The sequence below is a fragment of the Vigna unguiculata genome, chromosome 9 (assembly GCF_004118075.2).
Source record: "Vigna unguiculata cultivar IT97K-499-35 chromosome 9, ASM411807v1, whole genome shotgun sequence".
Classification (NCBI taxonomy): domain Eukaryota; kingdom Viridiplantae; phylum Streptophyta; class Magnoliopsida; order Fabales; family Fabaceae; genus Vigna; species Vigna unguiculata.
In genome coordinates, this window is record NC_040287.1 from 2,548,018 (window position 1) to 2,620,106 (window position 72,089).

At 29.4% G+C, this 72,089-nt stretch overlaps 3 protein-coding genes across 7 annotated transcripts; 2 read left to right on the forward strand and 1 right to left on the reverse strand.

Moving 5' to 3' along the window:
• The first annotated feature begins 22,447 nt into the window (after positions 1 to 22,447).
• LOC114163758 (protein SMAX1-LIKE 4-like) lies at positions 22,448 to 26,664 on the forward strand. Its single transcript, XM_028048062.1, has 3 exons — positions 22,448 to 24,027; positions 24,637 to 24,847; positions 24,978 to 26,664. The coding sequence occupies exons 1-3, from the start codon at positions 22,751 to 22,753 to the stop codon at positions 26,547 to 26,549; spliced, it is 3,060 nt and encodes a 1,019-aa protein (XP_027903863.1). The 5' UTR covers positions 22,448 to 22,750; the 3' UTR covers positions 26,550 to 26,664.
• A 6,898-nt stretch (positions 26,665 to 33,562) lies between these two features.
• Positions 33,563 to 51,098, reverse strand: LOC114196025 (protein TRANSPARENT TESTA 9). Of its 5 annotated transcripts, none has more exons than XM_028086514.1 (21): positions 50,816 to 51,098; positions 49,833 to 49,884; positions 49,670 to 49,746; positions 49,460 to 49,593; positions 49,255 to 49,351; positions 49,051 to 49,108; positions 48,040 to 48,148; positions 47,789 to 47,912; positions 47,519 to 47,705; positions 47,049 to 47,371; positions 46,725 to 46,813; positions 46,579 to 46,628; positions 44,424 to 44,534; positions 40,034 to 40,099; positions 38,842 to 38,979; positions 38,306 to 38,411; positions 38,147 to 38,218; positions 37,979 to 38,037; positions 37,704 to 37,863; positions 34,414 to 34,580; positions 33,563 to 34,175 (listed from the first exon to the last, which is right to left on the reverse strand). In XM_028086514.1, the coding sequence occupies exons 1-21, from the start codon at positions 50,866 to 50,868 to the stop codon at positions 33,855 to 33,857; spliced, it is 2,553 nt and encodes an 850-aa protein (XP_027942315.1). In that variant the 5' UTR covers positions 50,869 to 51,098; the 3' UTR covers positions 33,563 to 33,854. The 5 variants fall into 5 exon arrangements, with proteins under 5 accessions (XP_027942315.1, XP_027942314.1, XP_027942316.1 ...); XM_028086513.1 differs by having other exon boundaries at positions 46,579 to 46,649; positions 50,816 to 51,097; XM_028086515.1 differs by having other exon boundaries at positions 46,579 to 46,649; positions 49,833 to 49,912; positions 50,816 to 51,095.
• A 15,242-nt stretch (positions 51,099 to 66,340) lies between these two features.
• On the forward strand, positions 66,341 to 66,904 carry LOC114162882. Its single transcript, XM_028046872.1, has one exon. It carries the CDS (start codon positions 66,485 to 66,487, stop codon positions 66,686 to 66,688), a length of 204 nt encoding a protein of 67 aa, XP_027902673.1. The 5' UTR covers positions 66,341 to 66,484; the 3' UTR covers positions 66,689 to 66,904.
• The last annotated feature ends 5,185 nt before the right edge of the window (positions 66,905 to 72,089 follow it).

The following is a 72,089-nucleotide window of genomic DNA, read 5'->3' on the forward strand; positions in this document are numbered from 1 at the left end:
TCTATTTGTGAAAACATGTGAGTTAAAAAAAATGAAGTTGTTGATGAATGAATTAATGGCAGTGTAAGTTGTGAATACGAGGATGTTAAGGGGAAGAAAAAGAAATGGTGAGGTTTAAAAGAAGAGATGACGAAAGGAGGAAAAAGTGTGAAAGTAGAATCTAGTCCTATCTCTTGAGAGAAGTGATGGGTTTGGCACTGCAAAGAGAATCCATGTTGGAGAGAACTTGAAAAGGCGAGCCACAAGGAGGGGTTGGTGTCGGGCACGCCTTCTTCAAACTTCAAAGGAAAACTTGTTTCTTTCTTTCTTTCTTTCTCTCTCTCTTTCTTCTTGCATCAGACATACCCTAATTCTTAGTGGCCGCTCACCATTGGCTTCATTCCCTTTGGCGTTTTCCCATGTTCCCTTAAGTCACACCTTATTCTCTTCTCTCTCTCTCCAAAATTTGTTTCAGTTTGCATGCAGTGATCTTTCGGGTATTAACACTCAATTCTATGACATCTACACCAAAACCAAACCTTCCCTTCCTAATAATCCTATAACCCCTTTTGCCCATTCTTTCATTTTATCTATGCATGCGCATCTATCAAGGATCACACACCTAAAAGATCCAGTTTTCTTACATATATATATACTAAAGGATACTAAAGGGTATGTGTATTATTATTATTATTAAAGACATGAAAATGTGAAGATACGAAAGGCTTTTTCCTGATTTGATCCTCAAACCAATGATTTAATAGCATTTGTTATTACTGAATAAAGCGGGTTCAAAAAAAGGTGTAAAAGGGAAATGAAGCTTTTTGACCATAATAGTGGGTGCGTACACCAGCAACTTTATGTTCTTAATCTCACATCATATATTGTGGCTGCTAAGCTTTTGCCTCCCAGTTATTATATTGCGTACATAAAAGTGGTGTTTCTTCATCACCTCCATAACGACTCAAATCCATCCTTTTTTCTTTTCAAGGCTAAGACTACATGCACTTTATGTGGACCACTTTTTTAAGCATTTTAATTTGTAGGAGTCACCACTTTCAGACTTCAAAATAACAGTAACTAAACTCCGAGGCACCATCAACTGTTCTTTTCAAACTCCAAGTTTTCCCCTTTAAGACACTTTCATTCCTCTGTCACACATTGCAAAAACCAATTCTTCTTATCAAAACTTGAGCTTCCCCGTTTTCGCACCATATAAAGAAAAGATGCATATTAGCATGAGGAAAAAGCAAAAGGGGTTTTATGAATTTGTGCCACCACTTCTTTTATTTCTGCTTCTTCAATTTTATCACTTCATTCAAACAATATCAGAGCATGCTTCAAACACAATTACAAACCACCATTTAGAACGAACAACATTTAATATATATAGTGGTATGGTTATTCTTTTCAAATAGTAACTTAAAAGTTGAACTCTATATATTTAACGTAATTCAGTTTTTGGTTCTTGATAGTGTCTGTTGAATACCTTCTGGGATCACTTTTCATTCTCATGATGAAAAATATTTGGGCAGTTCTTAACAATGACTTTTGTTCCACCAATTATGATGCCTATCATGTATCCATCAGCTGCACATGTCTAAAGGAGTTTCAAAAGTATGTATATATGAAAAATATGACTTAAGAATCTCTTAAATGGTTTTGAATCAATCATTGTTTAAATTTCGAAACAGCTATGAAAATGAAGGAAGAGGACTGGTTTTAATTCCAAATTCCCATTCCTCACTGAATTTAAGAATTTAAAAAAAATCAAATGTTAATGAATGAGTGTTACGTAAAGTAAAGGCTATGCATGATTTAGATGGTTGGGAAAACCCATATAAAAAGTGTAAGCAGGTATGGATGATTGAGTTAGAAATTAGAATGGAGAAAAGTGAGAGACAAATTGAAACTTACATCATCAAGTCTCAAATGTTGTCTATGTCACTCTAAACAGTCCCAGATGTAAGGGACAGGTTTCAGCGTTTGGTTCAGTGACTTGAAATAGTTTCAGACATTCATTTGTACCATTGCTTACATATATTCTTATTCTCTCTGTCCTCTTCCTATATTGAATTCAAGTGAATAATATATACGGAATCTTTCAGAGATTTCATTCTCATCCTCTATACACTTTTTTCTCTTCTATTATATTCTTCTCATGCCCCACTTTCCTTTCACAATTTTGGATTCAGATCAAACTCACTCACAATGCTTCTTCAATCATAGTGCCTTCTAAATAACTCTTTCAAACAAAGGGAGACCTAAATTAAGAATTGTGAAGGGACAAAGGAAAAGTTGATAAAGCAAAATTGATCGTTTCAATCATGTATCCACTAAGAAAGAAGTGGAAAAAAACTACTATAAAAATGAAGAGTTGACTTAAGACATAATTCAATAAGTCTATTGGGTGTATCAAGGAATTTGATAGTTATGTGTTATTAGAGAGTTTGCAATTTTGTTCAAAAATTGTATGAATAGATTTGTAATTTTCATAAAAAAAAATTATGAGAAGGTTTGCAATTTTTGATAGAAAAATTGCATTTTGAATAATAATACTTAAATATATGTAGATGTAGTCTTTGAAGTGTCCAATTACATTAAATTTATATTGTGCTTTCATTTTTGTTCTTGTTTATGGGTATGCTTCAATTAGAAGAAACTATTTTTTTCATTGTGTGATTCCAAATACCAAAGTTTAAGTTCTAATCAAGGAAGAAAAAAGAACAAGTTGACATGATGATCAAAATCAACGTGTGTTGGGCCTTTGAGGAGGGGTTAATGCTAATGATTATTTCTATTTGAAAAAATTACTTTGTTGGTGCATGTGTGATTGAGTCCGACTTGATCAAGGTGGATGATGATGGATTTCACCTTAAGTATATAGGTGATCAATTAAAATGATGCGAAAGTTGTCCATAACGAATCTGGTGTGCAAGGTGGTGAAGACTAATGATAGAAAGAATTTCTATTACCAACGAGTCAATATAGATCACCGTTGACAAAAGCAGTTCAAACATATTTATGGACAATACTTCATATGTTTTCAAAACATGAAGAAGAATGGATCACATCGAAGAAAACTGTTATAAACATAAAGAGTTGATTTAAGAGGTATCACCACAATTCAATAAATCTCTTTATATGGGAGACTTAGATAGTTGTATCATTAGAGGATTTGCAACTTTGTCCAGAAAAATTATAAAAAGATTTACAGCAATTTTTGTCAAAAGAATTGTAAGAGAAGGTTTGCAATCTTTTCAAAAGAATTATACGAGGAGATTTGTAACTTTTGCTAGAAAAAATCAATAAACGTATACGGTTTTTGTTAGAAAAATTACATGAATAATAATAATAATAATATTTTTGTTAAATATTCGTGAATATTCATCCCATTTTATAGTACCTTTCAAATTGTCCAATTGATTAATTTTTATCAAAATATTCATAATATTAGTTCTCAATTTTAGAATATATATATATATATATATATATATATATATATATATATATATATATATATATTTATTGAATTGTTCTTCGTATTCATTGCACATGACTAAAAAATGTCAACTAAATGATTCCAACTTAAATTTTTTCCCCATTTAAAAATCTTAAATCCTAAACCATATTAATTATGCAGATGATTTACTTAATACTAATTATTTTTACTTATAGGTAGTTTTTGATATTTTTTAATTCTTATATCATAATTAAAATAAAATACATAATGACAAAAAGAATTAACAACATAGTTAATTTAATTTCAATGGTAGGTAGCTTCTAAAAGGTTGTTGGTTAACGAACATAAGTAATATAATTTGGTTGTGTGAGACACGAAAATAATCCATAAAGTCCAATGAAGATATGGACAAAAAATGGTGGTGGTGTCTATAACCATAACCATGTTGATGTGAGTTCCAACTATCATTTGTTGCATAATCTATACGATAACACCTTATCAAAAAATGTGTTCGTCAAACACAAAGCTAAATAAATGGAATGATTTAAATTAAAATGAAAGGGATGACTTTGCCACCAAAGGTACTCAACTATAGAGATGGACATTTGTTAAGAATCAAAATATGAGTTTAAGTCCCACATTAATTAGAAATAAGAGAGTAGAACACTATATAACAATAAAAATTCATAAACTCATTGTTTTATTGTCTTAAGGTTTTAGGTTGAGAGTGGTATCAATGCTTGATGTGGTTAGACTCAGATATCATTGGTGTTGTATCTTCCCAGCAATACTTCTCTATAAACCTAACAACATTATTATTATTTTTTAAATGTAAATTTGGTAACAATATTTATTGGTAATTAAGATTTAATGGTTAATTAGTCCCTCCACTCCCTAGCTCTTTCTCACACAATTAAAATATCTCACATATAAATAACAAAAATATGTGACTGTATATTATAATTATAATTTTTAAAATATAGTGTCGATTAATTATAAGCCTTTTTTTTTCCTCTGGAAGAACTTTGACCATCTGTGTTGTCCACCTATATATTATTCTTGTCTCTATGCTAACTTATTCATCTTTATTCCTTTCACAAAAATTAATCAATCATCTCATTGTCCTTTTTCAACGTTTTAGTATTCCTAGATGAGAGTGTTGTCATAGTTACACAACCCTTATCCTCACTCAAACAACTTACAACTTTATCCCGTTCCACCTATCTTCAACAACTCTATATATCCCAATCTTCAAACACTAATTTTCTTGTAATAGCACCTGATTTCAGCGATTTTTATATAGAAAAAAAAAAACATGAATTTTCTCTATAATTCATTAGATTGACATCGCTCATGCTAGTCTATCCAGAGAAAAATCCATTGAAAAGATATAATATCGAGTTAGAAGTGGACTTTAAGTCTAACTCAATTCCATAAAACCGACTTATAAGGTGAGGTTTGCACCTCACTTATATTATAAAATTGTCTTATCTTTAATTAATATGAGACTTCCAACGATAAGACCTGACTCCAATTTATATAAGAAATTGTATTAGTTCTAATTTGAATATATGTATGAGTTTTTATCTTTGTATAATACTAAACTTTTTTTTACACAATATATTGATTAGACTCACACTTCGATTTCTACGATGATAATAATCGTATAGAAAATAATGAAAGATAATATTACGATTATCATCGACTGAATCTGATACTTGTATTGTATTAATTATAAGACCTTGTTGATTCATATTAAGCGAACATTGTTGTAACACACGTACTAGGGTTCATTCTTATACCTTAAAGTTGAAATTTGTGTTCAGTCATTGTTTTATGTTAACTAACAAATACAACATGTGGGGTTACGGATTTTTTTTATTTATTTTTTCATGTTACTGGAATGAACTACAAAGTGTTTCACATATGTAATCGAAAGGGAAAAGGAGAAAAAAAAAAGGAAATTGGTAGTAGAATGCATTAAAAATTAGGCATGAACACATTATGATTATAGATGCAGAAGAAAAAAACGAGGTGAGCGATTGGTGTATTCGAAAAGCAGCATTATTTTTGTGAAGATGATATTATTTGAATTTAGTTATTGAAAGGTCTATTTTGGTAGCAGAAAAGGTAGATGCAGAGTTTGTTTGTTGTGAGTAGTGTCTGACATATATTTTGGTAGGTTATAGAGTTATTTGTTGTGTTGTGTTGTGTTGGTGTTATATTTCAATCAATCATGTTTTGCTTTTTGTACATCAATTATCACCACTCTGCATATGTTTGTGACACCATCTTTGTGCTACAATTTCTCTTTATGCATCTGTCAGACCAAAACCTTCTACAACTCTTAACCCTAAACATAACCCACTCAATTCTCATTCTTTCCTTTCTTTCACTATAATCAATGTTGTCCAGAACATCATTGTTTATGATGTTCATACTCCCACACACACCACAAATTAAATATTCATTTATGTTTCTCATTCACACAAATCATTCGTAACTACATTTTCGGATGCAATATTGTTAAAAGTTATTGGATCTCTTATCTTATACTACAACTATAACTATAGACATTATTATTACAGAATTCAAGTATAGTCTAAGTTTTACATTGAGTAAAAATGAGAAAGTTAAACACTATATAAGGATAAATGTTCATAAACTCATTATCTTAAGTTTTTGGGTTAAGAGCGATGTTAATCTTTTAGGTGTAAGTTGAATTCATGTTCATATATAAAAATGTATTATAGTGTACTCCTAAAGTATTTATATAATTATTAATTTCTTTATCTCTTTCTCCTTCACTTGTTCAATCTTATCTTTAAATATATTTATTTCTACAAATAATATTATTCTAACAACAAAAGTTTTTTATCAATCAAACTTTAAGTTATATATTTAATGTCAGAAGATGAATGACAATATCTTTCTTAAAATATGATTTCTTTGTTAAGTTATGTTTTTACTTTCTCAATTTTAGAATAAATGAATATTTGTTCCTTGAATTTGAAAAAAAGAGAGAGGATAATTTTAATATTTTTAATTTGAAATAAATATAATTTTAGATCTCCAAATATACCATTTAGTAATTAAAATAATTTGAAAAAGTTACTTCCTCAGATTTAGTGTAAATATTATTCGTTTACTATTAATCTATATTTTGCTTACTATTTATGAAATTGGAAAATAAACCAAAGTCTTACTTTGGACATTGTATAAAAAGTATAGCGCAGAACAGAAATAGATGCTTTTGATTGTTTCATGGAGCATTAAACTGTGTATTTTTTGGAACCCTTCATTGTTTGTATTTACATTTTTGGACAACTTTTTTTATTAATTATCACCACTTTTGTTATTGATGTATATATTATAGGTAAAGGGTATAAAAGAAAAAGGAAGAGTTTTTATAGGGATTAGTGAGCAAAGAGAGTGGCAGCAATGATGGTTTTGCATGTAATATAGAAACAAAGATTTTTTATATAACTTTTCCTTTTCTGTGTTTTCCTTCACTTTCTTTACTTTACAGTCACCACTTTAATCACTCTCTTAGAATTCAGTAACAAAAGCTTCTTCCTCTTTTTTCCTTTTACTCTCTCTTTCTACTACCATCTTCATTTCAATTATAAAATCATATATAAATTTAAATTACTTTTTTATTTTCTTGTTTCTTATTACTTTTATATTTTTTATATAATTTGTTTATTCTCTTATTTTTATAAGTAACTAGTTGAGAAAATTTTGAATAAATAGAAAATTTTTCGCAGTTACAATATTACTCCTTCTTATTTTCTTATTCATTATATAACTCTGTTAGGGCTAGAAAGAAACCTTAGGAGTTGTTGAATAATTTTTTTTTCTATATTCAAGAATCATGTTATATTACCATATAATAAATAAACGAAGTTAGATAAAATGTAAAAGAAAATTCAATTCAATCATAAGCATGAACTAAATATATATATTGTTACGTTATAATTAAATACACTACATAGTAGAAATTGTTTCAATAAATAAATTTTGAATTAATAAAAAATAATACAAAAAATTGCATACTCACTGTAACGACTCAATTTCTTATTATACCACAGTATATAAAACGAGGTTCTTCCATTTGTATGATCATAATACAAAGGTAAATTCAAGCACAACAGAAAATAAAAAGTTAGGGTAAGTTAGAGACATTAAAATTTTACTGTCAATGTGATAGTATGACTATAATAAAATATCACACGTACAAATAATAAAAGATTAATTATACATATGTATATACATATTTAAGTCACTAGAAGAAATTTTTTTATTAACGATCAATTTTAATAACAATTTTAATAACAAAAAATTGTTAGTTACTATTAGATATCAATCTACAAAATAAAAAAATTATTAAATATTAAAATAATCACTATTATGAATAAAAAATTATAATTAGTCTCTAAAAGTTATCAAAGAAATTAGTTTATAAATTGGTCACCAAAATATTATCTACCAAGGTTTTGACTACCAAAATAATTAGTTTTTAAATTAGTTTCTAATTAATTAGTGATTAATTTAACCACCAATTTTAAGTTTTTATTTATAATAATAACTATTTTCATAACCAATAGTTTTTTATTTTGTAAATTGGTATCTAAATTAGTCACTATACTAATATTTTTTTGTCACTAGAATTGGTTATTATTTAAGAGTCTTTTTTTTTTTTTTTGTAGTGAACAATATGGTCATAATAAAAGGTCTATCATATAATTGTATTCATACTTCATTTCTTTTAACAATTAATAGCTCAAACCATCTCATAACCTCACATGTCACATCACATTCTTTCATAATAATCATACAATAGACAAGACCTGTAGAGGACTAAATGTCACTACAAGAAAATCATGATTTACCTACCCATTATTATATACGAATATAAATCCGTAGATAAATTAGACATTACATACGAATATTATATATTGATTCTAATATGTAGATAAATTAAATATTATATACAGATTTTACCTACCGATTACAATCTTTCAAAAAAATTAAGTATTACCTACCGATGTTATATATAGATTTGAAAAAAATATACTATTTAAATTATAAAGTTATGTTACATACTGATTTTACATACGGATTCATACAAATATTTTAACTTTCCCCCCTTTCCCCCCTTTCCCCCTTTTCATCCATTGATTAGAGTTTTACAGTTTGAGTTTTCAATCTTTGGCTCTACTAACCTAATGATCTTCTTTAACTTTCACTCTAAGTATCTTTCTCTATATGAGTCCAATACTCAATCGTATCAGGATAGTCTTAACATGAGTCATTCCAATACACTTCACACAGCTTTCATACATTAACATTTCCACCTTAGAGATTACTAACTCTTACTCCAAACCACACAATCAACCAAAAAAAAGAAAGGTTTCGCTACATAAAGCAATTTCAACATACATAACATTCACACCTCTTCATTTTTCGTTTAGGATTTATCCGCTATTAAAATACAAAAAATCATATCAAAGTAATAAAAAAAGATGAAGAACGAGAACGAGATTGTTAAGAGAGAAGGCCGAGAAAGTTAAGAGAAAGAGTTTTTAGATAGATAATAAGTTTTGTATAAATGATTTCTACAATTGAAAAGTTAATTTATAGTTTGACCCTTTTAATAATAAAATATTCAAATATCTTTTTATAAAACATTACAGAATTTTGATTTTTTACTGAGTTTTGTGGTGTTATCATCTATATCTATTGTATATTAAAAATACAATGATGTTTTAAAACATCAAAATTAGTGTCTATCATTGTATTTTTGAAGATATAACAAATAAACAACATAGAAAAATCGGCCAAAAATCCAAATTCAACCTTGCATCTCTTAATTTCTCTTATTCTAGATCTTAGCAATAAAAATAACATTTCACAATATTTCTACACATTTTTATATATAAAAAAATAATGAAAAACCTAATTAGAAAATTATTCTTTGAAATTTTAGGTCCTAAATTGATTTTTAAAATATCAAACATTTGAATTTAAAATTCTCAACCTACTCTCAAAATCGGTGCACCTCTCGTATAAACTAGAATACATTCTTAATTAAAATAAGTATGTTTATTTCAGAAAAAAATGAACTCATTTTTATTGATATGAAATCTTCCTATATCTCTTTCACAAATTAAAAAAAAATAAAATCTACCAGATATGATTATTGGATTCAAATATAATATTAATGAAATTGGAATAGATGGATTTGAAAAAATGTACTGACATAATTAGTGAAATCTTAGTTATAATATCTAACAATGAAATAATAAAGTAGAAGTAGTACAGAATTTAAATTAAATTAGAAATTTTAGATACTGTAGTCCACTCCTATTTGGGCCACACACTGTGCATCCCATTCAAATTCCAACATCGTGTCATTTTCTGTCAAAACTCTCGTCTTTTAATTGCCACCCCCAACTCTTTAAACAGATACACCTCTGTGTATATATATAATTTAAAAAAAAAAATTAGTGTATTTGATCTATATAATATTCTGAAAAAAAAAATCATTTAAAAAATATTTAACACCCCAATATAGTGTCAATTTACAAGGAATTACAACATGTCAATTCATGAAAAGTATTTACTCAATCTGTAATAAAAAAAAATTATCTATTTTTTTATATTATACATTAAATATCCATTTAAAAAATATTTATAAATTTTTTTAAAACTAACGAATATCTATAAATACTTGCATTTAAAAGGTAATAAATTTTAAAATTTTAAAAATAAATTTAAATAAAATTAAAACAATATATAAATTATAATATAAATTAAATATGAATTAAATTTTAATTTTAATTAAATTTAACTTAATAAAATATAAATTAAATTTTAATTTTAAATTTTATATAAATAATATATATCCGCCTCATCACACAATTATTTATAAGAATATTAAATTATTCATTAATTATTCAACATGCCTGAAATATCCTGTTACTAATTGAAATCAATTTAAGTGCCTTCATTGCAATCAATTAATAACTTATAAGCTTATAACTTTGATCATCTTAGTTTATAAGCTTTCCACTTTGAATTTCTAATTTCAAACTTAAAGTTTTCAAATAGCTTAGTTAGTTTTACAACATACTTAAATTTAATTGCTCTATATATATAATGTAGTTCTTTATGATTTTTCGACATTTAGTTAGAGGCATAAATTATTTGGTAAAACTTTTCTTCTAAACAAAAATAAAATAAAGTTTTCACTATCAAAAGTATGGATAAATTAGTAGAGTTTAATTGTTTTCACTACAAGTGTAAAAACTTTTACATCATTAATAATAAAAGGTTATTGTCAGTATATCTTTTAAATCATTATTATAAAATATGTGAATCTGAAACTCTTTTGTATCCTCAATATGCATATTCTAATTTTCTCGTAATAATTTTTTTTTTCTTCAAGTAATAATTTGTAGCATCTTTAATGTTCATATATTTACTAGGTGTGAAGAGGGAAAGATAATGCACTCTGTTTATATTCAGTAATTTGTTAAGAAAAATAACAAAAGATTAAATATGTTAAATTTTTACCCTTCCACCTCTATCAAAAGAATAGCATAAACACTTTTAATTCTATGCTTGTCCAGTTAAAAATAGTACATATAAAGAGTTAAATTATATAATAGTAATATTATGTATATGAAGAATCCATTCTTATAGATTATATCTACATAATAGATTTTATTATTATAATAATGTAATATAATTAATTCTATTTAAATAATAATAATAATAATAATAATAATAATAATAATAAAATATTAAAAAATAATCATAAACTTATAAAATACTAATAAATTTGTTTATAATAATAAATGTATTTATAATAAGATATTATTAAAAATAATAAAAATTTAGATAAAAATTATAATATTTATAAAATAATAAAAAATAAATTAATAATAATAATAATAATTAATAAACTACATTTGTAAAATAATGATAAAGTTATAATCTAATTTTCATTAAAAGTACTTTACAATGATGAGAACAATATTTTTTTTTATTTTGTAAATATAGAATTTTATACTTTCTTAAAATATAATATATCAATTAAATTAGGGTTAAATATGTTTTTTATCTCTTAACTTTCAATGAATTTTAGAATTAGTTCATTTCAAAATTTTAGACCAATTTAATTCTTCATCTTCTCAAAATACGTAGATTTAGTCATTTTAATCAAATTTTGTTAGGTTTATTTGATGTTTCATATGCATTTTAGGATTGTATTTGGGTTGTTTATACTGTTTGATACATTTTTACTTTAATGTTAAGTTAAATACTATTATGAAATGCGTTTGAAATATCAAATAAACTTAACAAAATTTGATTAAAATATTTAAATCTACGTATTTGAAAAGATGAAAGACTAAATTGGTTTAAAGTTTTGAAATGGACTAATTTCAAAATTCACTTAAAGTTAAGGGACAAAAATACATTTAATCCATTAAATTATACATAATTTTTTATTAAATTTTCATTCATTTATTTTCAATTTTAATTTTCTTTTCCTTAATTCAAACAATTTTTTGTTTTTTCACTATTTTTTTTTCTTTATTTTATTTTTCACTCTATGAGACGCACTCCCTAATCGAAACACACGTTAGATAAAATTTTATTACTTTTCTATAAATCTCTAGACATTTAAACCAATACAAAAAATAAAGATGACTTAAATATTTATTATCTTAAAAATAAAAAATAAATATGAGTGAATATTCCATGAGCTGGCTGAACATAAATGTAGAACTTAAAGGGTGTTGTATTTAGAGAGAAAGCATTGTGTCTCAACCTAACTGGAAAAACAGAAGCTTTATAAGTGCATCATGTTTCTTCTGAGAAGGTGGTCACACTGCTGGCCATTGTTACTTTTTACGATTTTATTTGTAAGATAATTGAAAATAAAGATTTGTAATTTACAATATTTTAGTTTTTATTTTATTTAATTTTTTTCATTGTTATTTATTATATTTTACTATTCAAGTAAATTCGAACTCATCCAAGATTTATGTCTCTTCCTTCTTTTCCTTCTATCTTTTTCTTTATTATCATGTTTTTTTTTGTTATTCAATGATTATTAAATTAATTTCTCAAAAATCATTTGTTACTCAACTATTATTAACTTTTTTTTTTCTCAAAAGCTATTTTTTGGACATTTAATGACGTTGGCCTTCGAAATCAAACGTCAAATGATGTCGGCGATATCCAACATCGGGGTCCCTGGTATCCGACGTTCAAGAATGTTGGAGTCTCCATTATCCAACGTCGAATTGCTTTATTCAACTTAAAAAAAAAACTCAAACCCTTTTTTATTGCACTTTTCGTTGGCGCTCCTTCTTCCACAGGCACACAATAATGTAGACGAAGTTTTCGACCACCAAGAAAGATGATTTTTACTTCATTTAATTCAAATGGAAGTTGATTGGCTACCTTGGTTCAAATTTTTTAGCGTTTTCACCGATTGTTTTGTCCAGATTTCGTGTGGCAGCAGCATCGATGTTGTGAAATTCCTCCAGTGACATTCAACAACAACGATGACGTCAACAACATGGGCGACTTGGACTATAGTGTCCAGTTTTTGCGAAACCAAAGCCAACTCAAATCGCGAAGGGGCGTGATAGAGGGAACCCAAACTGGAAGTTGTTCGCTTGTGATGATTGTGTTGACCAAAAATGGGAGAAGCTGAAGAGGGCGAAGAAGGAATAACAACGAAGTTTCATTGCTTTCAGGAGTCTCGTTTCGGTGTTGTGAACCAGTAAGGGTTCTTGGTGTTGTGAACCAATAAGAATTTCGAACTATCAGAAGCCCCTCGTAACACTTCTAGTCGTGTTCGTTGCCGCTTAAGGGGCGTCGAGTTTTAGTCCCGACGTCAATTTTATTGTTACTTGATATGATGAATGAGTTTGGATAGACGTCAAAAGCAAAAAAATAACAGACATCAAAAGTCATTTTTGTGTTAGTGAACATTGTTGATTTTAGGTTATAATGATTTGGTAAAAAAAAAGTCCAAAATTAATTTGGATTCTTAGATATTGTGAAAGTCCAATTTATACTAACCTTTTACACGATAAGCTTAGGGTAATATACCTTTTGAAAGATTTTTTGGGTACGATATTTAATGTAATATACCAATGTAACCTCCACACAAAACAAAACTAACCTACACTGATTTCTAAACGAGTATTTAACATCTATATAGCTGCTCATATACTTTGTCAAAAAATGCAATGCTAATTTATATCGGAAACCTTTGTATCTTTTGTCACCATTTCGAAAATATGAACAAAATTTAAAACGTTATTGATTAACCTATTTCTCATTTCCTTTTTCGTTCATCAACTAACCAGAAAAAGAAAATGAGCACAAACAATTTTGTGTGTGTGGTAGGATCATACCCTTTTTTGGGTATGATCGCTTCTCTTTTTGGAACATAAAAAAATTGAATACCACTTTTATAAATTCCCGTCATTCTTTGACCGTTGTTATACATAAATTCATAAACTTTGATTCGCTATTTACTAGAAATTCTAAATGGGTTAACAAAAGAATAAAAGATTGATTATGATATTAAATATTATTTTGGTAAACTTAATTATTAAAGCATGAGTTTACTAATAAATAGGTGTAGGTAGGTTTAGGAAGCACATTCCCCAAGGAGAAGAATGTAAGAAAAGCAAAAGAGAGAGAGAATAGTGTGTGTTTCTGGGGACATTTATTGTATAAAGTAGCATGCTAGGTCTTCTTTTCTCGTCCCCAAAAATCTTTGATTCTAACTTTTTGAGTGAGGTGTGACTGGGAAATTGGTGAAATTGGGAAATTGCAAAAATCGAAGACTCTCTTTGCAAACTTGTGGGTTCCATTGTTTAAAATTCCCTCACATTCCCACTCAGAAAGGTGGATCATGTTCATATTATGAATCCAACCTTTTTGCTACATCATACAATTATCCATCTACCTACCTTTCCCATTTTTAATCATATATTCATTACATTTATATCTCTTCAAACTTTTCCATCTCACCTCCATTGCTAAAGGAATCAAATCCAACCACTCTTCTTACTTAACTACAACTTTCACAAAGGATAGGCTTTCAATAGCTTCTTAAAGATTAAACATATATATATATATATATATATATATATATATATATATACATATATTTATTTATTTAACTCTTTACTTCTCTAAATCATAAAAAAAAGTTAAATATGTTTTTGTCCCTTTAACTTTTCAGTGAATTTTTGAATTAGTCTATTTTGAAACTTTTGACTAATTTAGTCATTCATCTTTCGAAATAAGTAGATTTAGTTCTTTTAATCAAATTTTGTTAAGTTTATTTAACATTTTAAACACGTTTCATAATAGTATTTGACTTAACATTAAAACAAAAACGTATCAAACAGTATAAACAACTCAAATACAATCCTGAAATGCCTCCAAAACACTAAATAAACCTAACAAAATTTGATTAAAAAGACTAAATTTGCGTATTTCGAAAGATGAAGGACTAAATTGGTCAAAAGTTTCGAAATGAACTAATTCCAAAATTCACTGAAAGTTAAAAGACTAAAAACATATTTAACCAAAAAAAAATTAACAACTAAATTTTCACAATTTTCTTCTATAATTTGAGATGACATCTTTTAAGTGACTTTTCATTTTTTACATTTTTTGTTTCTTTATATTTCAAAACCACTTAAAAAATATCACCTCAGATTATAAAAAAAATTGTCAAAATTTAATTATCGAAATATTATTATCTAAAAAAAATTGAAACAAGAGTTGTAACGTCCCAAAACTGAATAACCTCAATTAATAAAACATCACATACATGAATAATCAGAGAGTACGAGGTTTAGGGTAAGAGTGTATACAATACGTCCAAAATACCCGGATTACAAGAAAAGGGCCCCACATGGCCCAACCAGAAATATACTGAACAACATAATTAAGAAATACTATGTCTTGTTTGTCCAAGAAAAACATAAATAATAAAAAAATAACCGGTAATGGGCCCCATAGTGGGCCCAACACCTGTCCAATGCGTCAAGCCACAACATCTCCATTACCATCACCACCGTCAGGAGTTCTCACATCTGCTCACATCAACAAGGTTGATGATCATCGCAAAAGTAGAGTCCACACATAACACACAAGCAAGCAAAAGGGTAAGATAGCGAAAAAGTCGTCATATCATACACTCAAACATACCATTCACATTCAAACATACGTACCAGACACCCACATGTGAAGTACTCATCCATATTAAAACCTAAGACTTGACTATCCAGATATGTACCTGAGGCACCACCACGTGACAGTGGAACTACGTCCTAGCATTGAGACGTCACCGTGAGGCCTTCACGGAATTACACCCTTACAGGAGGCACCACCACGTGGCCTTCGTGGAATTATGCCCTGGCCCTGAGGCACCACCACGACCCCCCGTGGAATTACGTCCGTTTGTCGAGGCACCACCAGGGACTCCCCTTAAGAGGATCCATGGAATTACGTCCAACCGATGAGGCGCCACCAATATCTCTCATTACAAGAGTTATGAAATTATGCCATACCCATACTTTATACATGTTCCACCCACCAATCAAGAATTTCCCCATAACATAGATATCATGTATAATTAACAATTCATACAACTCATGCTTTCCAATTCATACCCAATACATAACATGCCATTTCCATTTCAAATGTAACATATTAATCATGCCATCATCACACAACCCATCTCGTAAAGCATATGGGATCAGATAACAAACCACACATAAGCTAAACACTCAACAGCAACATCAAAACCTGCCCACTGCCTCGCCCAAGCTAGCAGGGCTCGCTTAGGCGAGAGGGACCTTCTCGCTCAGGCGGATCCCATCTTGCCTAGGCGAGATTGCGACGAGGGGCCAGGTGACTCTGCGAGGTCTCGCTTAGGCGAGTTCCTTCTCGCCTAGGCGAGAGCACTCCTCGCTCAAAAACAACACAAGTCGCCTAGGCGACGATTCGTGCAACAAAACCTGGGCGAGCCTCTAATAATCTCGCCTGGGCGAGACTAGCTCGCTTGGGCGAGAAAACCAGCACTCGCCACTGATCTCCTGTACAGTAGCTAAAACCACGAATCAAACATGCTTTAACTCAATCCAACCGAACACAACAACAACCAAACCACACAGACACGAAAGGATGATAGAATAGCGAAGAAAAACACAAAGAGTCGAGGGTCCTAGCTTCCGTTACCTTGAATGGGAGCACTGAAGTTCACTGAGAAGGGGATGGTACGGCGACCCAAACCAGCGTAGTAAAACTGGAAAACAGATGTATTACCGAATGAGACCTTAGAGTGAAACAACGGTTGATCGAAGAATGCCCTAGCAGAGCTCTACGTTCGGCTGCAAGGGGGTAGGGGAACAATCTTCTCTGAAAATTAGCAGAATGAGGCGTTAGGGTTAGGTTTAGGTATTTTTGGGCACTTCTTGGGCTGACCTTAGGCCCAACAGATTGGGGCAGTCCCTTAGTTAATAGGACAGGAAAATAAATGGAAAGCGATATTTGTGTGTAGTTTCTTTGAATAAGAAATATTGATAAAATATAACAGTAAGATATACATAAAGATCTTAACGAAAAAAAAGAAAAGAAAAAAGATAAGTATCATTACATATTAAATCCTCGGTCCCTCCCAATTATTTGAGTGACCAGCAAATGTCATATTCATCATACTACATGGGAGTAATTTTAATTAGTGTCCATTTTTCTTGTCTTTTATAGATACATAGATTAATCTCGTTAGTAATATTTAATCAATTTTTTTTTTATTTCACACTCTAATTACAAAACGAACAATTAAACATAAATGTTTTAAAATTAACCATATACTTGGAAATAATAAGGTAAATTGTGTGCACACACATCATAGATGTCCGAAGCTTAGAATAAATAAAATAAGTATATTCAAATTCAACCTAAACAAGTTACGAATAAGCAAATTTGTAATTATTTGGTGTGAGCTAACTAAGATAAGTAATATATATATATATATATATATATATATATATATATATATATATATATATATATATATATATATATATATATATATTATAACCTTTAAATAGCTTATATGTAGTTATTTGTAAATTTAATCTACAGAATGTTGGGATATGGATTGAGTATTGCATCAACTAGAAGAAACTTAATGGCGCTGCATATAAATTTTATTCTTAAATGTTTCATTTTTTTGTGAGTTAATATAATGTTTTATTTAATCACACGAATCTCTAAATTTGACAAGGTGTTGTAAAAGTTTTTTTATGTACATGTTGTTTAATGATTTTTTTTTTTGTTTTTCAATAGTTGGATCTCACATGGTTAAAAGTATAATGAAATGAAAAAAAAAATGTTTAAAGTGTATTAATATTTGTTAAGATAATTAATCAAATTTCTTCGTTAGTGACATTTGTTGATACATTTATATTTTATGTTAATGAAGGAAGATTCGTTTGATCATAAGCCACACATAGGGTTCCATTGCGGCTATCTCATACCTTCTGTCATTCAAAAGATGAAATGAAAAAGAAACTTCATTTAATTAACGTGTCTAATCACCACTATAATCTATTATTCTCCCTTTTTAGTTAAATTAATAACCATAATATCAGTACTAATCTCATTCTCATGTATATAAAAGTATATTCGTACTTTATTTGATGTCCAATAATTGACAGTATAATATTTTGAAGAAGAAAAAAAATCTGACTGAACCATTTTTAAACCATTTATCACAAGACTCATAGATACCAACTAACTTTCCAACCAATATATTTGTTCAAAATTCATTCTTTATTAAAGGGTATTTTGTTCACAACGATACTCTGTCTTTATATTTGGATTCGAATAATAGTAAAAATAAGTGATCATATTAATCTAAGAAAATCAAATCCATGCTTATTAATTCCATCGTTCTTGATATTTCAACTTCTTAATCATTATTTTTTATCAGGTTTTTCTTTTGACTAATGCATCCTAAAGATTATTCCGGATATGCTAATCTAGTAATATATATATATATATATATATATATATATATATATATATATATTAAATTTGATAAAGTTTGGTTTAAGACCGATTAAATATAGTTATCTTAATTTAATTGAATTAAATATCTTTAACATATTAAATGATGTTTGTTTCATGTTAGTGTTTGAACTATTTATATTTTTGGACACATTTCAGTTCAAATAACAATTTGGAACATCGTCTAACATGTCAAAAAAGTTTAATGTAATTAGATAAAAAGATTATATCTATTCATTTTTAAAATTTGATGACCAAAATATATGATATGGACAAATTCTAATTTTGTGTTACAGTTTAAAAACTAAAAATATATTTAATCCGATATATATATATATATATATATATATATATATATATATATATATATATATATATATATATATATATATATTATATTTAACTCGACTATATGACACTGATGGTGAGAATCTGACGGTCTTCATTTTGAAGTTTCTGATTCATTTCCTAAAAAATGAATCTTTCACTTTAAAGAGTAAAGCAGTGAATAGTTGATTAATGTCAAGATGAAGTGCTGTGAAAACAGGTCGATAATTTACCATATATGTGCATGCATTTAATCATAGTTTTAATAGTTAATTTTGTAATTATTAGTCATAACTTTCCACTTTACTTTTTAGGGAGAAATTGACAATTGTGTTGACAGAAATTGATTTTTATTTAAGCATCATTTAAGCATGTCTTTCAATTTTGTTTTCTTGTTTGTTGTTTGTAATCATACTTTAAGATAAGTGTTCCCACCAGCTGTAAATAAGTGCTGGGGTGGAGCCATTTATGCTAAATGTCTTCATATGCTACTTTTGTTTTTTTGTTTTTTTTTTCTCCTTTGTGGTCCCCTTTTTTTCACACAACATGCTGAAGTTGTTAACTTGTGAGTTGGGAAATTTTTGTTTCTTAATCTAAGTCTGTGATTGAATTGAAGCACTTGAAATTTGTCTTGCACATATCTGTTGAAGTAAAACATGTTTTGTTACGTAAGTTGTGGGCCTGTTCTGTCTGAGTTAATGAAGGCTCAGAATTTTCACTTTCCTTCTTTGTTGAAAATTTGTTAGGGAATATTGTAACAAAATCATTTGAACCAGTCCATGGATGTAGCAGGATTCCTGAGATCATCACAATGAAAAAAACTTCACATTAATTCACAAAAACAATGAATGCATGCATAAAGGGATCCTTTTCTTCTAAGTAGAGAAATGCTATTGTCTTCACCACTTTTCAAACTTTCAAATATAATGTTCCAATGATTTGGGCACTCCCTTCCAATCAAAACCACATATCCTTTTTAAAGGGTTCATGACCCTCTGATTATATATATATATATATATATATATATATATATATATATATATATATATATATATATATATATATATATGTATGTATATCTACTTAGGGTGCTTCATTTTGAATTATAGGAAAAAAAAAGGATAAAAAGAGTGCTGAAAGAACAAACATGCATGCCCCCACCTCATCACATCTTATGATATATACCTCATTTTGTTGTAGCTTTTTTATGTGATCATACATGAGAGAAGTGTAAAAACGACAACACACGTTAAACTCAAAAGGGAATGTTAATTAGGTGATGTATTCCATAAATAAGCTTTTTAGAAAGTAATATATGCATATGGTGTTTCAATGAATTTGACTGCAAAAGAGGGCCTAATTAATTTTACTTCATCTCAAAAGGTTAAACGTCACAGGAACTGTATTTGTTCTGATATATAAGACTTTTTAGAATTAATATTCTCTGTTCAATCATCCCTATGGTACTTCTTTTGTTTGATAGCTTTAGTATAGTTTGAGTGTTCTTTCCACACCCTTTCAACTGAACCACTTCCTTTGTTACATAGGGCATTAATTAAGTAGCAGATTCTTTTTTGGCTCTTTTAATGTACTACTGGTGTGTGAGAAAGTTGCATAATGAGAATATGTGATTATTCTATGTTTTTTTCTCTCCTTTACTTACTTTTAATTCTCCAAATATACCTTAAACTCTTAAACAGATCCTAACCTTGGGAACCACGCTATATATATACTTCCAAAATCACAGAGTTAAGTTTTATCTTCCCATTTTCTCTTAAAAAAGTGTTTAATAAGTTTAAAAGTAAAAGTTGTATAATGATCAAATTCTGATCATGCTTCGAATCTTGAAAGGTCAGATTAATGTGACTACGTGAGGACCCATGTATGCTTTTCTTATAATTTAGCTGGTCAAAGAACTGTCTAATCGTTCTTATATACTAATTACTATTTTTTCGTAGTAAAACTTCATATTATGTATATGAGTACAGATAAAAAGGTTAATGCAGAATATGTGTCATTTTGGTTTCACTTTCTTCCTTTAATTTACTTACCAAGTTTGGTTTGAGTCATTGGAATGAGTCTAATGAAACTGAATTAAGTAGAATTATATACATGGTTTGTGGTATCTGAAGATCTGAAGAGATCCTGTGGTTACCTTTCATGCATCTCGACGAGAATCTGTTATAAGGAGGATAAAATAAATATTCTTTCTCAGACCCCAAAAAGAAGAGTGAAGAAAAGCAAGAGATGAGGATAATATATGGTTAAAGAAAATGGTAAATGATGCATAATGTTGCTGAAGAGTAATGTAAAAGGGTGAAAACATGTTATGAAAGTAGTCAAAAAAGTTACATATATAGCTGAAAGTTGATAATAAAACTCTTACAGAAATGTTTTCTGGCTTCCAAGAAAAAACAAATGAGGCCTCAGTGTTTGTATAAACGAAATGGGAACACAAATGAGTATGCATTATAACAGTATATTTCAGTTCTGCTTCCTTTTTTTGGTAACACAAAAGGTTTTTTTAAGTGGGTTGTTGGAAATTAGATGAGATTAATAGAAAAAGGTGATTTCAGTCTGCAAGAAGAGAGAGGAGAGAGACTGAAAAAGATCCAATAATGCTGTGAAGGATAGCAGACAGAGAGTTGCTTTTCGGGTACTTGGGGAATAAAATGCTGTCTCTCTACGAGGATTGGCGTGAAGAGAGAGAAACAGAGAGTGTTTCTTTTATTTTACTACAATATGCTCAATCAAATTCTAGCTTTCTAGCTTTACATATTCATATATAAATGACAGAAAAAAAAAATTTACTGCATAATTGTGTAACAACTGCATAGATTATATCAGAAAACAAAATGGTTAATCTGATAGTATATATGAAATATGAATCTCTTTTCACCTTCCTAACTTTCTCCTTTAGTACTTTTTTTGAATTTCTGCTGGGTTTGTCTGGCTATTCAAAGGATGATGTGGAAGGAGGAAAAGCTTGGTGACTCCAAGTAAGAATTTTGAATTGTGGGTCCCTCTTGTTGTGTTGTGTTGTACTCTCTAGTTTCTTACGCAACCTCATTTGCACAAAAACTACACATTGCACAAGAAAGAACATTTTTTTTTTTTAAGTATGCTATGATCTAATTAATCAATGGAATGGGATCAAATAGTTTCTCTACCCCTTTGTAATATGATAAACATGCATGCATATTGCTGTTGCAGCTATAGCAGATGACTACTGCACCCCACAGCTTTTCACCCTTTTATATGCATCACTGGTACAGCTCAATTTCAGCAACACTATATGTGCATAGGGGCAATGGTAATTTCATTGTGATGCTCAAAAAACCAGAAAACATCATTAATTACATCAATAGTTAACACATTTAGATTAGTATGGATGGACTGCACTTATAACTGTAATAAACTGGAGAGAGAAAGAGGAAATGAAAAGCTAAGAAAAAGCTGCTGCTTTAGGCTAAAACCGAAAGAGAATTAAGGAAAAAGGAAAAGGAAAATAAAAAATATAATAAATAATGAGTGACAAGAAGAATACTACTATAAAGAAGCAATGAGGCCTAGTGTGGTGTTTCTAAAGCTTAACCAGTTGCTCTCTCTCATTCATTCTTTCTCTCATCATTGAGAACTTTGAGAAGTAGCTTTGAGTTGGTTGGAGGTTCCTCTGATATCAGAAGAGGAGGTAGGTTTTTGTGTTAAGCCAAAACAGAAAACGGTGGGGTGTTGGTGGTGGAGTTTGGAGAGAAAGAGAAAGAGAAGAGAATAAGGGAAGAAGAAGTGTGGTTCTGAAGAAAAAAGGTTTTGAAACAAAGGGGGTGGTGTGGGGGGTGGGGTTTTATTCAAGTGATGCGCTCAGGAGCTTGTACATTGCAACAGACCCTCACAGCGGAGGCTGCTTCAGTGTTGAAGCACTCTCTTGGGTTGGCACGCAGAAGGGGCCATGCACAGGTCACCCCTCTGCATGTGGCTGCAACTTTGCTGAGCCTAAGAGCCAGTTCCTTGAGAAGGGCTTGTCTCAAATCTCAGCCACACCAAACATCACACCCTCTTCAGTGCAGAGCCCTTGAGCTTTGCTTCAATGTCGCCCTCAACAGGCTCCCAACAACACCTGGTCCTTTGCTCCATACACAGCCTTCTCTCTCCAATGCTCTCATCGCTGCACTCAAGAGAGCTCAGGCTCACCAGAGAAGAGGCTGCATTGAGCAGCAGCAGCAGCAGCCACTTCTCACCATCAAGGTCGAGCTTGAACAGCTCATCATATCTATCCTTGATGACCCTAGCGTTAGCAGGGTCATGAGAGAGGCTGGTTTCTCCAGCACTGCTGTTAAGACCAACATAGAGGACACCTCTTCAACACCTTCTGTTTTCCAGTGTTACAACACTTCTGGTGGTGTTTTCTCTTCTCCTTGTTCTCCTGCTCCCAGTGAGAACAACACACCAAGTGCCTTCAGGCAGAACCATTTCCTGGCTGCTTACACTTCTTCTGAGTTCACTTCTCCTTTTCTGTTCTCTCCACAGAAGAAGGCCTCGGTGTTTCCCATCACCGAGTCACCACCACCACCTTCTTCCAAGGAGGATATCAAGGTGGTTCTTGATGTCCTCCTGAGAAAGAAGAAGAGGAACACTGTGATAGTTGGTGACTCGGTGGCACTCACCGAAGGCCTTGTGGGGGAGCTGATGGGAAAGCTGGAAAGAGGAGATGTCCCTGATGAGTTGAAGTCAACACATTTCATCAAGTTTCAGCTTGCACCGGTTTCTCTGAGGTTCATGAAAAGGGAAGAAGTGGAGATGAGTCTCTCGGCACTGAAGAGGAAGGTGGATTCTGTTGCATCAGGTGGAGGAGCCATTTTCTATGTTGGAGACCTCAAGTGGACTGTGGAAGCAGCAACTTCCGGTGAAAAGGATGAAGGAGAAGTGTGTGGCTATAACCCTGTTGATCATCTACTTGCTGAAATAGGGAAGTTGTTTTGTGATTCCAGCACCAAGGTGTGGCTTGTGGCCACAGCAAGTTATCAAACATACATGAGGTGCCAAATGAGGCAACCCCCTCTTGAGACTCAGTGGGCTCTTCAAGCTGTTCCTGTTCCATCAGGTGGACTTGGCTTGAGTCTCCATGCTTCCAGGTAATGAATTATCTCTTGCTTAATCACTTCCATGAACTTGATTAATACCAAAAACTGTATCTAATTAGTATTTTCTTAACAGGCTACAAGAAAGTTAAGGAAAAAAGAGTAGAAATTGAGTATACAATTAAGAGTTATTTAGTGATGATCATTCCTTAATTTGAGAGTTCAATTGGGTTTGCATTTGGTTGCTAAGTACGTACGGTCTCTGGACTATGCCAGAAGGCACTGTCAAAAGCATGGTTGGTTGGTATGGTAGACGTGAAGCAGTGCCTTTCTGCTTCCCTTTGTTTTGTCAGTATACATAGAACCTCTTAGACATTACGGATTCACATGATGTTGTGTAGAAGGAACCATACATACTTTACCAAAAGGAAAAGAAAGGGTTTCATATTATATATATTTTCCTTATTCCAAACATTTCAGTTTCTCAAACATCATTTACAGTAACCTTTTGGAAGGTAGCAAGAACGTGATTAAAAAAAAGTGTTACAAGAATATTACAAAGTACACAAGCTAGCTTCTGATGCAGAATATGTTCAAATCCCAAAAGTGTCTATTTTGGTTACTATTGTTGAATGTTCATTGAATCTTCTGTACTAATTTCAGTGTTCACGATTCAAAGATGACAATCTCCCAGAATCCATCTCATATGCTGGAAACAAAGCTCTTCGGTAACAGCAAGGAGGAGCAGGATAAACTCAACTGCTGTGAAGAATGTGCCTCCAATTATGAAAAAGAAGCTCAGTTGTTCAAACCTGGCCAGAAGAAACTGTTGCCTTCATGGCTTCAGTCTCATACCACTGAAGTCCATCAAAAGGTAGCAAAAAAATTTCGAATACTTTTTGTTTTAATCTTAATCATATATAACAAATCTATTAATTCATACTTATTCGATTAATCTATTAGTTGCAAAATATGATAACAAATTACACATTCAATGTTTTCAGGATGAGTTGCTTCAGTTGAAAAGAAAATGGAACAGACTATGCCACTGTCTGCACCAGAGCAAACAATCTGATAACCATTGGAGCAACACTTTACACGGCAATCAGAGTTCAAATGCGAAGATCTACCCTTACAATTCATCATATCCCTGGTGGCCAAACCAGGGCAGTGTCTTCGCAGATTCAAGTTCAATATCTTTTGCTGATTCACCAGCCAAACCGGCTTATAGCTCCAACATTGTCCCTCGGTTTAGGCGCCAACAATCATGCACCATCGAGTTCAATTTCAGTGATGTGACTCAGAGAAAGCCATCCACAGCCTTGGATTCTCTCAAGAGCATGGAAGGTAATAGTAACGAAGTAAAGACTACTCTTGCTCTTGGAAATTCAACATTCGGTGGTTCGGGGCAAACGGTGGAAAATATCATAACTACTGATAGAACACTGCGACGAGCTCATATTTGTAAACTGTTGCAGGAGAATGTGCCATGGCAATCTGAGACAGTTCCTTCCATAGCCGAGGCATTGGTTGATTCCAAATCTGCAAAGCAAAGTGCTACCACTTGGTTGTTGTTGCAAGGAACTGACTCTGTTGGGAAAACAAGGTTGGCACGTGCCATTGCAGAATCGGTGTTCGGCTCAGTCGATGCGCTCCTCCACTTGGACATGCTGAAAAATTCAGCAACCCCATTTGCTGAAAGGGTGGCTGAAGCATTGAAAAGCCAGGAGAAGCTTGTGATTCTGATAGAAAGTTTGGATTTTGCGGATGCCCAGTTCAGGAAGTTTCTTGCAGACGGGTTTGAAACTGGAAACTTTGGAAGTTTGAGTAGGAGTGAGGAGAGTTCAGGGCGTGCAATATTCATATTGACCAATGGTGACAACAGGGGCAATGAAGAGCATAGCAATAAGGAGTCAGTGATGAAGTTGGTGCTGCAGATAAGTGAAACAAAGCCTGGTTTGGAGTGTTCATCACCTTGTTTGGGTGAGAAGAGAAGGGGTGAAGTGCTGGATTTGTTTTCCAAGGTTAAGAACAGGAAAGTGTTTTGTCGGCATTCAAGCTTCAACAATCTTGACCTGAACATGAAAGCTGATGATGAAGAGGATGAGAAAACTGGTGGAAGCAGTCCAATTTCAAGTGATTTGACAAGGGAAACTGTGAGCTGGAATGGGGTTCTTGAGTCAATTGAGAACAGGTTTGAGTTGAATGAAAGTGCAGAGAGGGAGAGGGAGGTGGGAGAGATGTTAGTGTCAAAGATGAAAGAGTGGTTTGAAGAGGTTTATGGAAAGAAAGAAAGTGTGGTGAAATTTACTGTAGAGGAGAGGGTGATAGAAGAAATTGGTGTGGGGTGTGGAAATTTTACTAACAGCATGTTTGAGAAATGGCTGAAAGACATTTTTCAAAGCAGTTTAGAGACAGTTAACTTTGGTGGGGTGGAAGGGGGTATAGGTTTTACACTTTGTTGGGGTGATAATGGTAATGGTAATGGTAATGGTAAAGGTGATAGCAAATGGGATAGTGGATTCATGGGTTCATGTTTGCCCAAGAATCTCAAAGTTAACTACTTCATGGATTAACAGACTTTGGATAGTTGGGGGGTTTGTAAAATGCAACTCATAGCCTTTGTGTAACCGCTAATTTTCATTATAGAATGTGTTTGTTTTTTCTTCTGTTTTCAAACACTTTTGTTCCGCCACTTGTTCTTATGTTTATGCAGTTTTAATAACAGACAAAAAACCATGATGGAAACTACTTTTAAGACAATTATAAAGATCGCATTCACTACTACCCTTTTAGAAGTAGGAAAGCTTTTTAGTGCATGGACACTGTTTTTCTCATCTTGTATCCGAGAATCCTATGGTTTTGTACTTTTATTCATCATATTATTATGTCTACCGGTTTCATCCATGAATTGCAGATGTTGAGTTCATGCTTTACTATTATGAGAAGCATCAATGAATCTGTGGTTTTAGGGTTGGTGTGGTCAAAATCAGCAGTGGAACACTTAAAGATCATGTTTGTTCATGTTGCACATACTAAGGACATGTCTCAATGAGACACGGCTATGCATAAAAATGCAGACATGTCTTAAAATATTATGCAGATTATGTAATTCAAAATGTATTATGATCTCAATTTCTTAAAATTTAAGGGGATGATGTAATTTTATTTGCTTATTTTAGGATATCAGTTTTCTAAAGCTATGGTTCTCATGCTGCTGAATTAATCCCTCAGTTCACGTTTTAAAATTTGCAGGGGTGTATGATTAGTTTATCACATTTTTATTCTACAGTTTTATATCAACATTTTAAATAATAATAAAAAAACAGTTTGTGACTACAATTTAAACCATAATATGAAGATTTTTATTTTTATTTTTTTATAATTTTCATGACTGCAATTATGCCTATAATTTCTTACCATATCACCTATCACAGAAAACCACGTAATCATAACTTAAACAATTGATTTATCCTTTTGTTTGGATCTACATCTTCAAACAATTGAGCTATCATTTGTAGGTTCTGTTTTTTTATATTGGATGAAAAATACCAATCTGTAAGCATGTCCAATCAAGCAATCTATGGCCAGCACCAATTCACTGATATTGAGTGCATAGAATCCATCCATGTGTGAAAAATAATTAATCTCACAAAATTACTCTGTTCTGATAAAGGAAAAAAAATGAACTTTTATATATATATATATATATATATATATATATATATATATATATATATATATATATATATATAATATCAGCTACAAAGAATAAATTTGAATTTTTGCATTGAATAGAAATAAAAAAGTTAAATAACAAAAATAATCATAAACTCAAAATTTTACGATTTTAGTTGAATAATCTCTTACAAATGCTTAACCACTAAAATTTTACATTAAATAATATGAAAAAAAAAGTAAAAGTAGAAAATTTTTATAAAAATGAAGAATTAACTATTGTTATGATAACTTAATAAATTTATTGGATGTGTAGAGATTTAGTTATTTGTACGTAGTTTTTGTAAAGAAAAATAATATATATATATATATATATATATATATATATATATATATATATATATTAAATAATAATATTTTTGTTGAGTATGAATAAAAATTTGATGTTGTTATTTGAATTAAATTTGATGTTGTTATTTGATATTTTCTAACCATATATTACAAATTTTAGTTAAATAACATAATTAGTGGGTATAGAAGGAGCAAGGATGTAAAAAACGTTCATACTCCCGTATATGTAAATACGTAATAGGTAGAAAATAAATATTCTAAACAAATATCCGCGAGTAATACAGATATGAGTATTTTTTATACTCATGTTAACGGGGTATGTAGGAGTATATTATCTGTGTGGATACTCGTACCTCTTATACTCTAATTTAAATTAAAATTTAAAAAAAATATTAAAATATTAAAATATTGATTTTGAATGGATTATTTTTTAGCAATTGATTTTAAAATATCTTCTTTTTTTATTCAACACTATTTAAATTGATTATTTGTATTTTATTTAAAATTTATGAATATTATATATTATATTTTATTTGAATGTAGAGTTAAAATATATCATTAAATATTAATTTTTTTTAAATACATGTGAATAGCTTCGTAAATATAAAAATGGATACGAAAACGAATATTTATTTATAGGAGCATTATTGTTATTATCATAGTTGTGTTAGTGATGGTTGAGGGCATGCACAATTATAGATGTAGGAAGAGAATGAAAAAGGAAAAATAAGAATCCACTACTACAAGACATTGACACTTTGTGGTTCCATTTTATTTGTTCAACATTCTTTATCATTGCTTTGACCTTAAAGCTTCTATGATTGAACGGCGTAAGTGGGTCCTGTCTTCCCATCTTACAACACCATCATTCCTTTCATTTTCTGCATTTCTATTTTTATATTTCTTCACCAAAACCTCTTTTCCTCTATCATATCTCTTCAATATTATTATTAATAATAATAATCCACCACCCAACTTTCAAACTTAATTACTACTACACCAAATTTAATACACATTTTCCACTCCATCATTATCCAATTATAATTTCCAATACTTTATATCTTCTCTTCAATCTCTACACTAAATTACTTTCATGACTAAATTACTTTCATGTGACTAAAGTGAGTGCAAGCTGTGTATCATATCAAAGTAGATCACTCGTACTTTTCTTCACATTAATAAAGGTAATAGTTGTTTTTGTTTTAGAAATCAGGATTTCTGACATTATATTTAGGAATTAATATTATGCATTTGATTCATTTTGATCATTATATTTGTTTTTTACTTAATTAAAAATAATTAGTATGACCATTTTTGTTAAATTAGTGTTAATATTATTTAAAAGTGTTATATATCAAAATTAAAGTATGTTAAAATTTGGATTATCTTCTATCTTAACTCCCTTTAGATTTTGACTCCTGACACTTTATAGGAAAAGATAACTTAAATTTTGACAAGTGACGTATCCAAATTTTAACACATAACACTTTTGAACGACATAATATCAATTTAGCAGAAGAGTCAAATTTAATCTCTTTTACAAAAGTAAAAACTCAATTGAGTATTTTATTTTTAAAAACAGGAACTCAATTGAATAAGACACACACATATATCAAAAGGAATCAAAAATCAAAATATAAGAACCAAATTACTAATTAAATATTAAAGGAATCAAGCTCAAATTGATGGGATTTTGATAGATAATAGTATTTGACCTTCATATACACAAAATCTTATAGAACTATATTTTTTAGATATAAAAAAAGTTGACATCAGAGATGAAGGTAAAAGTTTAGTTATGATACCGAGTGTATACTTGTTTATGATAGACTTTTTTTTAAGAGTGTTCATTTTTTAAGAGAGTTCATTAGGAAAAGATTACATAAATGTGACTTGAATCAAAGTGACATAAAGAATTGACATCATTTTTAATATAAAATAGGCTATGAATATTTATGAAATTTGTTTCCTAATGTGATGTTTAATTTTGTCATTTCTACTCGATATGAAATTTAAACTCACACTTAATTATTTCTGATACGAATGAAGTAAATAATTATTATAAAATAAACAATCCTAATTAGATAGTAATATAAAGGTAAAGTGAATGCAACTTTAAATCTGTAAATTAAACTATATATAAAACTCAATTATTCGTGTATGAATGAGGATGGAATAGATAGGATTTTAATTTAATTTATTTGCAATGTGTTGGTTGTCACTTTGCTCTTTAAACTATGAGGAAATAGTAAAACATGTGATAGGGTAGAGTTTTTCCAAAAGTTGTAGTAGCTCTTACTAAGATTTCATTATGACAAATCCATTGTGCTATCTTTTTTGTGATGTTATAGGAGGGAAGGTACCTTCACTGTTTTGGGTCCCTTTCTGATTTAATTAATAGTGCTAAAAGAGATACCAATGGTGTTCTTCACTTCGAAATAAAAGTGTACAATCATATAATTCTTAATTTCATCCAATCATCACTGTTCACAATGCAATTAATCAAAAACCTTTTTAAAAGAATACAAAGAAGGATAACCTGAAAGATATCACCGCAATAAGACTGAAATCATTAGGGTTTTGTAGTGTTGCTATACTTTATTTTAAGTCATGTTTATATTACTTTTCTATTAGCACAAGATTTAGGGATAATGATAAAGATTTTTTTTTTTAAGGTTAAACCTAAATCATTCAATTGTGATGATGGATAAAGTGGCTACCAAATGGAAATTAAAAGCAAAATACAAAAGTTGGTGTATTAGAGAAGAGATATAATTAATAATATGCTATAGTTTAGAAGACTTAAACTACTTCCCAATTTTGTTTATTACTTTGGCTTTTTATTGGTATGTTTCGTTATCTCATACAACAAGATTTTGATATGCTATAATTAAAATTAGTAATTAGTGTTTGAAATATTAAATGTGTAGAAAAACTGAGTTGGATTCTCCTTAAGTAATTAAAATCTTGGATTTAAAAGAACAAAATGATTTCCCACTGAAAGAACTACCTTCCCTGTAAATAATTTCTAATTAAATGCATTAGGAATATTTGTATTATCCTAAGTTAAAGTGGTCACAAAACATTACAAAAGAAAAAGAAAAAAAAAAACATGTCCAGGGACGATGTCTTTAAAGAACCCAAGGCTTCCAAGCTCTACAGTCCCAATGAAAATACACAGTGGTGTATAGTACTACCAGCAAGAATCCAAATTGTGTACTGAGAAATGGTACCGATATATATTTTTATTTGTTAATTTTAATAAGATTTCTAAAATTAAGTGGGTTTTCATATTTTAATTAATTGAAAGAGCATAGTAAGTTTATCACCCTCTTGTATTTTTATTTATGCCAGCAAAATTATATTATTTTAATCTTATTTAATATAAAATTTAAGAAGATTTCTCGTAGCATCATAAAGTATAAATTTGACTTAACTCAATAAAAGCCTTCTTAAGAAGTGAAGGTTTTTTCTTAATTATATACTGTAATAACTATGCTTAGCTAGTGTGAGACTTAAATTTGTTGTAAATAGCTGTTTGTGTGAGAAATGTATTGAAAAATATATAAAATGTTGATGATTCTTTTGGAGGAGGATTGCTAAAGAGATACAAGAACAATAAAATATGAACTCAATAAGGAAAATTATCAAAATTTTATTTTGATAATGCACACGTGTTAATATTTGAATAGATAAAAGAAAAATTTGATGTGACTTGAACAAAAAAGAAAAATATTTTATATGTATCGAAAAGTAAATTTTGTCAAATTTTGTTAAAAGAAAGTTTGTCAAAATATCATAATCTTTTTCAACGATCTTCTCTTCACATTAATCCTTCCTCTTCGAACTAATTATAATAAATTTTTTAAGAGAAAATCACTAGAAAGATAACACCAATAAAATATGAATCTAATCCACACATAAAATATGAACATCACCTCAAACTTTTAATCCTTACGAGAATGTTCAAATTTAGTGTGAGAATTAGACTCACGGATTAATTCCCAATGAATTTAAATTTAGGTGTAGATATGTGCCATGAAAAAGGAGCCAAGAATCAGATATTCAGTGACATTCCTCATGCTCACTACCACCACCATCTTCATTCCCAATTCTATGACGCAAAGGGACAGGGTAAAGGTGCGGAGTACGAGCTACTACTAATATTTCCCATTTGATAGCTTTTTAATTTTTTAGCTCAAAAATATTTATCAAGTCGAGAAAACAACAATCATACAAAAGGAGAAAAAAGTGGGTTTTGCTATTTAAAGAAAAAGAATGTGTACTATCAGAGAATTTCTCTATCTGATGATACAGACACACGGTGTCGGCGTAATGAGTGCACAAAACTGTGTTGAATGTGAGAGAGATACATGATTGGAGTTGTGAAAACTTATTCTGGCCTTCAACATTAAAAAAATAACAATGCACTTGCAATATTTTTACTTTCCCATATACATAGTACTTCATATGGTGCACAATTATTCGTTTAGTCTTGCGTGCTTAAACATCGATAAAAGTTACCAATAAACCACAGAAAGATTTTTAACACAAGGTAATTTGATCGTTGTTAGTGATTTCCCAACTTTACAACATTGCAAGAAAATGCAGTGTATGATTGGTTATACAAAGAAATTATTAGATAAAGAATAGGAAAAGAAAAAAAAAAAGCAGAGATAAATGGACGACTTCTTTATAGGTTGGAGACATATAAACTTCTCAATATATCATATATTTTATCTAACGTTAATTATTATTATTAAAAGTTTTATTTTCCTTCTACTTACATTATATCATATTTCATACATCTTTCCTTCTCTAGGTGTCTACCTAATTTAAAATATTAGCAGACTCTTAAAACAAGGTAATAAGTCCCGTCAGAATTGTAATAAATTATATTCAAATCTATTCTGCTATATTGCACCTTCTCAAACAAAATAATTCAGGTTAGTTTAATGAATATAATGTCCCGTCAACTAAATAAAGAGCATTAAGCATTAACATTGATAGGGTGGTGATGAAATCCTTCTTCTGCTCACTGGTTTCACGTGACTTTATTAGATTCATGAACTTCCACTGCTAGGCAATTAGTAATTTCAGCATAAATGATATTGATAACAGGGATTTTTTTTGACTTCATAATGAGGAAATCATCCTCTTTTCGACTCACTGAACTTGAACTTTTCATTATACCAAAAAACACGGGCTACTAATTCTTAATGGTCAAAATGAATAAGAACTTTAGAACAATCGATTGAGACTCTTTCAATTCAATAATATTCTTGATTTCTTTTCATTGAACCGTTCAATTTGTCAACTTTCCTATTTTTTAGGAGAAGAGATGAAAGAGAAGAGTTGCAATTCACTTAGTTGTATGATTAGTTGTGGCAAAATAGAGTTACATGAACTCATCCATGTATGACATTTGAACACAAGGTCATCATCAGTGATTGCTCATATGAATTGAAATGAATCGTTGGCTAGCCAAACCTATCATTATTCCATAATCCATACAATCAGCAATAACTCGTTAAAGAAAAAAGGCAAATAGACACTTATCTGGACAAGGAATAAAACTTTCTTTACCGGGTTCCCTCACATTTACATTTGTTACATAGCTTAGCAATAATGCAGTAAAAAAATATGGGGCCTAGGTTAGAGCTCCTAAAGAATGAAAGAGAGGATATAAACTTACAAATCAGGAATGGCTAGTATACAAAAAGAATGGCACTAAATCAATCTACAAATTTGGTATGTATTTTAGGAGGATATACAAAAAGGGTGACCGACTTAAATGATTTCCCACCCCACGAGTAAGAAACAGCCTGTTATTGTAAATAAAGTCAAAGACCTTACACCGAATTTCGAGGTGTTGTATTTGAAGAGGAATCCTCGTCTGCAAGACCAGCTAAATTCAATGAGGTTTCAAGGTTGAGCAAAGGTTTTAGTCTTCTGTGAACCTCGTCACACAGAAAATTAATCTCCTCAACAATCATGCAAAAAGCAGACTTGCAAGACTCCTCATCCCTGAAAGCCAACGTCCATCTTCCATCCACAAAAGCTTTTGTCTTTAATTTGCCGTGGGTATTGAACTTGGCAGGATCCAGAATAGGTAAAGAAGATGGTCTAATCCGCAGATGTAACCATCTTGAGTGTTTATCATCAATCTTGGGCTAAAAAAATGAGCACAGAAAATTATTATAAAATTATTATATCCTAGGTAATAAAAGTAGAAATAATTCTAAAATTATTATACACCGAGTAATCCAAGTAAAAGCAATTTGCAAAATTCCATTCACTGTTCCATTGTGTCAAACTAAACCAATAACATAAATTTGCACCATAGTTGTCAGCTATCCAAACTACTTGATTCGAGATAAAAATGCAAAGGTAGCAGACAAATATACATACATTGCACCCAGCCAAAGGTGCAGCAACCCGAACAACGCCAAAGGGCTTCTTTAGTGGCAACTCTTCTGCTAGTACAAGCCACCCGGACGTTCCTACAGAGATTGCTAGAAAGGAAAAATGGCGCTCTTTGCCCCGTTCGAAAGAAATTCTACAAGGCACAGCATTAACTGCACATGGAAAATATCAGCAATTTTACCCAAAACTAGTTGATTGTCAACCTACAATACGTATGTATATGTAACTCTTCTAACAAGATAAGGAATTACAACTTTAGGTAAGGAGCATTTTCTAAGACAACAAAAAAGAAATAGAAGAATATCGCCAACTTAGTCTGATAACCAAATTATTGACCATACAGAATTTTTTGTTATCATATTAACCCCTCAAAGGTCCAGAACACAATTGTAAGTTTCTACAGATTTTGTCATCAAATTAACCTCTCAAAAGAACTAAACCGTCACTTGTTGCCACTAAGAAGGAAAGACTAAAGTATTAAGGGATAAAAAGAATCTTTGAGGTATTAGTTTTATTACTAATTTTTTAATTACAAATGATAGATTACCAACTGAAATTGGATTTTAATTAGTGTTTGTTATAATGTTTTTAAAACTAGATCGATCCTTGAACCGATTAAGACACTGATTCAAGGATTAATGGTTCAACTGGAATTAGATTGGGGGTTGAGTCAGTATTAATAAAATTATTTCAATAATTAAAAATGATCAAAATATTAAATACTATATAAATAATAATTTTATGATGCTAAAAACTAAAATAATACATGATTTATAGGTTCTTAATATTTAAAACACAAGAGTTTAAATAAAATGTGTACATCAATACTTACTTATAATAACGGGTTTATATTTAGAATAAAAATAAAATGAATGATTTTAATATATTTTTATTTGAGAAAAAAAAGGTCAATTATGGTTTATTAATTTTTTTGTTGACCCAGTTTTTCCAGAGTTTTGTGCACCACAACCAAACCGGACATAGCTCCAGTTCCTGGTTAAACCAACCAGTCCAGTCCGGTTCTTGGAACCACAATTTATTATGATTAAATACAAAAGTTCACAGAAAGTAAAGCACAAATGGTCCCAGAGTTGAGAAACACTTACAGAGAGAATTAACTCCGAGAATTTATCATATTCACATAATAATTGTCTGCTAACCCTTACATCATACAAGGAACATGCTCAAAGGTCACCTTAATTACAGTCACCCTAGTCCTTTATCAGAGTATATTATATATGTGGAAAACAACCCTACCCATACAATCTGATCTTGAAGAATTATGTTAGAGTCAAATCTCAAATTCCAAGACAGTTTTATAACATCTCTTAGAACCATTGTCAGACCACCTACATTTGCCTACAAGTATTGGACATGAGAGTACAAGAAAGTCATTATAATTGTAGTTACCCTTGCAACCTCCTTTAGAGTTGCTTTAATTATAACCTCTAATGGTCGTTTAGTCCCACAGAATCAACTAATGATATAGCTAAAGTAGAGCATAAAAGTAGAGTACAATATTCATCTTACAAGTTGATTTTCTAAGGTTGATTAGACCCAAATCCAAAATTCTGAGATGGTATCAGAATGTAACATACATCCATCATTGGACCCTCCTGCATTTGCAACACTCCAGATAAGTTCAGGGTCTGAGGGAGAGTGTTTGCAAAATAACCTAAAGCGCAGCCACCCTTTGCCTGCCTTAGTTGCAGCCTCTTTAGAGAGTTGCCTTAATACCAATACCAATCTCAAGAGTGGTGGTTTAATTTTCTATATAAAGTAAAGATTTGGCCAAAGTATATTACATAAGTGGGAAACAACTTCCTCTTTACACGTCAGTTTTGTGGCATTGAATTAGGCCCAAATTCTAAATTTTAAGATATTAGAATCTATTCAAGATTCATTATCCAGACACCCACATTTCCCACACTACAAAGAAGCCACCTTAATTGCAACCTCAGAGGTAGTAGTTTAGTTTCAGCATTAATTAGTGATATATGTAGAGAATAAAAATAGGGTGCAAACCACACAATAGAAGTTAGGTTTATAAGTTGAATCAGGCCAAAATTCTAAGATAGTATTAGGATATAAGGAGAAGAAGTTAGTTAATATAGTTAGGGTATTAATAAGTTAGTTAGAGGGGTTATTTAGATATAAACAGGGAAAATTCTTTCTGAAGGTGAAACCATTGCAGAAGATACTGTTCTCCTATTTGTTGTTCTTTTCATTCTATTCGGTAAAAGTTCTCTCTTCTTTCTCATTTCAATTCCTGGTTCCTAACAAATTGATCTAACTTGTAAGATCTTCAAGGAACGTCAAGTGTTAGAGATGAAAGAAGCACAAATTTGGGCCAAGGGGAAACGATTATGAGGGAAAATCCAATTGGGTGGATTGCTAGGGCTGAAAATTCTGAGGTACAAGAAATTCATTTATTCCATAAGTTGCAATATGCATTCATGAGCATGGCGGGTGTGACAATGTTTTGGTTCTATTATTGGTGCCAAATGAACCCAATTAAAATTTCGGTTGGGAATCATTTGATCAAAAGATATGGAGGTAGCTATGGTAGCCACATCTTTGAAAGATCGACTACGTGAAACATACATGTGTGTGTAATATAAAAATAGAAATATTGTCTCTTCATAAACCCAAGATGGGAGTTGATCCCTTTATGAATTCTCTTTAAAAAGTAATGAGTTTGGTAGTGTTATTACCATATGAAATTTATAGAGTAATTTATGATGACTAGGATTTATAATTTTTAATTTAGATTTGCACAATTAGAATAATATATTTATAATGTTTTATGAACTTTTATACATTTTTAAATCTGTACCTTGCATGTATGATATTCCTCTTTTAGAATAATCATATCATCGCATTAGATACACATATCATATTTGTATTTGTATTTGTACATCATATGATATGAAAATTAGGATTTTTGAAATATAAGATATTTGTATGATTTATTTGGAATATTCAAAATGGGTATGTAACAGTACTAGGTGCTTTAACGATTGCCCACATCATAAATATCTATCTGAAATTAGGAGCAGGTGGTTATCACATCATGTGTTTATCACTATATTGATATTAACATCAGGAGAGAATTATTCTGCAACCAAGCCCCCCCTCCTAAAACACCAAAACCACAGGTTCTTCTCTTCTTTCTGCCTTTTGCCATTCTATCTCTTTTGTGTCGAAGTAATAACCTCTTTATATGTGAAATCAGATAAGAGAGAAAACAGAAAACTCCAGTTAGGAACATTTACCAAGATTGATTTCAGTTCCTGGTTTAGGGCCTGACAAATCAAGTCCAGATGTCTGAGCACGAGAATTCGCTGGGAGATCACCAGGAGGATAAATAAGAGGTTTCTCAGGCAAAGGTCTACCTAGAGTGAATATTTGAAGTTGGTGCAGGACTACAAATACCTAAGACAGAGAGTGGGCACCCAATTAAAAAAAAAATTGAGAAAACTCCAACAGTGTTAGCGTGTATGCAATTAGTTCCACCGTAAGAAAATGACAAGACAAAATAATTGGAGACCTTTGACAATTCAAGCAGTCTTTCTCCAGCAGCAAATGATGAGCCCTCAGGTATATCGTCTGTATAAAACAGAAACATAAATTAAAGGCCTTCTTACAATGCTCCTCAAAGCACCAGCCAAATGAATAAAAAAATGAATGTTGAAACAGCTATATGGAACAAGCTTACCTTCTGAAGATAATATTGGAGAAGGAAAAAGTACAGATTTTGGTTCTTTTGGAGGGTAAGATGACTCCATCGCTACAGGTAAACAATTACTTGGTTGAAGCACAAAAGTAAAATGCTTGAACGTGGACATCCATTAAGCACAAGAATATACAAAAGTACCTCTTTTGCATTTTTTCCATTCATTGCAAAGAACAGTAATAAGAAGATCAGGCCAGAAGCCTCTAACCTCCTTTACAAGAGCAGCAGCAGAATTCTTGTAGGAAACCTGTATTTGGGAGGAAAATAGATGCAACAGCTATTAGGGATAGCAGATATGAGATTCATGCATTGAATGCATTGACAATAACCAAATGAAAATAGGGTAAATTCATGTCTATACCAATATATTAGGAGGGTATAATAACGCTACTCATTTCACCATTTCTAGAAACACATTGTTCATTGCAATAAAATATTTTCGTCTCTCATTTCATCTACGCACAAATAATCAAGTCTAGGCAAGTTATATAACTGGGACGACAATAAATTGACAATGAACCAAAATGTTCCACGTGTGCAAATCAGCCCCACTCAAAAACTCATTTCAGTATACTAAGCACAGAGGTGGACATCCTATATATACAAACAATACACAATTACAGGCACATGCATTAATTCTTTGTGTTTGTTGCTGGTAAAACCTCGTGTGTTCTTACTTGCAGCAATTCCAGGTGTTGACTATTGAATTCTGCTTCACTGTAAGGAAGTAACTGGCGTAAAAGCCAACCACCATCCCACAGTGTCTCTGCGGAAATATTAGAACGGCAAAAGAGGCTAACTAATGCATCGAGCACCTGATAAAAGCACACACATCCTTATATGTTAAATTACTAAACATAATGTGATAGAACTTGGTATTACAGAAAAGGTAAATACGACCAACTTTGAAATTCAGATCCAGACTTGTAGAACAGCAAGAAAAGGACACAAACAGAAAATTATTCCAAACAGTACTCGTAACAACTAATCGTTATATGTTTAAGTAAAGCATTCATCTATGCTTTCCAAACTAGACCAGACAATAGATCATCACATTTAACCCTGAAAACAGGCCTTTGAAAAAACAGTATAAAACTGGTTATTGTGTAAACTGGCATAACCAGTGAGTAGACTGGAAAAAAAGATTTTTTTTTCAAACTAAAAAACCCAATATTATGATGATTAATACAATTCTTTTCTAATATTATGACAATTGATAATTATTTTTATTTAATTTCTATGACATTTGTAAGTGATGTTTAATTTTTAATATTATCAAGTTATCATCAATACATTATACATCCTTGAGTTTTTACTTCCCTTAAATTTGCTACAGCCTCCAAGGTAGGATTTATTTATGCTATCCCGTAAGTTTTTGGTCAATGTATGTTTCAAGTTGCTATTTTAATTGCAGAGACTGGGCTGTCTGTCCTGGCTGCATACATCAGTAAGCGCTCTTTAAGCCTTCAAGTTGCTATCTTTAACTGCAGAGAGACTGGGCTGTGTGTCTTTTCTGCATACCCCACCAAGCGCTAAGCCTTAAAGCTTAACTTAACTTACCTAAACCTCTCTTTTATCTAAAAAAAATTCCTGAATTTCTCTCGTGCTCTTTGTTGTATTTAATTTATTGTGTTTTAGAGAATATATTATCCTTGCCCGGTGTACTTTACCTCCTTTCTCCTCTTCAATTTTAATTTTCTCTTTTAAAAAAATGATGACATCATTAAGTGAAAAGTTCACAAAAATATGACCAATAATAAGGAGCCAATTAGCCATAATGCTAGTGCTACAGTTCCACTATCTTACATTTTAAAGAAGACAATAACAACAAAGAACATAAACAAGATTAAACAAGATATAAACATCCACCTGAAATCTAGGCACGCGAGGGCTTGTGACAAGATCAGAGCAGAGAAAAGATAACCCATAGAGCTCCTGTAAACATTGGTAAACAAAAACTAAGAAAGCCAAATCAAAGTAGCTTGTAAATATTAATAAGAAAAACACAACCCATAGCTTGCTCCACAAATACATCATAAAATTAAGTAAATCAAATATTAATCCAATTTAGATATAATCAATTAGAAATTATCAAAAAAAATTCAATGTTTCAAATATAGATTTAGTAAAATTTTGTATTCAACCTATGATACATAGATACTCCAAATGTGAGCGCATCCATACCAAAATCAATACCCATAATACACCTGCATGTGTGTTTTTCGTGTATCCTTTATTTTTTGATATCCACCATCCTTGAAGAACTTGCTGACCACAAAATTGTAATATACGGATTTGGCAGAGGGAAAACTTGAAGTGAGGTCTTGGATAGGACAATCACGTGCAGATATTTTAGTTGCATATATGAATATACATATTTTGCTAATAACTAACATATATTTTTCTCCCGGTATTTAAAAAAGGTCAGTATTTAAGTATTGTATTATACTAGATGCTTGATGGCATACCCATGCAACAATATATCCCAAGTAACAGAGGAGATATTTCAGTTTGTCCCAAGTTGTCCCAAAGTTATGTTTTGGTTCACTCTAACATATTATCAGGTGATTGATTCTATACCCAAATCCGGGTACTTTAGTTCGTCCCTACCTTACCAAATGTTCTACATATTTTTCAAATTCATAATTTAACAATTATGCAGTAGTAAAAAATTTAAACTTAATGAAAAGCATTTACATACGTGCAGATGTTTTAGTTTAAATATATGAATATAAATATTTTATTAATATTTAATGTATATTCTTCTCCCAGTATTTTAAAAATGTCAGTATTTAAGTATTGTATCATATCAGGCGCTTGATTCCATATCCTGTGCAACATAATATCCTACAAATCTGATGAGATATTTCCGTTTGTCTTAACTTAACCCAAAGTAAGTTATGTTTCGGTTTATCCCATAACATAATATCAGATGCTTGATTCCACACCCAAATCAGTATATTTTAGTTCGCCCCCACCTTACCAAGTGTACTACGTACTTTTAAAATCCAAACTTTAAAATTATGCAGTAGCAACCAAAAACATTTAAACTTTAGACTAGCACTTTGCATAACATGAAATTATAATTATATTCATATCATATATTTTGAAATATATGTTGAATGTTTCTTGATGGATTTTTACACTTTAATACAATTATTTAGTAAAAGATAATGTTAATATTAATATAGTATGTGAATAATTGAGTTGACCTGGTCTTGTCTCATGATATTGAGTCCATGCGGGTTGAATTCAGTTCCAAATAAAAAAAACCCATCAAAATCTTAAATGGATAAGGACTACAACAATCCAATGAACACCCATGAGTTACCATCATTTAAGATTTTAGACGATGATCGTTAAAAGAGAAGAAACTGACATAATTAAGCTGAAATAGTGTCTAAATGACACTATGCAGATGGTTTATACAGAGTGATAAATTAAGTTTCTTCTAACTCGGATATCAAGTCCTATGAAATCATTTATACACTAAATATGTAATGGTTATTCATGATTCTCAAAATCAATATTACATCCAAATAACTACATATAATTGTGGGAGACATAGGGTTGACTTGGCAGTAAAAGAGGATGGGAGGGAGGGATAGAGTCATGGGTTCTAATGTTCCCACTAACAAAAACTAACATATTAACAATTAATATTTGCCGATAAAAAGTATATAAGTATATATGTGATGGTAATTATTAGAACCAACTTCTTTTCTTTAACTCTTCAGCATTTTTTTTCACAATCACTTTAAGTAAAACTTCGTGAGGAAATTATTAAATCCTATTGTGAAAAATAATTAAACTTAAATTGTATATTTTGTAGAAACAAACATTTTAATCACAGAAATATATTTTCATTACATTATTAATTAATTAATAATATATAAAATTTTGATAACAAAATGTACATCACAAAGAATTTAAAGGAAAATAGTTTGATTTAAATAATACGAATAAATATTTGCAGCATACAAGAATGAAAACTTTACGTGAAACCATATTAATATTAGCACAGTATGAGAATAAAAAGCTCACATAAAACATCGTAAATGGAAAGTTCACAGGTAAACATATAAATATCGAATAAACATACATCACATTTAAACTTCAATAAAAATTAAATATAAATTTTATCACTATCTAAACTATCATGATACATACATTACTTATCATATCTAAATTACAACAATAATACATATATGTTGTTTATGTATTCGCCATAACTAATATTTTGTTTTTTATTTCTAATTATTTAATTGTGTTTTATGCATATCCAGCCCAGTACAATAAACTTACATTTGTATTTTGAGCAAGCTAATAACAAACACTCCTAATACACTCTTTTTAACATCTAAAATTAGGACAAGGTGCTGGAAAGTGAGTGATGCATGACATTCTTTGACACTTGATACTTATTTGGCCTATACAAATTATATATAAGGGTTTTTTTATAGGGACAATTATAGTGTCATCTATATGTTGCAACATGAGATTTGTAATGTGAGACTTTACCATTAAATTTTGCACAAATTTTATGTATATGGGTTGGAGCACCCCAAGTGCTTCACTATAAATATATATATATATATATATATATATATATATATATATATATATATATATATATATATTTTTTTTTTTTTTTCTGCTGATAAAAAAAATACACTCTTTTTTACAAACTTAAAATTTATTGAAATCCACAAAGTCAAAAGAGAGACTCATTTAATAAGAAATGAGACCCACCAAACATGGGATTTTTAGGAAGGCGTGTTAAAAGTATGTTGCTAGCATTTTTTTCTTGTAGATTGATTTGGCACATCCCAATTTTCCTGTGGATACCCACCACACCCTCAAAGCAGTGTATTATTTAAATAAAATAAAAATGCATGTAGATTCAAGTTCTATTATCTACAATCACCTCCTTCCAAACATCTTATTACTGCAATTATTCCCTTTTCAAAATTATTGCACAGAACATCAGATTTTATTCTATTTTTCCTCACCAGACAAGCTATCATGATGACATTAATAATATTTGTTTCAGACCATATCAGATTCTCTACCCCATAACCATGATACATACACATTGTATAAAACTAGGAATATATTTAAGCATATTACATTATGAAAGAAATATATACCATACATTATAAAATTATCCTAAAAAAACACATTTGCTTTAGTGATGGAAGTATGGAGCATGGCAACCCATATTATTCTTCCAAAGGATTGGGGTGCTTCCATTTTTTCAATTTCATAAACCAATTCACGAGGTTTGTCCTGTTTGTGATTTGTTCATGAGAATTCAGTTCATAAGCCACATCATAACGCTGGAGAACTGGTTCAAGGTTAACCAACTCCAACTTTCAAAATATAGAATGTAGAAATGTCCCAAAACATTTTTAATTAACTTAAAAGATGGAACATAGGTATCCTTAAGGTAGAAGGAAGCAAATAAGTCATGCTTCTTTCGTACATGTTGAAGATCGCACATCAACTAGAAATATAACCAAATTATAATATATAAGTGGAAACAAGTGTCACCTTAAGCAAGTTTTGTGAAATTGAATTAGACTTAATGTTTATTTCTTAAAATGGCATCAGAGCCTATTAGAATGAGATTTGTTTAGTCTATGGTGTTGTCCACACTATTGGATCACCCATAATTATTTATTCCCACACTCATAAGGGGGTTATGTTAGAGATCTCACATTCATTAGAAATATGGTAAAATTATAGTATATAAGTGGGCTTAAACCTCACCTTCTAGACCATTTTTATAAGGTTAAATTAAACTTAAAGTCCATTCCTAAAAGTATAAAATACTTGAGATCATTGATCAGAAATCCCCTCTTCTCTTGAGGTGATAAAATTAATTATGGTCCATGAGAAAAAAATAATAATGAAAAAAGAGTCAATACAACTACATGCATAACAGCAAAGAGAACAAATTTTACCAATCGCTCAAATTATTAACTAAAAACAGCATTCAATATTCAGACAGATATTGTTCATTATCCAAGTGCTATGAACATTTCTGCCTCAAGAGACTAGACATGCAAATGTCCTCAATAAGGTTAACTAAGAAACAAGCAAGAGTAGAAACCAGAAACAATCAGATATTAAATGTAATGACAGAGTCAGCTACCAAAATCAATGAACTAAATAGAAAAGTATAGAACCAAGCTTGCTTCAAGAAGGAGCCAAATAAAGAAAAGCCACAAACACTTAAAAACAGCAAACTGCAAACCTTAATCTTTTCAAGATAGGTATTGAGCTCGCAGCTAATGCTATCCCTTGTCGAGCTATTTTCAGAGGAAAAAAGTTGCTCTTCACCTGAAGCCTCGCCAACCAAAGCTTGCTGCAGAAATATACAACACCAATTATGTAACATAACAATAGACCAAATTCATCAAGAGTGGAAAGAAGCATCACTCCCCTACATTACAACTAAGTCATTTCCCCCTCCAACCAAAATGAGCTCTATTTTAAAATGAATGAGAAAAAAAAAATAACAACCATCTGGAAATAACCTCCTAGGTATACCAGTCAACTCCACTATATTTATAAATGTTTCTTCCAGTAACCAAAGAGAATAGAATACTTTCCTATCAAAATTATTCAAGACATTACAAAGATCACATTTTCACACATCATAACTTTATTCCCTCAAAACAAAAGTTCCATGGAAAAAAATAATTCAGATAAATTCTAACCACAAGTGAACAGTATATTTCTACAAGTATTTCGAATTTGCAATTACTTATTACTCCCATGAACAAAAATTTCAGTTTTTTCTTTTGTTCTAACCACAAACCTTAAACAAGGCATTCTCCAACACCTTTAACTCCATTAATAGATCACCAAATCCACGAATAGTAGGTATGTAACTATGTGCCAAGAAGATTCCAAACAGAAAGTCTTGACATATTATGTTTGCAAACAATGTAATCCAAGTTGAATAGTCAAGAATGTAAACAAATGAGAAGATAGATGAAGAAACAAGCTTTGGAAGCATATATCTGTCATTTAAATTACAAGTAAAATGTAAGTTTAGATAGAGGTGCACTAATCCTAAATTTGACATGAAAACTGGTGATCGTACCATGAATCGACTCACATGGTTTAAGTATTTTGGGTACATCATAGATCATACAAAAGAAGGAACAAATAGATGGAGATGTAAATTCAAACAAGGTGAAAGAACAAGTGTTTTGAGTGTTATGACAGAAAGATACCACTCTAACTGAAGCAAAAGATTTTGGAGACAGCAATTAGACCAACGATGTTGTATGGCACAGAATAGTGGGCAGTGAAAAGTCAACACATTAAAGTCAACACAGCATAGATACGAACATTGCATTAGATGAGTTGATGTACACAATATAAGATTATGAATTTCGTATCCAAGAGGAAGTGCACTTTACCCTGGCTGATTCAGGAATGTGTGGAGTGTGTTTGTTAGCATGGTTGTTAAACTCAAGTTTTTAACTCATTCGAGTTTACAAGTTAAGGAAACCAAAATAAAATAACTCATGTAAATTTGCATTCTCATAAACTCAAGTGAAATCAGTGAACCCAGACTCAAACTTGGTAATCTTGCAAGTTCATAACCGACTTTTGGAAGTTTAGATGCATTTCATAATGTGTGCTATCCGCTCGCCCAAGAACGATGACATTTTCATTCCATTTAAGGCTTCTCTTTCAAAAACTTGATTATAACCCTAAGCTTCACAAATAAATTCAAAAACTTTATCCTCCCAAACCCTATGAAGTTGAAGCTGATGTTGATTCTCAGTTACCTCAGTTCAGTGGCTGTTGTTTGTGAACAGAAAACCCTTCTCGAGTCTTGAGTCAACAATTATTTGCGTAAATGTGAACTCTCAGTTGCTGTAGTTCATCAAAAGTGAAATTTCTCGCATCATGAAGTTAGTTTTTGACTCAAGTTCACCCAAACTCGAGTTTAACACCTTGCTTGTAGGAGCCATAATTAGGGAAGTAGATCATACAAAAGGTAGCCTAATTGCTAGAGGTAGGGATACCAAGAATCTAAGGGGAAAAGGCTAGGATATTGCCGGGGTTTTTTTAATTTTATTTGAAAATGTCACTAGAAGGTAAATTAAACGCTCAGTAGTAATCATAAAGGAATGAGACTAAGGAAAATGCTAAGTATTTGGCATAAAATGCCATATTTAATTAAGCCAGCAAATTTTAAAATGCAGAGGGCATGACATCATCTACAGCAGCACCACCAATATAACCTTGTGGCAAAATCTATAATAAAAATTTAAAATGTGCACATCAATAATAAAAATCCTACCTGAAGCACCATATTGACAAATGGAAGTAAAAGTCAACAGTCAAATGCTTATATATGTAAAATGGTAAAAATGGATGCAACATACCAATAACTGCTTCTTGTGCTGTTTGCGTTGCGGAAGAATTCCAAGCTTGTCTAGCATGGATTCATCAAGTTCTACAGAACAATATATATTAAGAAAATAAATTTGAGCTTACAATGGTAAAGCAAAGACATATTCACTGGCAAGACCTTTAGTTTGCAGTAAAGTAGCTAGCACACTCAGAGAACCCAAAACTTGTACATCATCCCCTTTGGTAACATATGCAAGCAAAACCTCCCTACATCAGTTGCGGTTCATGAAGACAAAAAAAAAAGTAATCAGAACTGTGTTAGCAAAAGTCCAAGATCTAAGATCTTACACTTTATTTGATAGAATAGAATTGCATATTGTCACTTCAGTTACTCAAAAAGTAAAGGAATGATAGTTTAAGCAGCCATGACAAGAATAAAATGCTTCAATCTGACATATCAACAAAATCAAGTTTAAATTCAGGTGAAAAGAGTGGACCTTACCTCAACGTCAAATTTGAACTGCTACGATTATTTTCTGACACAACACTTTCAAGGTATAAGTCTGAAGAGCTAGTAGAGTTTGGCACTTCCACTGTCAAGTATTCTGCTTTGTACTTTGCACTATTATCATCTGGTTCTTGGCTTACGGATGTAAAACTACTATCAGATGTATAGCCATTGACTTTACCCCCAGAAAATTTTGTAAAGGTCTCAAAGGGATAAAAAAGAGCAGCGACTATGGTATTTGCCAAATCTTTGATCTTGACTATCCTTAAGATGCAACAAAGTAAGTAGAGAGAAGTGACAACACCACTTTGCATGTCCTGGATTAATGTGCTACTAAGCATTAATATGAACACATTTATAATGTTAAATCAAAATACAAATAATTAAAATCTTTTAGAGATCTTTGAACAGATGCAAATGTTGATCAATGTAAACATAGAAAGCAATAAAGTGAAGTTTCATACATTAGAGTCCACTGTTCTCAGGGAAGGAAGAAGTAATGGAAAAACCAGAAGCATCAAAATGCTGTCTGTTATTAGCCTCCCAACATCAGGAATCCCGGCAGAGATAACATCACTAAAGTAATACAGGTTATCCTCAATTTCATCTACAGCAGCAATTATTGCAGAGGTTGAACCTGAGCCTTGATTTCTGTTTTAGTAACAATAATTTCTCAATTAAGGAAACAAAGAAATCTGTAGTATTCCAAAGAGAAAGAAACTATGATGTCTTACTTGAGTGTCTCAGACACCAGTTTATTTAAATCCATACACTGATTCCTAAAAAACGAAACCAGGTTTGAGAAGTATTCTGTGTGAGGTGCACTCGTTATATATCTATTAACACATTCATCCCCAACTGAAAATTTTACAGACAATTGTAAGAAAATATATGTACACATATACTTTTGCATCATAACATAACTCGGTTTAGAAAAAAAAATTGTGGGGGGCAGAGAGAGGCCACATAAGACGGTAAATCTTACCATGATAAACATTAAGGGTCACAGTACGTACAGCAGTGCGAACCATGTTCTCCTCATGAAAGGCAAAGCGAATTGCCTCAACATACAGTGGAAATGAAACTACTTCCTCCTAAATATATAGAAAAGTTGAGTAAAATCACGTGCACACGGAACATACATTGGAAATGACACTACTTCATCCTATATGTACAAAAAACTACAGTAAAATCATGTGGACACAGAGAAAACGAAGGCAGAAAAGTCTTATATCTCCCACACAGTGAAAAGATTATTGAAAAATGGTTAAATTACTTAGTTGGATCCTGAATTATTTGGAAATTTTCAAGTTACTAAACTAAATTTTTTAAATTGTGTCCTTGATCATGTGATTTTTTAATTAAGTCCCTATGGTTTTTATAACAGATATATTATTAGTGGTTTTAAGCTTCCATAAACTAGTCCGAGGACATACATTTTTAGTTTGAGACGTAACTAAAAATGTCCAAGGACATAGAAGCTTCCAAATAATTGAGGGACCAACTGAGTAATTTAACAAAAAATAAATAAACTAAGCTTGAAAGACTGGATAAAACAGATGGTCAACAATGGATGTAAAATTAATAATCACACAAGATAGACTGCTACAGCTTACAGGAATAACAAATGGCAAGAGGCTTCTAGTAAACCTATTTTACTATTAATATCAGCCCCAACTGAAGAAAATATCAAACAAAGTTTTGCTGCATCTAAAGAGATACTTATTTTTATCTTTCCTTTGTTTCTTCTATATTATAACAAAAAACTTTCAACACGGAGAATCTACCAGTACAATTAAGCATGTACTGTCCACCTTTCGTAGCCAACAGCTAGGAAGAGAAATCAAAACTTAGTCTCGCCTCCTTTTCCATTTTAAAGCCATAAATATGAGATCAACTATCCAATAGTTATTCTAAGAACATCTTACAAGTTTCACTTAATCTAATATTATTAATCACTAACAAAATAAGTAGACCCAGAAAGCAGAATACTTACATCGTGAGTCTTCACAAGCAGAGAAATTGTACTATTGTTCAATTTTCCACTTATTGCTCTTCAATGACCAGAAGACATTTAACCAAAGAACTAGTTAGCAAAAATATATAATGGGGTCAACAAAACTGATACAACCCCGGAAAACAAATTTCATGCAGTTTAGTCATAAATTTCCATTCACTAATAGGATGCATCAAAACAAACCTTAAAAAGGATATGTAGTATGACAGTAGCTCTTCGTTCCGAAAATCAAATGAATATGTAATTAGGTAATTCATATGTTCATTACTAAACATATAATCTGCAAAAGTCACCGTAAAGACGACAATTAAGCCCATCAGCATTGTTAACTCTAGCTGACAAACAAATGTAACTGCAAAACAGGCATTTCGTTTGACAATCAACTTACATATAGCATGTTCACTTCTTAGGTTCTGGATCATAATACTCACTGTTTGTAGTAACTGAAGTGGAATACTAATGCTTTTGCTGAGTTTAAGTATACGTACAAACTCTCCCACAACTTGCTTTTCCATGAAGAATCTGCCACAAACTATGATACTAAATTGCCAGAACTAAACAAATTTTATCTAGTAACATAAGCACAAGTGAATCTCACTCAAAAAAACTTGGGTCATGTTGGTCGCCATATGTTATCAACTCTGCAATAGATCTCAGTGCCTCGATAACAAAATCCTTCCACAATACACAATTTAGAAGTAAGGGAAACCATGGAAAACGAGCCAAAGAATGCTCTGAGCTTACGATGAAGTTATTATTACCTTATTAACCTCGCTAACTATTTGAACTTTTGTCAGTTGATCAGTTAAGTACCTGAGCACCATAAGGCAGCAGGACAACACTTAATGAATGAACAAAATAAACAATCAGTAAAGTTTACCCCCTCTTTTGCTAATTTATCATTAAGAATATATTAAGAATATATATTAACAAAATGTACTTCAAGTCAGCATTATAAATCACAACTGGGGAGTAACACGACTCTTATCCTCTATAACATCTCACTTGATAAAATGGCAGTTATGCACATTTTACCAGGGAAAAGTTGACTGACAACTGGCAACATGGATACAAGGATAAGGGATTTCATTTTGCAACAAAGAAACTAAGGCTTTAAATGATACCTATAGAACGCACAGTTTGATGTGCATTTTGATAAGTGAAAATAAGAAAAGTGCTAGAACACAATCTCTACCGGACTATTAAATGTACTCATCAATGTTAGCTAAAATTTATAATGAATCAAAAAAATTGCATATGTAATAACTGAAAGCGGCCCTCACTGGTTGGTGTCTTCGTAATTTCCAACAAAGTTTAACCAGTCTCTATCACTCATGTGCAAACAAAACCAACTACGTATCTGGTTACCATAGCCAATGGAACTTTTTTGTTCTTCCTAGTCCCTCCCTTTCTCTTTCTCAGTCTCTGTGGTGTTATGCACTAAATCAGATTCTATGTTGCGAGTATTATAATCGAAATTGACAAGCCAAACAGTCCGGTAAGTTAGGAAGAGCAGAAGCTTCAAAAGCCGAAACTCTTCACTTCAATTCAACAACAAACAGAATAAAAAACAAACAAAATTCCCAAACTACAGGTATCAGGCACAGAAAGAGACGCATAACGGAATCATCGGACGCCCGGAAGAGAAATGAAGATTTTATTATTTTAATTTAATTTGTGTTCAACAATTAAGCGCATTTCGAGAATTTGAGAACACGCAATTCGCCGGATACGTAATGCAAACCTGAGATGATCCAAGGTAAAACGATCTCTGGATCTCCAGAAGGAAAACCACATGGTTGTGCGAATCACAGCACCGAATTGAGCTCACTGAAATTCATGCTGAATCCAATTCGAAACTGCTCGATCCTTCCGAGCAGCTTCTTGATATAGAGGGAGAGAGGGAGTAGGGTTTTCGAAAGATCGCGATGACAGAGACTATTACAGAGCGAAGCAAGAACACTTGGCCTTAGATTAACGAACCAGGTAGAAGAATTTCAAGGAAAATTGAAAAGTGACGCAATTTCTCGTAATTAAAAACGAAAAGGAACTCTCCACTACCGAACCGGGATCTGGATTCGACCCGATTCATCGCATTATGTGGAGGACTTAACTTTTAGTAAGACATCAAAATGACCCGCTTTCATTTTTCAGGCTTTTTCTTCTTGCACCTCCATTATTAGTAACCGCACTTCACACTACCATAAAAAGATTAAAATACTCTCTCTCATCGCACTACAACATTCTTTTTGCGGCTTCTGCCATCCTCGTCTCCGCAGAGGAAGAAGAAAAGAGAGAACATGATGTAAAAAAAATCTCATTCTAAAATACATTTCATGTTTTTAAGAAAATTTCTACTAGAAAGTTCATTCTGAAAAACTTGTTTCATGTTCCAAACATCTTAATTTGAAAAGTTTATTCTCGAATATATTTCATGCGTTTTAAAAAGCTTGTCCTATAAACTTTGTTTCAAAAATCTTATTCCAAAAATTCTATACCGAAAATCATGTACTGAAAATTTAGTGAATCTTATTTCAAAAGAGTTTTAGAATGGGTAATTTGGAAATCACATTTACAAGATTAAAATGATCATTTTAAAATTTGTGGGGTGCAGGTAAAAATTACGGAGGGTGTAAACAGAAAAACCCTCATTTCAAAAATTGTGCAAACTTAGATGATACCAAACCATAAGTAATAGATTGTTGATTATATGGTATGTCTCACCTTATTTTCTTATTTTTGGCTTACGGTCACCTTGATATTCAAACATTTTGTTATTCATCCATATAAGTTATTTGTTAGGTTTAATTAGTCGAACGATACTCATCTTCATTTAGATGTATCAGTTTGGTACTCGCTTTTAAAAATGTGTCAATTGAATCCCAACTTTTGAAAAGATATCTCAATTAGGTCTCTTTCTGAAAAAAAATTATTATTAACATGACTTACAAAATTAAGTATTAGTATTTATATTAAAATTTAGTAGTAAAAATCATGAATAAAGTTAATGACACGAATAATTTTTGTTTGAAAGAGACCTAATTAAGACATTTTTTCAAAAATTGAGACCCGTTTAACACATTTTTACAAACGAGTAACAAACTGATACATCTACACGAAAGTAGGTACAATCTGACTAATTAAACCTATTTGTTATTGATAATTTTGTGCTATCAAGTGATTTATCATTAAATAAAATGGATTCAAAGCATGGAAGATCTAAAAATATGTTTGAAATTCAAGTCTTATACGAGTAGATATAAAAAAGTTTAACATAGTACAAATAAAAAGATTCATGAACATATTGTTTTGAGGTATTCGGTTTCAAATAATATTAATCTGAGTCTAAATATTTTATTGATTTTTTTAGTATTATTCTTTATTAATTATTAAAAATATATTGTATTGATATTTTTAATAATTTTTTAATATATTTTAAAACGTTAAAATATTAGTGTAGTATGAACGCCTAGTAGAAAAACAGTAAAAAAAAATCAATAAAAATTATTTTTATTGTTGTTAATTATTTAGGATGAATTTCCTTAAAAGACTCGTTTTTCAATCAGAGTCTAAAGCTGACTTGATAACTAATTCATACAAATATGTTATATAACTCTTGTCTTCCTGACAAAACTTTACACAAACTTTAACATGTCTAATTAATGTTCACATCATTATTCAAACAAAACATGTCTAACAGAACATTTTCACCACACTAATTCAAACAGTTAATAAAATTATAAATCAAATATAATTTAAGATTAGTTGCAGCACTGAGTAGATTATTGACTATGTTTTATGTAATTCAAACATCAACAGAAAAAAAAAATTGAAACATATAATTTAATTGAATATAAATGTAAATTTGCTTCCTAACAATCTAACATTTTTCAATTGAACTTAAAGAGATTAAAAAAATTAAAGCAAATATAAAAGAAAATTTCCTTAGTCGATCTGAAAAGTTATTGATAAGAGTTATCACAATATTACTATTATTTTATTTTCCACACCAAGTTAAGATTAATTGTGCTTGATGACATGATGATTTTTTCAACAGTGATTGGAAGATTGCTTAGGAATTGAAAAAGAAATATTAATATTCGTTAAAGATGATTTTCCAACTCAAATTATTATGGTAGAAATTATGAATTAGATGTATATTAACTGAAAAGGCAACATTCAAAGAATATACATCCATCAAAGTCATATTGAAAATGCAATTGAAATAGTAAAATAGTAGTGATATGTTATAAAAATTTAATATGATGTGATATGGTTGGATTTATAGTCAAAAATATATTTGAATTAAACATAAAAATATATATGATTCCCGCATTAAAAAAAATAAACTAAACTAAACCAATGGCTTTATTTTTTTAATTTTTTTAATTTTATACATGTATAAATGTCAATGTTTCAATTATGATATTCCTATGGTAATTGTGGATTCGATCTTAAAAAATATTATTAAAATCGAATTAAAATTTACAATATTTGTGGTCATTTTCATAAACTCTATATTTTCCTCCAAATATCCATGTCGACGATTTAAGTTATCAAGTTGTTTTAATGGCTAAAGTTATTCAATACATACATATTATATATTTAAATTGTATAATCTAAAATGTTATGTCAATATATTTTTACATGCTACTTACTATGATTATAGATAAGTTTACTTTTTACCGAATTAAGCATTGGATAATCAATGAATTTCTTTCTGTTTGTTTTTTCTAAACTTAAAACTCTTTCAATAAGAGACAACTTAGTTTTTTAAAATTTCATACTCTACTTCAAAGACATCTTAGCAACTTTTATTTTTATTAATAGTAAAATTATTTTATTATTATTTTAGATAAATAATAAAAATGTACTTTCCAATAAAGGTCAAAGTAGAGGAGATGGTTCTCCAAAGTGAGCACTTGTGAAATGAAGACCAAAACTTCAATATTAAACTTAAAAGTCACCTTACTTCTTTGAACTTGGAATTATGAAAGAAAAAAAAGAAAGTTTTAAGTTTGTAAAAGTATGGTATGTTCTTATGTGAATGAGAGAACAATAGAGAGAAAACATATATATCATTAAGAAAAATCCCCATTAATGAAATCACTTCATTGCCCAAATCCAATTTCTTAACATGTATATATTATTTTGGGTATTTGATCATTTTCTAAAATTTTCAAATAAACTCTTTTTATGGCACGTGTTCAATGGTGTGTTTATATTGTTTTTCTTGAAGTTACTTCCATTTTCAGGATTTCAATATTCATCTTCATCCTTCTTTCTTCATCCTCCTTTCTCATGTTTGGTTTACTTTTTCTTTCTTCAACCTCTTTTGTGATTTTCTACTATTGTTCTTTTCTTTAATGTTCTTTTTCATTGTTTTTTCATTTTTGATGTTTGAAGCTTGAGGCTTCTTGGCTTTTGTTTGGTTGAATGTTACGTTTATCGCTCCTTTGATGTTTTGTATTGTTGTTTTGAAGTTTGAAGGTTTTTTTTTTTTTTTTCTTTGGTTGAAAGTTAGTTATTTTCTTCAACCTCCTTTTGTCATAGTATTTTATTTTTGTAAGTTTGAATTTGAACCTTTCCTGCTTTTTCTTTGGTCGAAAGTTACGTTTGTGGCTCTTTTAATGTTTTTCCTCGGTGATATACTATATTGCTCTTTTCAAGTTTGAAGCTTCCCTTCTTTTTTTCTTTGGTTAAAAGTTTGTTATTTTCTTCAACCTCCTTTGTCATAGTTTTTTTATTTTTTGAAGTTTCAAGCTTGAAGCTTTATTACTTTTTCTTTGGTTGAAGCTTCTTTGATGGCTATATATTACTTTTAAAGATATATTACTTTTATATATACCAAATTTAAATAATTTTTTTTCTATTATGCGTTATGAGTTTGTATATATAAATATATTGGTTGATAATATATCGAGTAGATAGATAGGAAATTTGATATGATAAAAGATATTTATTGAAATAGAGAAACATTGAAGTTGGTTATCAGAATTATAGATCTCTGGATTGTGGGAAACAAGAATTTTTCTGGATCAAAATGACACATGGAGATGATTCTTACTAATCAAGAGGTGATTTACTTAGTCAAAAGTTCTTTTTTTATATATGAAGGTATATTGTGATTTTAAATTTTATAAGTTTGATGTTCATAGTGATGTCATACCTACAATGACTAAGAAGATATTGAAATGTGGTAGGAGTTAGGGGTGATCATGGATTGAATTTTTAATGATCCAATCCATATCCATTTTGGATCCAAATAATTGGATTAGATTTTTGATCCAAATCCATTTTTTCAAAAAAAGTAGATTGGATTTTTTAAAAATCCATATCCAAATATTTAGATCAAGTTTAAATTCAGATATAAATATTTGGATCAAGTTCAAAATCCAAAATTCATTTTTCATAAAATAAATTCAAATTAAATTTTTTAAAACTTGTGCCCATAGAGCTAACACCATAAAATTTGGTAGATTTTTTGTCGGGGCCAACAAGGCCAAATTTCAGCATGGGATGAACTTGGATGACTTTCGAACAAATTTCGATCGGGGACGACGAGACCAAATTTGGGCCAAGGTCGACTTGACAAAATTTCAGTTGAGATCGACTTGACTGGATTCGAGTGAATTTCGGCCAAAACTGATTTTGCCTAATACGACCAAATTTTGGCCAGAGCCGACTTGGCCAAATATGGCCACATTTGGGCCAGGGCCTAATCAATCAAAATTCGGTCAGGGTTGACTCCACTAAATTCGTCGATCGGGACCGACTTGACTGAATATGACCAATTTTCGATCAAGCCGACTAAGTTGAATATAGTCAACTTTCGTTCAAGACTTACTCGACCGAATACAGATAAATTTGGGCTAGTGTCGACTTGACCAAATTTTGGCCATCACCAACTCGACTGAATTTGGCCAAATTTAGGTCAGGACCGACTCGCCTAAATATGACCAAATTTCGGTCGCGATCGACTCTACCGAATACGACCAAATTCAGGTTAGGACCAACTCAGTCAAATTTTGGTTGAGACCATCATGACCGAATTTTGACCGGAGCCGACTCAACCTAATTCGGCCGAATTTTGGTCTTGGCCGACTCAGTTGAATACGGCTAAATTTCGATTGTGACCGACTCATTTGAATACGGCCAAATTTCATCCTAGGCCGTCGTAGTCGAATACGACCAAATTTGGGCCAGGGCTAACTCGATTAAATCTCAATCAGGGTCGACTGGATTGAATTTGACCGAATTTTGACTGGCGCCAACTAGGCTAAATACAGCCAAATTTTGGTTGCAGTTATCTCGGCCGAATACGGTCAAATTTTGTCAAAGTCGACTCAACCCAATGCAGTCAAATGTTGAATACGGTTTTTTTTTTTTTAATTATTACTGTGATTATTACGCTTAAGTTCTTATTTATGTGAAAATCTAATGTAAATTAATCACTTTTTTTATTAGGTTTAAATATAACTGAACCAACTTGAGTAGGCTAGTATTCAGGAACTCATATCATCATTTAATTATGAGGATTCAATGTTGAAAACTTAAACTGGAATTTAATGTCTACTATATATTCCAATTTTTTCAAACATTTAAATGAGGTAGAAAAGTCCTCATCATATTTTAGTGTCTGCAAAGAAGAAAAAAATGAAATCCAAACATTTTTTTGGTATTAATTTTTAGTTTTTATTATTAATTCTAGTTATTTCAGGGCCAATATAGCTAACACTTTTTTTTAAAATAATCAAGTTAATAAATATATTGAAATTGAGGTAATTAGATTATTTAGCTGTAATTCAATTAAGTATATATATATATATATATATATATATATATTATTTTAAGTTAAATTTTTTAGAAAAATATACTTGTTGTGTTTATTAAATTATATAAAAAATACAATAAATAATTGTGATTCAACAATTTATTTATCTAATCACCCAAATTAAAATGGTTAACTTTATTTTCTAAGCATAATTTCAATTCAAATGTAAATAATTGAAATTAAGAAAATTTATTGATGTTTGAACTTTTACATGAAAAGTTGTTTTACAGATAAAGTAATAAAAATAATTATTTTGAAAGTATTAAATAAAAGTAACACATTTTATTTTTTACAACAACAAGTGTCACCACCGATGAAAGGAATGCAATCACCACCATTCTTATAACCAATGAACAAACAATATTTTTGACAACCATCTTCTTTTATGCATATTCCTCCTCCTTCTTTACACACTAATCCATAAGATGTTTCTTTGAATCTGCTTTCACCTGAGATATATGCATGCAAAATCTTGTTACAAATTATATCTAAATCAAACTTTTTTTTTATTTGTTTAACAATTTTATTTTTTTAATTTAATAATATATCTCATTTTATTCATATAAAGTGTTAGAATGAAAAAACTTAATTACAACTAAAACATATACTAAACAAAAATATAAATGAGTTGATTACCTGATGTTAAGAGAAGAGCAATACAAAAAAATTGGAAGAATAACATCTTCATACTCATTCTTAGAATTATGTTTGAGCTTCTTTAGCTTTTGAGATAGATTTGTATGTATTTGAATGCAAGAGAAAGAGAATAGAGCATGTATATATATACACATAGATACACAAATGTTAAACTCTATAATATTATTTTATTTGCTTAAAGTAGAAAATAATATATTTAATAAATATAGTGTGATTTTAAAACTCAAAATACATCACTTTCGCTGACATTATTAAACCTAATTATATATTACCTTTAAAAAACTTTTTAAATAACTTTCACTAACCAATTTATTTTGAAAAATAGGTATTAAGTCTAAAGAAGAAAATATTTATATTTATACTAAATAGCATATTTGTATTTATATATTGTTAATTATTATTTAAATACATAACTATTACGTAAATATTTTAGACAATATTTAAATAAGTTTGTGTATGAGTAATTTCAAAGAAATAAAACAAGATAAAAAATTAGAATTCATTTTTCCATAAATTTAATCTCTCCCTCTCTCTCTCTCTCCCTCTCTCTCTCTCTCCCTCTCTCTCTCTCTCTCTCTTTCTCTCTCTCTCTCTCTCTATATATATATATATATATATAAATTGTTTTTAGTGCTAATAAATTAAGAAACAAAACTCTAAAAGTAACTTCAGTTCTCTCCGTCTCATAATGAAAAATAGTTTTTGCTTAACTCGATGGATTTTTTTTTTTTTTTATAATTTTGTTCATCAAAAATATGTAAGAAAATTGAGACATAAATATGTATCTAAATTGATCTTGATTTTAATTTTTGAGCAACGTGAGAGCATTAAATATATAGAAAGAAAAATATTTATTATTTTTTTGGTATTAATTTTTAGTTTTTATTATTAATTGTAGTTATTTCATCGTCAATATAGCTAACAAAAAAAATCAAGATAATAATAGTTTTGGTATTAAATATATATATATATATATATATATATATATATATATATATACTTTAAATTTACAATTTGTTTGTTAATGTATATGAATGATGATTTTATTGCTGTTATATATAGAAGCACTTCGTAAAGATTAAAATCGGACACAATCATATTTGTAAGAGAATATAGAAAATATGTTAAAGTTTTGTTAATATTATGTTTTCTGAATTAAACGTGTAAGGTTGACGTATTGTTATGTTAAAGTTTTGTTAATATTATATTTTCTGAATTTATTTGAAAGCCATCCAAATTCATTCTATGCTGAAATTTGGTCTCGTTGGTCTCGACAAAATATTTGTCAAATTTTATGGTGTCAGCCCTATCAAAAATCTAATCCATATCCATTTTGGATCCAAATAATGGATATGGATCCAAATTTGTGTCCATAGAGCTGACACCAAGGAATTTGACAGATTTGGTCGAATACTTCCAAATTTTGTCCAAGACCAACTGGGTCAAATATCGATCGGGACCGACTTGACAAAATTTGGCCTAATTTGGCAAAATTTTGTATAGGGTCACGCCAACTCAATCAAATACGACTAAATTTGGGCTAGTCCGTCTCAACCTTTAGCCTAACCTAACAAAAAATATAAAGTGAAAATTTGGATTGGATATTTTGGATTATCCATTTTGAAAATTTAGATTTTGAGAATGGATATCCAATCCATAAAATATATAAAATGTAGATTAGATTGATATCCAGATCCAATAAAATGGATTTTAAATGAATTGAATTTTTAATAGAATGAATATTAAATGGATTGGATCATAGAAAAAATGGATTGGATTATAAAAATTGGATTTTTTGTCCACCCTTAGTAGGAGTGTTGGCAAAGGGGCAAATTTATATAATGCATAATTTTAAAATATTCAAAAACAAATCTCAATCTAGAGTATGTGAACACCGCTTCAAGTTATTGTTCACATGAGTGACTTCTGTACGAGCACAACCCATTACCAATATTTCCAACTTCAAAAGTATAAAAGAGATTTTTTAGAGGAATTACTATATTGAATTGTTGATTGGTATACACATCCACTTGCATTTGTATTTTTTACCTTTTTGAATTGCTACCTCTATTCACTTGCATTAACAAGTCCAAAGTTTTACAATATTAATGAAGTTGGGTTTAACAACGTTTACTGTTAATTTAATAACATCTCTTGCTGTTGCAAACAGGTTTTCGTTGCAAAAGTGCTTCCATCTACTTCTATCAGGCCATTTAATTTTGCAAGGCTGGTTTACAAAATCTTCAATTGATATAAGGTAGTTTATTTGGTAGCAAAGGTAGAATCCAAGTAATGCGTTCAAATATATAACTATTACGACTAACATAAAACAAACAAAATAGAAACATAAGAAAATACCGATAATGTACCAATGAGGATGATCTAACATCATAACTACTTAATGTTTTCTCCATATTAAGCTGAAAATTCCTTGGAAGTGGATCAATGAACAATACTAATTTGTCAAACACAAGATTTTGTTACAAAACAACTTAAAGACATCATCCAACACAATGTACCACTGTTTAAAATTAAACAACATATAACTAAAAATTATAAACCAACAATCATAAATGGACATAACTTCACTACAAAGGATTTAAAAAAAAAATTGATGAACACAAAGACTCAACAAACAAAACAAAATCTCTTGAAATAGGATATTCAATTTCATGTTAATCCAAAGTAAAAACCCACAGTTTAAAATTTCTATCACCATTGAACAACGTACATGCATAATAAACTTCATTCAAATTATAAAAGCTTAATATCTTATAGGAACCACAAAATTTCTTCTCAACAATCAAGGACTCTTCAAACTCAATGTTTAGTACATTGCCTTTCGGATCACGAAAGAAGTTCACCCGCATAAGTGAAGAATCCCTCCAATCAATAAAAAAATCCTTCTTTGGAAATAAAGAAATTCCTATAAAATAGATTTGAGAAACCCAATAATCAATATTGTATTGTTGGTCTACTAAAATTATTCAAAACATATTTAAACAATATATATATATATGCTAAATTATCATAAAATAGCCAACATATTAACATAAATATTAAAATAATACTATTTAATTTAATTTAATTTGTTATATAAAAAATACTCATAATAATTTTTTTCTTTTTCATGTTTTCAATTTATTAATTAAAATTACATGTTTATAACTACACATAATTATAAAAAAAAGTTATAAATACATTATTATTAAAAACTCAAAAATAATTATATTCATTTAAAATACAAATAAAAAAATCGTATGCATGGTCTAATACTAGTTGAAGGGAGTAACAACTAATATATTATAATTGTACACTAGAAGCAAATGTCTCATCAACAACCAATTTTATTGACTAAGAGTTGTTAGTTATTATAGTGATCGATTTAGATACCAATTTACAAAATAAAAAATTATTGATTACTAGAATTGTCACTATTATGAATAAAAACTTATAATTAGTCACACTACTAAAAAAACTCATATTTCCTGTCAATTTTGTTTTGAAAATTTTTTCATAGAAAATACTTAAATTTTGTTGTGAAAAAAAAATTGCAAGAAATTGCTACCATTTTTTTTGCAAAATATTTTTATAAAACACTTTTCGCACATAATTTTGTAAGATATATTTGCAAATTTTATAATTTTGTAGGAAATGATTATTCACGAAGGAATTACCTACCAATTAAGATTCTTAGAAAAAATTGCAGGAAAATGTCTTTTATTGCAAAAATTTTTAACAAATTTACAAGAAAAATCCCATGTAAAATGAAAATTTCTATAATTAATTATACACTAATTTAGAAACCAATTTATTTGGTAGCAAAAATCTTGATAACTAATTTCCTTTAGTAGCTAAAAAGTTTAGAAATTAATTTAGAGACCACTTTTAATTTTTTATTTATAATAATAATTAATTTATAACAATTGATTTTTTATTTTATAAATTAGTATTTAAATTGATCTAGAATGAATAACAACTTTTTTGTTAATTAAGCACTTTTATGTAGTGATAACTTCAATTCCATAATATAAAGATAAAATAATATTATAAATTATTAAAATATGCAAGTATAAATGAACTAAGAACATTACTATACTAGAATTTTAATTACTTTAAAGTTAATCTTTTTATAAGAACGAATGTTTTTGTTTTTCAAAAACAATAACATTATTGTTTCTTTCACATTTAGTTATGTTTAATGGAATCAAAGTACAAATACGCATGGTTGGTTATATATATATATATATATATATATATATATATATATATATATATATATATAAGTGAAATTATGAAAAGATATAACCTATTTTAAATTTTCAATATTTTCATTTTAAAATTATTAATAAGTATTATACCATAATAATTTATAAACTTTATTTGAAAGATAAGATTTTTTATTATTTATAGTGACTCTGCGGCGATTACTGTAGAACCAAATACGACTTTTTCTTCTCAAAAAAAGTTAATGTATCTAGACATAAAATTTGTCTCATCATTTCTTAATGTATCTATACACTTGAAATTGTTTAAGGAAATCAATGACGAGGGATTTGTTATCTTGAAACTTCACTATGTGATTACACCTAGGATTATTAATGTTATTAATATGTTAAACAATCTACTGCTGAAAGGTAAGTTTTAATTGAATGTGTGAAATTGAAAATTTGTTTGAAGTAGAATATAATATATTTAACATAAAAAAATGTAAATTGAGTAATTATCGGTTGTTATATTATAGAATTTCTATAAATGGATAAAAAAAAGTTGTTGGGCATTGGTTTGATCTGAAAGCAACAAGTTGAAATTTAAAAGCGTGGAGAGCGTTTGAATTCAACTTTGTGGCATACTAATATGACTAAAGGAAAGTACTAAGCAACTAGTTATGTCCAGTTTCACTTATAGATTACAAAAACGTGATAAACATGATTCATTTATTCTTATGTCATTGCACTGACACCCTTCATTGAGATCTCGTATAGATTAAAATAAAGATAAATTTATAATATATTATTGACTGTAAGTCTTATTTTATAAGTTTATTCTTTTAAAATTAAATTAGATTCATTTTTTAAGATGTTATAATTCTTTAAAATATTTTTTAACTGTTTGTTTTTGTTGAAGTTATCATACCATGGTCTATTTATTAAATTTTAGGTATTTAAAAATTTGAATAAAAAGTAGTATTGTAATTTCTTATAAGTTGACTCGTAATGTTTTCATATTTATTGGATATTTTTTGTTTTTTCTATTGAGCTTTTTATTTTCTTTTCTTCTTTATCTTCTGTTTTCCTTTTTCATTTTTTTCATAATAGTATTTTTGCAATATAATATTGAATTAAATATGTTTTTGTCTCTCAAGTTTCAGTGAATTTTGAAATTAGTTCTTCTTCAAAATTTTCAAAATTTTATACCAATTTAGTCATTCATCCTTATAAATGAGTGAATTTAGCTCTTCTTACCAAACTGTGTTAAGTTTATTTGACATTTTAAGCGCATTTTTATTATAATATTTGAGTTAACATTAAAGCGAAAATGTGTCAAATGGCGTAAACAATTCAAATACTATAATGAAATACGTTTGAAATGTCAAATAAACTTAACAAAATTTGGTTAAAAAGACTAAATTCACGTATTTTTAAAAATAAAAAACTAAATTGGTCAAAAATTTAAAAAAGAAACTAATTTTAAATTTCACTTAAACTTGAAGGAGGAAAACATATTTAACCTTACAATATTATATATATATATATATATATATATATATATATATGACAGATAAGACCATTATATGATAAAAATGATGCAATAGGAATATAGTGTCTAAACAAATGGTTAATAGAAGCTCGTCGTAGGATTACTTTTAGTTTTATTCGAATATAAAAGTTGTGTAAAATTTCTATTTTAATAATTGTTTTCTAAAATTTTTGAAATAATTATTTTCAGATAACAATTATTTTTTTCATTTTTATAATTTAAGATTTGAAATTGTATATAATATAGACATACTTCTATGCAAAAGGTTCTATAAAATTGTAATGTTAAGCTATTTCCTATTACATTGAAAGCAAAAAAAAAAGTCTGTGTCTTTATTAGATAACAGTGACAAGAGAGTAAAATAAAAATAAGAGATAAAGAAAGTGAGAAAAGGTAAAGGAATAATTGAACAGTGAAAAGATAATGCGAAAGAGATCAAAAGTCACACATACGACAGTAACCACGCCGCATGCGACATTAACCACGCGGATCAAACTGTATCATGGAAGTAACATAGAAGTCTCCAATTTGTATTGTTCTTTCCTTTTTTATTTCTTAATTATTTTGGTAAAGTTGTATTATTCTTATAATAAAAATAATATTTTATTTTTTATAAAATTATAATTATTTAATCTTCTATTACCATACTACTTATTCTCTTTGTTTTAATCAATTTATTTAAAAATATTTTTTTCTCTCTTGCCTTTGACATTCCTACCATTTATTTGCCTAGTTGGAACCCTCTTCAATGTTGACCTCACCCGATAAAATAATACAATGGGAGCCAACACAACTTTTTTTTTTTTTCTTTTGTAAATAGCCAATTTTGGTTTTCTGAAAGTGTAAAGCATGTTGACCCTAATCCCTGTTGTTTTAATGAAAAGTGGATTTTTAATAATAATATTTTTTCAATATTTTCATGGTTTTACACCTTTCCTTGTTATTAAAGGAATATTTCTGAAGTAATATAAATATTAAAATTTAAGTAAATTATTATTATACTTATGTCAACATTAAGGTAGTGTTTGGATTGGAGAATGATGTGAGAGAAAGTGAGTGGATGAATAGGAAGGATGGAGGGAGAATTTATGGAGTTGTTTGGATTAAAAAATTTTAAAAAATTAATTATATTTGAGGGAAAAGATTTTGAATGACGTAATGAGTGTTATGATTAAGAAAATGTTTTAATTCATAACACATTTTATAAGTTTTTTGCTACGCCCATAAATTGAAGTTTGTCATGCTCGTGAAGATTTAACAAAACATTAAAACAACCAAAGTACATGCATAAGTTACTTTTCTTTCTTTTTTAAAGCTTTTAGTGTGTAAGAAACAAAATATATTTCACCTGTGGAATTGTATTTAACAATTCATACCAAAATTCCTAGATATTATAAAAACATGGTAAAAAATAAACTTTCGGGTAATATTTAGATCCCTCATATTTTTTTTATGTCAAATTGAATACTAATAAAAACCTAGTTAAATCATGATATAATTAAAGTACGTTAGATTATTAAAAAAGAAGAAGTTAATATTATTTAATCAATAGCTTTCATAAAATATGGATTTGGAAGCATCTTGCTGGCAAAATTAGAAACTATTTAAGTCATATTTACATTTTAAAACACCATCGAATCTAATATGAGATCGATGAATGATGTCAAACTCGTATTACTTTTCAACAAGTTTAGGAATTGTTTGAATTTATAAGAAAGTCATTCGTAATATAAAAAATACATTTTTGTTTTGAACAAGGTAATATAATTCTTATTTATAAATATATTATTTAATTAGCAATAACTAATAGATAAAATAAAAGGACGAGATATTAAAGATGTTTATAAAATGTCAGTAGATAAAACATATAAATATCGATCTATGCTTTGGAAATTAGCTTTCCATTTCTAAAAATTAATCTTACAAAAATAAAACTGTTCCCACATAATAAATACTATATTGTGATGCAATTTATGATTTTTCAAACTTTGAACATTACAAAATGCTATCTAAATACATTGTTTCCTGAAATCTGTACAAAACAAAGATAATATGGTATAGTATGTTACAGTAGATTTGTACGTACAAAAATTACTTTCTACCAACACTTCCAACTATAGTTTTTAGAAAATAGCTTCGTACATGCTTCTTTTAAGATCACACCTAATCATATTATTTAAGAAATTAATATGGAATTGCAATAGATATTTTTCTATTTCTAACATAAAATTAGGAATTATGTTATTCTTAATTTAACTTAATATTATCTTTATTTTTTTAAAATGAAAAATTATTTCTAATTCAAAAGTAAAATAAATATATGTATCAAAACAAAGAATTTAATCAAAAAGTTGTCGCATTTAATTTTAAATTATTTTTTATCACCTACCAAATACCCTAAATTTCTTTAATTTTCTATCATATACTTTGAATATTATATTTAAGGATCTCTTCAATCGTTGATGATATGAAAAATCTTTATGAAAATTAAATTTCAAAAACAAAACTCAATTGCCAATTAAAACTTTAAGAAAAAGGAAAAAATCACAATAAAATGAATTTTAAGTATAATTAAATTTCACAAAATTAATAAGTTTGGATATATTTGTATATTTTAAATTAATCTTATCATTAATCGATCTAAAATTTTTAATTCACTCTCTCATAATAAGATATATAAAATTTGTGTATAAAATTAAATATTTATAAATGATTCGATAACAGATGAAATAATATATTCAATAAATAATTAATTTTGTTAGAATAAATTTTAAATTATAATTCTGATATTATATTAAAAAGGTGAACTAATTCAATATTATAAAACATATGAGATAATTAGATAAGGTTTTGGATTCAATTATATATACTAATGGACTTTTCCTCTAAACTGGTTTATCCTAAAGTTATCAAAGAAGAGAAGGTAGTAAAAGTAGGAAAATAAAAATAAAATTTTGTAAATAGTGGGGAATATTCTCTGTAGCCAACAACCAGGAGGATGTATAAATATGCGAAGATAGACCTGTTATCGACCCCAATGTTTCTTCCTTTCACAATCTAAACTTGTTGAAGCTTCATCTTCTGAACCTACCCTTCAAAACCGAAAAGTTCTCCGACAGAGACAAAGGGAACGAGAAAGAGAAAGGTCGGAGCAGGAGAAGAATGTGGCACATGTTGGTGTTGGACGAGGAACAGAAGGAACTGGGTCGGCGACAAGCTCCAGGATCATGCCCTTATTGTGATGGCAAGGTTGAAGCCATGGATGTTGAGATCCAGTGGAAATTTTGCTTCTTGCCCATGTGCTTCAAGATCAAGAGGAAGTTCTTCTGCACTTCTTGTGCCAGACGTTTAGAATTATACTTTTGAACCACTTCTTATTATTCTTATTATCATCATCATCATTTTATATATATAACCCTCAAGCTTCTGTTTTCCCTTGTTGAATATTCTGAGATTTTGACCAAGGTTTTCATATGTAAATGGATTTATCTATGTTTAATTGTGTACCCTTTTCCCCCTTCTTCTTGTAAACTGATCTTGATCCTGTTGAGCAATGAAAGTTCTTTTTCTTTTTCTTCTTTACTTTTTGTTTGCTTTAATTTTTGAGTCTGAACCCATCACTGGGAAGATGGAAGTGCTTTTCTCATATTATATTGATCTTGTTCGAATAGTGATTTCTGGTAACTGAATGATTATTCAATGGTAATTTTCTTCAATTTTGTTCTGGGAGGAGACACTGCTTAAAAATTGCTGTGCTATAAATTTGTTGATGAGTTTTGTTTAGTTTGAAAAAGAAAACATGTTTGGCTTTAAATTGAAACACACTTTTTTGTTATCTGTGCATGAGGGTTTGATTTGATGGCTCAACAGCTATGGTACATCCTATTGGTCCCAATTAAACTTTTATTTATTTATTTTTAATTTTTATTGTTAATTTTTTTTTAATAAAATAAAGATTAAAATATTTTTTTTAATTTAATTTGTAGTGAATTTTAGAATTAGTTAATTTTGAAATTTTAGATGAATTTAATCTTTTATATTTTAAAATATGTGAATTTAGTCTTTTTTAATCAAATTTTATTAAATTTATTTGATATTTTATTTGACATTTTAAACGTGTTTCATAATAGTATTTGACTTACCATTAAAATAACAATGTATCACATAGTATAAATAATTCAAATACGTGTGAAAAATTAAATAAATTTATTAAAATTTAATTTAATGGACTAAATTTACGTTTTTGAAAAAATAAAAAAATTAAATTAATCTATAATTTTTAGAAAAAGTTAATTCAAATTTTTTTAAAAATTAGAAAACTAAAAATATATTTAATTCATGAAATAAAATAATATAATATAATATAATATAATATAATATAATGTTTTGAAAGTAGGCTAAAACCGTAGATGATATTTGAATCATGATTGAATATTTTTAGCAGTCATTTCCAGAGGTCCATCATGTCTGCTCCTTCTGATCTGAGAGAGCATCTTCATCTTCAGTGATTGATGAGACGCAATTGACGCCAATTTATTAGGGTTATATAACAATAATTAACAACGGCACAAAACGTAAATAAATACAGTTTTTAATTTAACAATAATATCATCTAATTTAGACTAATTATGAAATGTTATGTTTCTAACGGACGAATATTTCTTTTTTTTATTCGAGTGAGTCATATAGTTATTAGTGTAGGATTATTATTAATGATAGAATACAATTTATAAATACTTATTGAAACGTACACTCAAGTGTAAAATCTAATTAAACCGAAAGAAGTCTACATTGATAAATCTATGTGCATTCCACGTAAACATACAAAATGTTTATTTTTCATCGCAATTTTGTCTTACATTTATATTGTGACTGCTTTGATTAATGGACATTCTAAAAGGTTTTGGCGTTAACGAGAATATTCATATTAAATTATATATTTAATTATTCGTTTGATTCTTGATTTTATTGAAGAGTGTATCTCTATTTATTTTTTTTAATTTGGTCTTGACTTTTCAAAATCAATTCAATTTAATTTTATTATTTATTATTTTGAATTAATTTAATCTTAATTTTTTAAAAAATAAAATAATATTATTTCTATTTAAATTGAAACAATTTTTTTTTATAAATTTTATGTTGATATTTTAATAAAAGAATTAAAAAAATCATAAATTAATATGTGAAACCAACTTTAACATTTTATACGCCATTAAAAGAAAAAACCAAATTGAATAACTCTTAAAAAAATTAGAACCAAATTAAATTAATTAAAAAAATCAAAATCAAATTAAAATAAAAGAAAAAAAGAAAAAAAAAACTGAGGAAACAAACAAGAAAAAAATAATTAAATCTAAATTATATATTACCGAATTGGCCACATATGTAAAGTTACTTATCTTAACATTTGGATTATTTACATTTATTTCCAAATTTGTTTTGAACACTCAAAAAACTTTGTGGATAATCTTTTATTTATTTATGATTAACGTCGACTTCATTGTATTTTTAATCCACGAAAAGAGAAAAGTCACCCATAAATTTATATGACTATAGAAATGTTGGACCTAAAGAACATATTTTTTACTTGTTCAGTTTATTGTTAATTTGTTGGATTTAGGTAACGAAAGTAAAAGAACTAAAAAAAAGGAAAAGAAAAAAAAAGATGATTTTTAAATATTTTTAGTTTGACAGAAAATAAAAGGTAACAAATATTTTTATAAGATACAAAAATAGAAGAAAAGCATATACATAAAATTATATAAATATTTTAATTATTTTATGAATTCAAACATTTCGAAATTAGGTTTTATTAAAAAGATTTCTTCTATTAAGAGTTTAATTTTTCTTTTTATCTAAATACATCGTTTTGAATTTTATCGTCAATTACATGATTTGTCCGTTATTTTGTTTTTTCGTTTCAAATTCATTGATCAACGTGTGTTTTCTCTCTAATATCCTTCAACACACTGATAAGGATTGGAGGAGATCGAAAATAAAAAATATTTTAAATCATCAATAGATTTTTTTTTTCAATAAAAATTTAATTAAGAATATTTATAATTTATTTAAAACTTAATTAAATATATTTTTAAATATAAAAATAAAAATAATTTAGTCTTTAATTTCATTAAACAACTTTCCTATTCTTTTATCTTTAACCTCGTTTTTCTATTGTTCCCTTTTTTATTTCATTCTTTTTATAGTTTCAAAAGAACAAAAAACATTCAACACACAAAATGGATATATATAAACATATATTAGTTAGGAAAACAAATTTATAGAGTTGAATTAAATATAAAAATACTTTTTAAGATGGTGTGAGAATTCTGAAACAACTATCCAACTACTACAACCACTTACATGTTTTTAATCTAAGTATTCAATCTGATGTTGAAATTTTTCAAAGCAATTCCTTGTAATGGGATCACAACAAGTACGAGAAGAATGTAGGTTGAAATAAGTATGGTAAGAAAAAAATTCAACAAGAAAGTAATTTGATTTTAGAATTTTTAATTTGTTGAACGTAGAAAGAAGAGAATTAAGACGAAGCCCAAAAACAAGATGATGAGGAACTTGACTTTTACCCGTCCGTGTGCTTTTCATGGTAATCACAAAATCCAAAAACCTCATTTCATAATTATGTGGCTGTTCTAGTATCAACTTCCAATCAAATTCATTTTTATATTTAAACCGTTATTTCTTTTGAAACTTAAATTTTTGTTATGATTTTATTTTAAAAAAGTTTATTTCAGAGTTAGAAAGAAAAAAAAATGTTGATTAAATTCAAAAGCTTATATATATATATATATATATATATATATATATATATATATATATATATATATATATATATATATATATATAAGGAGTACTTATTCTCACTTAACTATAAAAGGAGTGAAGGCTTATAGAGACTAGGGATAGAACAAAGCACGGGTGTGTGTGAGTGGAGTTTGACTATTTTATCTTGATTTTTTAAATAAAAACTCATGTTTGTTCTCAAACTCAATGCATACAAAATTTTTGTAAGATCATCATCTCCATCATAAAACAAAGTATACACAACCGTCCATTTATATTCCAAATATTCCTTAAATAATGTGTTAAAAAAGTTTATAAAATAAAAATGATATTATCAAATATTCAATATAAAAAGGATATACATATTATTTTTTTCAATATTAAGTGTTAAGAAACAAGTTATAATTATATAAATATCAAGTAAGAATATCAAATAACAAAGGAATAAATGTCAAATAATTATAGATAACAGTGAAGATGATTAAATTGTATAATAAAAATAAGTTACGAAATTAAAGACTAAATAAAAGTTAATAAAAGGTTTTTAGATTACATAATAAATTACAATTGTTATAATAGTTTAAAATAGATATGGATACGAAAATGGACATAAAAATGAAGACAATATATATATATATATATATATATATATATATATATATATTATTTCTCGTTCTCATATCTAATTTAAAAAATTAAATATTATCTTTGCATATACCAACTTTTAGTCAATATGAAATTTTTCATCAAAATCAAGATAAATTTTGACAATATCCATAAATATGAATTTATTTGTCATTTTTAATTGAGGAAATATATGTTAATTTAATGGATAATGAGTATTTTATGAATTTTAAAAGTAATCACAATAATTACATCATATAAAATTACTAAATATTATTAATTCGTAAAATGTCAAAATAGAAATACAAGAGTAATATTAGGATTAATTAAGTTTTAAATATTTTTTAAATATGAGTATTTTCAGCTAATTCTTTATTAGCTTCTTTTGTCTATTGAATACTCAATTTTTTTTATATATTTTTCAATCAAATCCATGTTGTTTAAGTTTTATGGTAATAGATGATGGAGTTGTTATCTTTCCCATATTTTTGTTACTTGTGTCCACAAACTCATAAATGAAAGATTTTATAGTTAATATATAATGATATTATAGTTAATATAAAATGATAAATGCTATGTATTATTTTAAATGGAAATGTGTTGGGTAATAAGGGACCTTCGGCTCCACTCACATAAATGGGTAACAACAATAGTCTTTGATCAATATAAATAATTACAAAGAGGTCTTTGAAAAGTATGATGATATAGTTTTCTAACATGTTTTCAATTAAAACAGTACACAATAATAATACTTATCATTTGAGATTAATTGCAGCATTATTTTATATTAACCACAAAATCCTACATTTCTTACTTAGTGGACAATATAATAGTCATATCACTTGTTCCTGCAGAGAACAAATAAAATATGTCAGACACAAATATTATCTTATTCTGGTTTGCCATCTCCTCAGTAGGCTTCTTCCCAGCTGATATATCGCTTATGAGCATCTCGGAGTGGTCGATTTGGACTCGGGAGGGATTACCTGCAGAAGGAACTCCAAAACTCAAGTCAGCGAAATCTCTCAGAAAGTCAAATCTGATGATTAGGGAAGTAATGAATGCGTAACTTTAATTTGTGGGGTCCATGCATTTTATAGATTATTAATTATGTCTGGCCACGTCATGGGCTGGACCCTTGTTTGTGCTGTAGGTGGGTATGGGCCCTAGCCCAGGCCTTTAGTTCGATTATTGTGGGCCTGGTGAATTTTATTGAAACGTTCTATTTTTGCCAAGTCCTTGGTTGTTTTCGTGGAGTTATCGGCCTAGGCCGAATATCCTTTAGCGGCTTAGGTCACTATTGTTGTTTTGGTTTGTTTGGATACCCTTTAGCGGCTTA

Excerpts from the sequence above, each read along its gene's own strand:
- LOC114163758 (XM_028048062.1), top strand. The coding sequence starts at position 22,751 with ATGCGCTCAGGAGCTTGTACATTGCAACAGACCCTCACAGCGGAGGCT. Across the intron at positions 24,028-24,636 it reads TTGAGTCTCCATGCTTCCAG|TGTTCACGATTCAAAGATGA; the intron begins GTAATGAATTAT and ends TACTAATTTCAG. Across the intron at positions 24,848-24,977 it reads CCACTGAAGTCCATCAAAAG|GATGAGTTGCTTCAGTTGAA; the intron begins GTAGCAAAAAAA and ends CAATGTTTTCAG.
- LOC114196025 (XM_028086513.1), bottom strand. The coding sequence starts at position 50,868 with ATGTGGTTTTCCTTCTGGAGATCCAGAGATCGTTTTACCTTGGATCAT. Across the intron at positions 49,885-50,815 it reads TTTACCTTGGATCATCTCAG|GTACTTAACTGATCAACTGA; the intron begins GTTTGCATTACG and ends TATGGTGCTCAG. Across the intron at positions 49,594-49,669 it reads CATGACCCAAGTTTTTTTGA|ATTCTTCATGGAAAAGCAAG; the intron begins GTGAGATTCACT and ends AGTTTGTGGCAG.
- LOC114162882 (XM_028046872.1), top strand. The coding sequence starts at position 66,485 with ATGTGGCACATGTTGGTGTTGGACGAGGAACAGAAGGAACTGGGTCGG.